Here is a 60,808-nt window from a genome sequence, read left to right as displayed (position 1 = left end):
TCATTATCCTGAGTCGTGGCTGTCCTGGCCCCAGCGCGCCATGGCCCTCGTGAATGTGTTCGTTAATCCACTCAGCAAGTCACGGCCGGTCACTCACATGCTGGGCCCTGTACTCAGCACTTAGGCTACTCCAGGGAGCAAAACAGGCACTGCCCCTGCCCTCGTGGAGCCTGCAGTCCCCTGGGATATCAAAAAGCCACATGTCCACCAGGGGCCACATCATGCATGTACAGAGACACCTCCTTGGATGCCCCCTGTAAATGACGAGGTTGCCTGTCGGTTGCCAGAGCCATTTGGTGCCCCTGTTGTCTCCTGTCCCTGGATGTGCAGAATCCCTGGGGAGCTCCGCCTCCCCTTCCACATCCTGTGCTCCCCCCACCTCTCTCCTTCCAGCATCCCTGGGCTCCACATCTGGCCCTCTTGCTCATGCAGAGGGGCCGAAGTCGGGAGACTGGGCTGACCTTCTCAGTTGATAAAAGTGCCACTGTGTTAGAGATTAAAAGAGAAAAGAAATGCATAGTTTAAAAATGTTTGCTGCTATTAATTACTGTCTGTACATAGTTGAACTACCCGGAATAGCAGGCCATTAAATGCCTGGTGAATCCAAACCTTAAAACCGGCATCTGAGGTTTTCTGGGTTGTGGAGAGAGAAAATTATAGCAGTGTCCTCGCCTACGCCCAAAATGCTCCAGAGAAAAGTCCTGCTGTGGCCATGCCAGGCTCGGGGGCAAACCTCTGAGCACACACAGCGGACACTGTTGTGTACCCAGACGGCAAACTGGATTGTTGAGCCTTCTCCATCCCCTCTGGTGAGACATGTCCCGCTCCCCTTCCAGAAACATCCCTACGTCCAGTTAAGGGCCCTGGGTGGATTCCGAGTACTCACATGTTCCGACGGCTCAGGACAGCTGTCACAGCCTTCCATAGACAGGGACAGGGAAGAGGGAAGAAGCGGATCGAGCTGTTCCCTTTCCTGTTCTTCACTCTCTTCTTAAAATTCATTGAGTGTGTGTGTGTGTGGGGGTGTGTGTGTGTGTGTGTGAGAGAGAGAGAGAGATAGACAGAGAGAGTGAGAGAGAAAGAGAGGAGAGAGGGAGGGAGGAAGGGAGAAAGAGGTTTAGTTAAACAGAGATTTCCACACTTGCACAGGCTGACCCTAGTAGCCTCGACTGAGTACACAGGAGCACACAGCTGTTGCACTAAGGGTGTAATTTGAGGGGGGGAAAAGAAAGTGTTTCTCTGCCTCCAAAATATGTCTGTCCTTAGCGTGGGCCTTACATTTCACTGAGTTTCACTCCTGCAAGTTGAGAATGCTTTTCCCTGTTTATAACTCTCTTATTAAAAAAATACAAACAGTCCTGGTAGGAGAAACGCCAGAATCATTATCATAACTCCGGCAGAACATAATAGCGAAGACGAAGTTTGGAACTGTCATCCCAGGAAGAGGGAGGTGTGAAGGGGCTGGTGGGCAACCCAGGGCAAGCCCTCTTAGCTGGTCACCCACGTGTGCCTGGGGCGGGGTGGGGAGGAGGGTGACCTGCCAAAGAATTTAACTACTTCTCATCTTCTCATAAATGATTTGCCACTGTTTCAAAATCACCATCAAGTATTCTAAAAACTTCTCCTGAATAAACTTCCCTGAAAAAACAAAATCGGTTTTATTCAAGATTATGCTATGCCTCCAAACCAAAGAACTCTCGTGGAAATCAGCCAGCTCCAGTCATTTTGGTGTCCGTAGGCCCTTCCTTATATTTTAAGGGAATCTCTGTGTGTGTGTGTGTGTGTGTGTGTGTGTGTATTTTTTAAGGGAATGCCAGTGCCCAGAGAAAGCTTTGCCAAGCAAGGTCCAGGCAGACAGCTGAAGACCCATTTGGCCACTGCGATCGCCCCACTCGGAACGTTTGGCTGCTCCCTCCCACTGGTGCAGGTCCCGTCCCTATTCTTTGTCTCTGTTTTTTCTTTTTTCGTTTGCCCTACCCAGGTACGTGGGGAGTTTCTTGCCTTTTGGGAGGTCTGAGGTCTTCTGCCAGCGTTCAGCGGGTGTTCTATAGGAGCAGTTCCACGTGTAGATGTATTTCTGATGTATCTGTGGGGAGCAAGGTGATCTCCGCGTCTTCCTCTTCCTCCATCTTCTCCTCCCTCCGTTCGGCTGGAAAGAATGGAGACCAGCTCCGTCTGCTTACACACGCAGCTCAGCTCTGACTGCCAAGTCCCACCTGGTTCAAGTATCAGCCATGGTTTGCTGCACAGGTTCACACTGTCATCAGCACTTCACCTCTATTTCTCTGAAGTTCTCTCACCTCTGGCCTCCGTGAATATTGGCTTCACCCTCAGACAGTCTTTCCTGCAATGGCAAATAGTTTCACGCGTGTCCAAAGTACCAAGGAGAGAGACCTTTCTCCCGAAGCTCTGCATTCAACCTGATGTCAATGGCTTGGGTCACATGACCACTCCTGGCCGATCACTTTGGCCCCGTGCTGACTGGCTTGCCTAGATCACATGACCCACCACCAGAGCTGGATTAGCATTAGTCCCACTGGAACCACACCATTCCTTACGTGGACACTGGGGAGGTTGGAAAGGGTAAAGGGAGGAAAGGGGGAGATGCTAGGAGTGGAGGGTACGTCTAGAATTAGGCCGGCTTTTCAGCTGTTAACTGGGCGAGTGCCTCAGATTCTCTTAAGCCTCTGTTTCCTCATCCGTACCTGTCAACAATAATAACACCTGCCTTACAGAAATACCCTGAGAATTAAATGAGAGAACAGTGCCAGGCACGTAACTCAATGAATGTGAGTTATTACTCTGTTCAGGAGGTGCATTAGTCTGTTCAGAATGCTATAATAAAAATACCATAAGCTGGGCGGCTTGCAAACAGCAGACATTTATTTCTCACATTTTTCTCATTTATTTCTGGATGCTGGAAAGACCAAGACCAAGTTGCCAGCAAATTCAGTGTCTGGTGAGGGGCCGCTTCCTGGATCACAGACAGCTGTCTTCCTGCTGTGTCCTCACGCGGTGGGAGGGGTGAGGAAAAGCTCTCTGTGGTCCCTTTTATAAAGACACTAATCACCTAATCACCTCCCAAAGACCCACCACCAATACCATCACACTGGGGGTAAGAATTTCAACATATGAATCTGGGGCGGGTGGACACAAACATTCAGTCTACAGCAGGTGGGTATTCACCTTGGAGCTGAAGCCCTGTTTCCTAATTTCCCTCTTCAATCCCTCCGACATCATCGCGGCAAACTGTCTTTGAGCCTTGACCTCACCCATAAGCTCACATTCCTTTTTAAGTCCTGAAATGGTTCCTAGGCACCTTGATTTCTTCTAAGCGTAGCTGGTTTAAGTAAACCTGGGACGTTCACTGAGTTACATGAACTCTGAAAAGAATTCAAGGGAAACATTAAGGTACAAGTTTCCTCTGAAACAGAAACTTTAAAACCAGGCCAAAAAAAAAAAGGCCTAGGAAAGAAAATGTGTGTAATTTTTAATTAAACTTGTTTCCTGTTTAAAAAAAAAAAAAAAAAGATACACATTCAGGATGTGAAGAACTAAATGTAAAATCTGCAAATTTAACAATTACATCTGCCTTCAGAAAAAAATCACCCAAAATAGCTAGTAAGAGAACGGAAAAGGCCACATCCTGATTTTGACCCGGACTTGTTAGGGAGGGAAAGTTTATCATTCCAGCAGTTCAATTTCAGATTTGAATCAGCTACAATTTTCTCAGTCAACTTTCTCAGACGAGTTCTTCTGTCTAGTTTCCCGATCATTTTATCTGGCAAGCAGGGGTTCCAGAGGAATTGGGAAAGAGCTACTTTACATCTAGTGTGTAAATAACTCCAGTTGTTCCATTGGAACTGAAGCCTTCAGCTGCCTTCAAATGTACCAGCCTGAATTTTCTTTCTCCTCTAACCCAGCTTTCCTTTAAAATGCATGACAAAACCAAATTCTTTCCTCCAGTATCTTGGTCTCCTCACTCCTGAGGAAAAGCATATAAGCATCGATGTTATTTCTTCCTCCAGCTGATATTTTTATGGATTCCCTGAAACCCAAGCAAGGATGGAAAGAAAGAAAATATCCATGCGATGCTAGCCTGTATCATTTTATTTGGTTTGCCCTCCTTTTCTTCTACTCAGAAATAGTGGAAGAAAACTGGAGAAGGGGCCAGAGAATGTTATTGAAATGGTCAAAGGGATACAGCAAGGTTTCCACATAGAGGTAGACTAAAAAGATTAAAATGTGTGAGTATAGAAAAATAACATCTGAGAAGGCAGAATAATAATAATAATAATAATAATAATAATAATAATAATAATAACAACTGTTTAAAAGCTAACAATTATTTGAGCATTTGCTATGTGCCAGCATTGTGCTAGGTATTTTACCTGTATCTCAGTACTTAATCTCAATAACAGCCCATGGGGGATAATCCAATGACCCGCCTTATAGAAGAGGAAGCCATGGTTAGTAAAGTGGGGAAACAGACAGACCCCTGCTTCTTCAGGCTCGTGAGCTCAGGGAGCTGGGATTCAAATCTGTCCGACTCCATCCCAGCTCTCACCAGCTGACGCTACCTTGGCTGTTTGACTGGAGGCTATATAAGAAGGAGTACTGTGTGTTGTAGGCTTGCAGATTCTTTCAAGTCCAGCAGCAAACAGGCTGAAGACAAAAGGTAGACTAAAAAAGTGTTAGATTAATTCACTGATGAGAGCACAGAAAAAAAAGAGCAGTCCCAGCTGTGCTTGCCTAGCTGTCAACCCTGGTGGTTCATTCCCGGGGACTGGGACACGTTATATTTCTGCTATAATTGGGCAAGGAACTCTGTGTCAGACAAAATAAAGTATATAATGAAAGATGCTTTCGCCCAAGCCCAGGCTTTTCTGTTAATACTTAGCTGTGATCCCTGAAACTCAACCACTCAGCAGGTATTTACTGAGGCCAACTGTGCACCCAGATCTCACCCAAGCCCGTCCCCTGCTGGAGTCCCCCTGTCACCCTCCTGAGCAACTCTTCAGCATCCCTCGCTGGACAGAGGTTATTCTCTTCACCAAGCGTGGCCTCTTCACCCCTTTTCACACATGACTCACGTTGCCTGAGTCCCCTCCGGTGGCCGCAGGTGGGGGGCTGACCTGGTGCATGAGGGCTCTGTGCAGGTTTCCATGGGGATGGGAGGGATGAAGGAAGGAGGGGGAGGGGAGGGGAGGGGAGGGCATGCCAGCCTGAGAAGGGCATCTGGACAAGGAGGCAGCATCGAAACCAAACAAAGGCTGCCGGCGGGAGCAGAGATTGGAGGGGCAGGGAGCAGCCGTTCTGAGGGTGGGAGGAGATCGGGGCACACACGGGGCCACAGCAGACTCTACGTGGACCAGGAGCCGGAGTTCGGGACGGGGGAGCCGAGAGCCGCTGGGCATTCAGTGTCCATCAGCTTCTTCCTAGGTTTACTTCCCCCAGCCAGACGCGGTAACACTCGAGTCGTGACTTTCCCCAGAGCAGGATCACGTGTTTGTGGTCTCTCCTCCTGTCTTAGTCCGTTCTGCTGCTGTAACAAACATATCATGGAACAGGGAGCTGAGGAACAACAGAAATTCGCCTCTCACAGCTCTGGAGGCTGCAAGTCCTAGGTGTGGGCAGATTCAGTGCCTGGTGAGGGTCCCTTCCTGGTCCCTGGTTCAGAGACAGATGGCCCGACAGATGGTCTTCCCACTGTGCCCTCAGTGGCTGAAGGGGCGGGAGCTCTCCGGGGCCTCTTTGGTAAGCACCATAACCTCACCCACGGGGAATCCACCCTCACGACCTAACCGCCTCCCAAAGCCCCCAGGAGGCAACACCATCACCGCGGAGGGTCAGTTTCAACAGCAGAATTTTGGACGGATGCAAACATTCAGACCTCATACCTCCCTTATGTTTTTCCTTTTCCCACTTCATTTTTGGTAATGAAATGGAAGAAATTGAAAGCTTAACATAGAAACTCCTCTAGTGAAAATTATCCCAACCACCAAAGAGAAAGAATAGTTATGTGATGTGATAGAAGCGCTAAATATCACTTCGATAGCAATCAGATTACAATATATAAATGTATCAATGTGATGCCTTGTACATCTTAAACATTCACAATGTTATATGTCACTATATTTGATTTTTTTTAAAAAAGAACGGGAGGAATAAACTCCTGTATTGGTTACCGGTCCACGTCTGCCGTTCTTAGTAATGACCCCCTCTGCCAACCTGGGGGACAAACGTCATGTCTGGAGTCATTTAGAAGAGAAAGGTGCTTTTCACCCCTGTCTCACTCCCTGGCCACAATTTTTCCTAATCGTATTGGATCTTCCCTTTGTTGCCTCCCAAGGTACCAGACTATTCGTTTGTCTGAGTTGAGTTTTTTCCCTTCACTTTCACACCCTGAGGGCTATCTGTCTACAGTTGTTTGGTTTTTGTTCAATTTTTTAATTGGATCTCATTGTTCACTATTTTATGTGTTCTGACATCAATATTTCACGGCCACATTCAGGCTTCCAGAACCTTGGGCTCAGGAACAAGCCACTGAGGTTCATCGCTGGGAGCCGAGGGGCACCTGTTCCACTCAGAGAGTTCGTTCCCAGACCCTGCAGAAACAGCCCTAAAAATTAGAAATTAAAAATGAGCACAGCTGTGGTAGGAAACCGATCCTCCCTGTAGCAAAAGGCACTGTTTCATCTCTTCTGGATGTTTCAGGGTGGAAGTGGTGATGTTGGCTCTGTCTTGTGGGCAAGCTTCTGGGGACAGAGGCGGACAGGAAGGGGGGCCTGGTGTCCCAGCCCCGCAGACGTGCGTCGGAGCCTCAAGGAGAGAGAATTGACAGCAGGAATCTGGGCCAGTAGCTGCCTCACCAGGGATTCAGAGCCACCAGGGCACCCGTGGCACTTTGTAAGGCCCCCATGGCACTGGGGTACAGGGGCAGGAGGGGAGAACACAGCACGGCTTGTTCCACGAACCTGGGAGACCCAGCCCGAAGCAGGTAGGGGAGAGCCAAGCCTGAGCGCAGGTGCCTCGCTGCCCCCGGAACACACAATGGCTCTGCCTTCCTGCAGCTTCGAGAGCTGGGATAAGAACCCGGGGGAGACAAGAATGAGAGAGGAAAGAACTGCTTTTCTGCTGACAGACGCCCAGAAATAACCAGCGTGGAATGTGAGGAGAGTCTGCAGAGATTCCCTGATACGCAAGTGGGGGCACCAGTCAGTGACAGTTCATTCCGTTCTCGTAGTTAGAATGTCTTCACAAGAACCCACAGACTGACGCCTAAGACGTTCCAGCTTTGCTGGTGGGCAGGATTTCCCTCCCCCGGAGCCACGCCAGGATGGGAATCCATTTCCTTACCACGTGCTTCCACCCCAGGCCCTTCTGTTCCTCACCGACATCTGGGGGTCCACTTGGATCTCCTCGTAACCTCCGCGCCGTCCCCGTGTTGTTGTTTTTCTGTCTACTTGATGACAGACGGGATGCTCTTTTCCTGCTGTGAAAAGAGTCCCTTCCTCACCACCCTCCTGATGACGAGCGTGAGAATCTCTGTCTGTCTATGTCCTGGATGAGCACACCCCGAATCCCCACAGCCTATCCATTTACCTTGTGCCCAAAGCAAATGTGTGGCGGGGTTTATAACAGAGGAAACTCCAAACTCAGGGTAATTTACAAAGTATTAGACCTTCACGTATACGACCGGACTGCAGTGCGTGGGGAACATTGTCCTAGCTACACAGGCAATATTTTTAAGTAACAGTTAACAGCTAACTGCTTGGAGCTTTATTGTGTCCCTTCTTCTTTAGGCTCCACAAAAACCAGATATAGTCTCATCCTCAGGGTCATGAGCCAAATGCCATGTAGCAAAGGTTCAGACTAGCAAATTAACCAGGAGGAAGTAAATTAACAAATGAGATGAGAATACAATTAGAGTTTCAGTTCAATCCGCTCTCTAACTGTATGACCAGGACTCCTGGGGCAGCTTTCCGACACGTAGAATAGACTTTATTTCAAAGAAACAAATGCCTTGTCATACAGCCAGACCAAATGCCATGCTGGCAACTACCACTAGGATAGATGGCACCTTTGGGTGCCCCCTCCCAGGGGAACCAGAATCAGTTGCATATGACTTGACAAGAAGATGACACCTTTGTGCAAAGCAAAGGGGTACCCATCCTCTGGGCAGACAGGGGCCCATGCTCAGACACATGGCTTGGTAATTCGGCACATGCCAGATTTCAGTCCCCAGTCTCCCCTTGTGCAGTCCACAACCTATACAACCTTACCCAGAGACCCAGGCCAAGCTTTAGGAATCTTCTCCCACCACATGGCACAGGTTGAGGAAAGAGAGCTAAACAAAGGGAATCTTCTGCCTCAAGAAGGCACCAGGCTCTGCCTGTTGATTGATGGTCCCTGATCTCACCTCCAACCCACCCTACCCAGTCCCCACTCACCTCTACCAACCGACAAAAGTTAATAAGGTGACACCCTAGCTAAGAGTTATTCTGGAGGCAAAACTGCTAAGTGGAACAAACACGTTGACTTCTCTCTAATCTTGCTTGTTCACTGCCATTCTTCTTATCGACTCGGAACTCACCTTGTTCCATTATAACAACAGTCATTCACAACCTTTGCTCCATGACCTGAAATTTTTGGAACATCACTCCCTCCAAGAAGCTGTCTGTCTCTGGTGCCCAGGCTGGATGAAAGGTCCCTCTTGGGACTCCCCAGCACCTCCCCTTGACCGTGGTGTGACACTAACCACATTATACTATAATTCTTTATTTGCTTTTGGCTCTTCTACTAGGACATAAGCAACCTGAGAGATAAACCAGGTCTTGTTCACCTCTGCACAAATTCCAGCACTTGGCTTAAAATATTTGTTGAATAAATGGTCTAAGACAGAAAAATAATGCTGGTGGTGTACTGCACTAGTCTGCTAGGGCTGCTGTAGCAAAGACCACAGACTGAGTGGCTTTAAACAACAGAAATTTCTGTTTAATCCATTTTACCCCGCACCGGAACCCCACAGGGTCATCAGAGAGATCTTTCTAAAGCACAAATCTGGTTATGTCACTCGTCTGAATAAAGTTCTTAAAAGCCCCCTGCCTCATGCCTGCAACACCCTCTATCTGTGATGCAGCGCCCTCTGTAATCTGGGCCCTCCTCCTCTCGCCAGCATTCCCACCGTTCACTTTACAGTGAAGCAACACGGGGCCGCTCGCATCTCCTGGAGCACAGAGTTGCCCTAAGCTTCCAGCTTTGCACAGGCTGCTCCCGTACCTAGAACGTGCTTCTCCCTTCTTACCTGGCTGCTTTCCCAAGGTCTCTGCTGAGATTTTGCTCCCTCTGGGGAGCTGTTCCTTATTCACGAGAACGGATTAGCTTTCCCTCCAACAAGCTCCATTGTATCCTATCGCGGTGCTACTCACTGGGCTACGATCACCTGTTTATCTCTCTGTCTTCCCCGCTCGACTGGGAGCACCTTGCAGGCAGGCACTGTGTTTTCTCCAGTTTCTAATAGAGGGCCTGGCGCTTAGTAAACTCTGATCGATTCCTGTGGAGTTGAATTGTGTCAGAACCAACAGGGCGCCCAGAAGTGGATTTCCTAGCGCTCCACTGCCACCCCCTTGGTCGACGTCCCTGATTACTATGCACTGTTTGGTTTCTTGTCAGTAATATGCTCCACCCTGGGTCTGAGACTCCACCCTGGATCCCGGTGTGCCCTCTCCAGACCTCCTTGTCTGAGCTCCCAGATTTTCATCCTGTCTTTAGACTCACGTGGCTGAGGGCTGAGTGAGGACCACCCTTTGACCCTGGTCATCCTCTGTGGAATTGAACCGTGTCAGAATCCACAGTGCCCTGGGAAGTAGATTTCCTTCCCTGAACCTCTGTCTCCTTTGTCTGAGCCCCTAGTGAACACCAATACTGACCAAGTGGACCACAATTTCCTGGTTCACTTTTCCACCCTCCCACACCCGTCTGCCTACACCCAAACCATCCAGGAGAAATCTGATGTGCAGGCCATCCATGTCATTTAAAATTTTCTAGAAGCCACATTTTAAAAAAGGAAAAAGAAACAGGTGAAATTAATTTTTTTTAAAATAATTCCACCAAGAGCAGCTTTATTGCTTATGGATTTCTTTTTTTTTTTTTTTCCATACGGCTTGGCATGAGGGATCTTAGTTCCCCCACCAGCGATCAAACCTGCACCCCCTGCAGTGGAAGCATGGAGTCTTAACCACTGGGCCACCAGGGAAGTCCCAGGTGAAATTAATTTTAATAATATATTTTATTTAACACAATATGTCCAAAATGTTATCATTTCAATATGTAATCAATAGTTTAAAAAATTATCAGAAAAATATTTGACATTCTTGTGTTCATACTAAGACTTCACAATCTAGTCTGTATTTTTCACTTGCAGCACACCTCAATTTGGACTACTCTCATCTCGGTGCCAAATGGCTACAGGTGACCAGCGACTGCCATACTGGACAGCACAGGACAGGAGATGGGGTGTTAGTATTAATGGTAATAAGCTAGTGGATACTGTGTCCTTACCACTTGCCCAGGGCTCTACTGAGCCTCTAAGACTTTTCATGCATTATCAAACTTACCTCTCACAGCAATCCTATAAGCTAGGGACTTATGGTGCAAATGAGGAAACAGTCTCAGAGATTAAGAGACTTACTTACCACTGGTCTACACTGCCTCCTGACCAATGGAACACTTAGTAAGCATGGGATTTGCTAACACTTAGAAGTCACATATAGAAAATGCATGTGAAGGCTAAAAAATGCTATGGATAACATGGCCAAAAAGTTTTGATGAGCAAATTCACATTTTGAAAGTCATCAGAGAGAACAGCCATATCCTTCCAGAAAATACCCCTCTGTGCCATGGCCAAAAAATGGATGAAAAATCCGACAAAGGGTAACATTTATTATGTTCTCAGGCTTTGAAAACTTTGAAAAGAATTAGTTTAGAGAAAGTTCATTTTCAACAGGTTTGGCAGACAAAATCAAGCTGGTTTCCTTCTTTGGTCCCTTCACTCAGCAAACTCTGTCAGCCTCTGGGGCCAGTGTTCTTAGCCTGGCATGCAGTGGCGAGGGCGTTAGCTGCTTTCTCAAGTGCTGTTTTCCAAGACTTCTCTGTGATGGGGATCAGTGGTTTCCTTCTCTTGTCCTTGTGAACTGAGAGGGATGCCCTCCTAGCAACCGGAAGGGGAGACCTGTCACCACCCTCAACATACGGAATAAAGATCATCTCCCAGCAATAGTCTTAGGTAATTAAACTTTTCTTTGTGCCATGATTTATCCTCTGGGAAATATTTACCCCTTTAACCTTTAGACTTTACATATAAAATGTAGGTTCTTTGCAATTAGGATTAAGTTCAGTTTCAAGGGACAGAAAATCAAGCAGTGACTTACACAAGTTAGAAGATGAGCTCTCTCTCCCATGAACCTAGGCAGTCCATGATCAGTGGGGCTTGAGTTTGTCTTATTTTGTGGCTTTAATCACCCTCCACAAATGGCTTCTGTCTCATGGTCCAAAATGGCTGTCCAGATCCAGTCATCTCATCATATTCCAGCCAGCAAGAGAGGCAAAAGGGCAGAGAAGGAATAACCCCTCTTTTAAGGACTCTTCCTGAAAGCTGTATATACCATACTGACCAGAACGTAACACAAGGCCATCTAAGCTTCAAGGGAGGATGAGAAATGTAATCTTTGCCCTGGGTGTCTTCAGCAGCGTGTGAACGTGCCTCTCAGACGTCCGACCGCAGGGAGTGCAATCGTGCGAGGGCCCAGCTGCTGTGCTCTGAAACCCATCACTGCACTTGCAGCGAGCTCAAGCTTGCAACAGGCTGCTCCCAGCCTGAGTGCATCAGTAATTCTAAGGCAGCTCTTTCTATGGAGTCGTATGACTTCTGTGATGGGCGACATCAGCTAGAGGACTGTATGAATTACACAGATATGAACTATCTGTGGCTGCATAACAAATGACGCCACATTTTAGTGGCTAAAAACAACACACATTTACTATCTCTAAGTTTCTGTGGGTCAGGAATTCAGTGCAGTTTGGCTGGATCCTCTGCCTCAGGATCTCCCTCAGAGCTGAAGTCAAAGTGTGAGCCAGAGCTGAGGTCTCTTCTGAGGTCTGACTGGGGAAGGACCTGCTTCCAAGCACCCCTGGTGGTGGTTGTCAGGATGCATCTCCTCACAGGTTGCTGCACTGGGAGCCTCAGCTCTTTCCTAGTTCATGGCTGGAGGCCACTTTCAGTCCCAACCTGGCAGCTTGCTTCATCAAAATCAGCACGAGAGAGAGAGAGCCCAGGAAGATGGGGGTCACAGTCTTTTGTAACAGCATCAGGGAATGGACATCCCATCACTTTGCCATCTTCTGCCCATTAGGAGCTAGTCACTAGGTCCAGTTCATTCTCAAAGTGAAGGGATTATACAAAGTCATGGGTACCTGGAGGTAGGGGTCATTGGAGCTCATCTCTGAAATCTGCCTGTCACAAAGGTCCAGAACTTGCCAAACTTTCTTTAGAACTGCACTGTAGTGTAAGATGTTCCCATCCAACTCCTTCTTTCCTCCCTCCTTCCCTCCTTTCCTTCCTCCCTCCCTCCCTCCCTTCCTTCTTTCCTTCCTTTCCTCCCTCCCTCCCTTACTTCCTTCCCTCCTTTTCTCCTGCACTTGGGGTCAGACCTGCTCTGTGTTCTGGTGGCCCCTCCAGCCTTCCTCTAGCTGCCTCTCCATCTTTCCTAGCAGACATTCCGCCTAACAAACTCTTTGCACGTTTAATCCCTTCTTAGCACCTGCTTCTCAGAACACCAAGACTAACACAGTGGCCATGGGCCAGCTAAAATTGTGCAGTTTCTGTTGCTGAGGAAAAAGAGAAGAAAGGATTCTGAGAAGGCTTGCCAATATCCCTAATATAATTCTGAAATCACCCACCTGTGGGTCTCAGCGCATTCGATATTAAAGGTAAAATACAACTTTCCCCCCAAGAAATTTAAATAGCTGGAAAGACATATTTCTACCTTGGTCCATATATGTGTATTGTATGTGTTACAATAACCCTTAACCTGACTTAGAATTTAAATTTCTAGAGAGTAAGAGCCTAAGAATAAAATCAATATGAAAAAATGATGAGGACTGATTCCAAATCTTATTTTTTATTGCATAATTTTAAAGACATACCTTAGGACCCCCAATTTTTTTAAGTTGCAATTTTCACCTAAGTCCTTAATTCTGTACTGATTTTCCAAAAGTGGTTAGTAGATTCATCTAAATTTGCTAAGAACTCAGCTTTAGAGAGTGGGCAGGTCTTAGAAACTCAGATAAGGGCTGAACATTTAATTTGGAAAAGCTAACACGGAGTCAAGAAGGTATAATAAATTGCTCTGACAAATTCTTTGTTTGCCTCAAATGAGAAGAGTCCACTATGTTTTTATTCATCGTTGCTGTGTCTGCTTTATCACTGTTGCTAATATGAAATATGCAAAGAAATACTCTGTCTAAGGAAAATGCCTCTCATTTCCCTTTTGCACCACTCAGAGCTGATAAAAAGCTGGAGGAACGGGCTAGTAATCTTTCTTAATACTGTTTCCCTAGGAAGTCCAGATTGTGTAGTTCACAAGCTCAGCCAGGAGGTGGCAGTCATAACCAATGAGAAAATCCTGACCCTCTGCCTCTAGCAGTTTTGCCTTGCCCAGCGGACGCTTCCTGGACCTAATCTGATTCTTATGAACGCGATTTCCTTCTTACAAAAACACCAGGCCCAAACAGAAGCTAACCTCATCCTGCAGATAAAGAATGTTTGTGCCTTACATGTTGTCGGACTCTCTTAGCTATAGCCAGACCTTCAGGGTTTCCCCAGCAGCAAGACAAGAGGCAGCTGCACATCATGGGAAGCAGAGTGGGCACACGCCCCGCGCTGAAGCCCCACATCTTATCACATGGGCCTTCGTGGTGGGCGGAAGGTGTATGAAGGGGGAGGACTCAGCCGGGCTGCTAGACTGAGCCCAGCTCCGGGAAGGCTGAGCAACTGGAAGATTCTGCAGGAAATAACAAGCGGGGTAGCTGTTCTGTTGAGGTCACAGTGCTGTTCCCAAGCCCTGAGTCACTCAGACCGAGTGCTTTCCCACCAGCAATGCCCACGTGTCTTCCTCATGCAAACACGGGTCTGGTGAGCTTTCCTGAGAGGTGGTTCATTGAGATGGAATTATTGCCACCTCTTAAGCTACAGAACTAGGATGGCTGCTCAGAGAGTAAAGGGTTCTGGAGGGTTGGGGAAGCCACTTACAGAGTCCAGACCTGACCCCAAGGGCAATGGGTGCCAGTCAAAGATTTTAAGCAGGGCAGTGAGAGGGTGGACGGAACAGAATGTAGAGGTGGCAAAGGAAAGAAGACAGAGGACGTACTCTTCCTGTCCCTGAATCTCAGCACCCAGCCACTTTCATCGTACTTCTCATAACATGTTGTGAAGAGTGACAACGTTCCTTAGGCTCCTTCCTCTACTGCATCTTCGCCAGGGCAATAGCCCCCATTTCCATCGAGTCCCGGGCGAGGCAAATGATGGCAGAGCAGCTCGTGGGCTGTGGCATCAGAGGGAGCCAGCTTCAGGATTTGGAGCAGTAGCATAAGCTCTCAAACCTCTGTTTCCTTGTGTATTAAGTAGGGGTGAAAGTACAGCAGCTCAGGGGCTGCTGTGAGGGTGGAGGGAGTTCAGACAGGTAAGTCCTTAGGACAGCGCTTGAGCTAGAGAAAACGCTCGATAAACTGGTTACCATAGACGGAAACTCCACCTGGGAAGTGCTCAGGAAGCAGAGCAAATTCACCAGCAGATGCTGAGCGAGCCCTGGGGCTCATCACACCCACGATTCTATAAAGACCCTGCGCGCGCGCACACACACACACACACACACACACACACACACACAGAGGCATAAAGGGCTTCTCCTCCATCCTACACACACCCACCAGGTCTGCTTAGAGCCACCCACTTCTTTGCTTCTGCCAAGGTGCCCTGGAGGTGTTCCCTTTTCCATCTGCATGAAAATGCATCCAGAGGGACCAGCTGGGCTTCAGCCCTCTGGGATTCTGTACCCCTGGGATGGCCCCGACTCTGGCCCACCATCCAGGGCTTACCGGAGCAGGCCTCTGCTTTCACCGTGGCCAGAGAAAGGTCACCTGCTGCTTTTGATAAGTAACTAGAAATGTCACCTTCTCCAGCATCAGACACCTTGAGAGCACACCAAGGCTCTGCACGTGTTTGAACCGCAGGGAAGGGCAGGTGTCCTGTGAGGTTAGAAAGATGGTGGGAACTCACAGGAGTCACATGAGGAAAAGCCACGCCTAGAAACACCACGTTCACACCTGTCAGCCCCTGAGCAGGAGCCCTTCCCCGGGAAGTGAACCCGGTGCGCTGCTTACCCTGCTGCAGGGCCTGCTGGCTCTTCTCGCCCAGCATCCAGGGAGAACCTGCACTGTTTACCAGCTCAGCCTTCACCCAGATCGACTCCAAATGCCTTCCCATGCCAAACGGGGCGGGCAGCGAATGGGTCAGCCTTCCATGTCCAAGCTTCCAAAGCTCTGAAAAGGGGTCCCCCAGGAGGCAAGGGCAGCTGCCAGGACCAGACTCTTCTAATGTAACTGAACTTGTGTAGCAAAACCTGTGAGGCCCCAGCTTACAGCTTCCGATGCCCCAAATGTGGTTTTGAAAGTTGGTTTGGTATGTGTTGTCCCATCAAAACAAGGAGGCTTGGACAGTGCATTTGTAGAACTCCCTAAAGGCAGTCAAACCCACTCCAGGCCTCATGCAGAGACTGGGAAGTCGGGGAAAGCCTGACAAGTTGGGGGGGACTGGACCAAGGTCAGAGTTGGGGGAGAATTGACAAGAAGCGACCCAGGGGAAGGTACACAGACACCCAGGGAGATGATGAAGGATTTTGGAAGCCACTTAGGAGTTTGGATTTACCTTGAGGGCAATGGGGCACCATCTAAAGGTTTTACACAGGGGAGACGCCGGACCACAAAGTGTGGAACCCTTCTCCCCTCAGGGGTTGGGACGGTGGGTGTGAACTCAGCAGGGAGGAGCATGCACTTGGGAGGAGGGACCTGGGCTCTCCCCCGACCTCAGGGTCCCCTTCTCCCCCGACGGTGAGCAGGGAAGGGGACCCTGAGGATCTCGGCTTCAGTATTGGGAGACAGAGGGAGGGGGAGGGGGTGCTTGTTCAAAAGGCCAACAGGCCACCAAATCCGAGCTCAGAGGGCTAGTTTTAGGTGGGGGGCAGGTGTGCATAAACCTGGGGGACGTCTGCACTCTGCTTTCTTGGAAATGCCATCTCCTCCCAGCCTGGAAACTTCCATCAATCCAGACACAGCAACTGCATGGCAGTGCCAGGACTGAAAGAACGGTGCAAAACGGAAAGAAGTTTCTATTGTTAGTGAGGCATTTGTTATCTCTAAATGTGGGACAAAACCAAAGTCCACTACCCTTCAAGATGGAATAGACTGATTTCTCTTTGTGCACAGGCACTGCTCGGAACTTGAGGCTTGTGAGAAGTCATTTAAAGTTGAAATATTTTTATGATATCATAGTGTTTTGCTAAAAGGGAAGATAATATAAATAAATACACAACCTGCAGCACCAATGACAAGGTTACATTTTTTCTTTTTTTAATTTATTTATTTATTTATTTATTTATTTATTTTTGGCTGCATTGGGTCTTCGTTGCTGTGCGCGGGCTTTCTCTAGTTGAGGAGAGCGGGGGCTACTGTTCATTGTGGGCTTTTCATTGCAGTGGCTTCTTTTATTGCAGAGCACAGGCTCTAGGTGCGCGGACTTCAGTAGTTGTGGCTCACGGGTTTAGTCGCTCTGCAGCATGTGAGATCTTCCTGGACCAGGGCTTGAACCCGTGTCCCTTGTTTTGGCAGGCGGATTCTTAACCACGGCGCCACCAGGGAAGCCCCAAGGTTACATTTTTTCTATTTAAATATATTAATAAATAAATCCAAGGGCACTCAAGGACACACATATCCCTAACCACGGGTCAGTTAGTGCAGGAGCAGACTGCCCAGGCTTTTGAACTGAAACATTTTTATCAAAGCCACACCGACTTTGCACAAATGACCATTCGTTCTCCAAATTGCACGTTTTGTAATACAAGCATTTTAATTTTGCTTGATATGTATTTCCTTTATTTATAAATGTCACCTATTTATATATTTTTCATTTATTTGTTTGTTTGTTTTAGACAAACAAAATTTTAACAAAAATACACCCAGAAACATAGGCTTATAGTATCGGAACCTCCCCTCTCAAAAGCAAGAAAGTTTCTTAGCTAATTTATGAAACCTTGGTAGGCTTCCATGAGATTTCGAAAATAGTTTCATGGCAAGATGGCTCACATATTTCTCCATGAATAGATTAGAAACAGATTGATGATTATTGAAACAGAAAACATAAATACTACTGTATTTCATGGAATCTGAGGCTCCTTCGGTGTTATTTAATGAAGCACCGAGCAAGGGAAATTGTTGACATCTCACTGTATGTGTCACAATGCTTTCTTAGCACTTAGAATTTTTATTTTAAACGTGTTAAAAGAACTCTTTTAGACCTATTCAAACACAGAATGTATTATATCATGTATCACTCTTCTGCATACACAAAAAGGAAATAGAGGCTAAATAAATTGGTTAAGGTATGCCTAAAACTTTTCCCCATACAGAATCTACCTCTTTGGCATCACTTTTGATGCAGGACCTCTGGAATCCATGTTTTCCATCCACCACTGTCCTATGAGCCATCGAGGGCTTTCAGGAGAATTTTGGTAAGGCCGTATTTCTTCTAAAAGTGCTCCACAGTTGTCTTAAGGATTTTCCTCCGAGCCTCTGACACCTGTTCTCTAAGCTTTGATGCCCATACAATGCCAGCAACACTGTGACACACAGCTGCCTAGCTCACAGCTAGAATAAGAGATCTCAGAATGGTTAGAGCATGAGAAAGTGTTCCTCCTAAAATCAGTGAAATGGGTACAATGGACTGAATGTCCCCCTAAAATTCATATGTAGAAATGCTAATCTCCAATGTGATGGTATTTGGAGGTGGAACCTTTGGGGGGTGATTGGGTCATGAGGGTGGAGCCCTCAGGATGGGATTAGTGCCCTCATAAAAGGGACCCCAGAGAGCTGCCTCCTCTTTCTGCCCTGTAAGGACAAAATGAGAAGTTGTGACCTGGAAGAGGGCCCTCACCCAACCCTGCTGGCACCTTGACTGCCACGTTTCAGTCTCCAGAACTGTGAGCAATAAATATCTGATGTTTATAAGTCATGCAGTCTGTGGCACATTGTTATAGCAGCAGGAACTAAGACACATGATCACTTGAATTTAACATGCGCTTTTGCTGTCTCCCATCTCCACTTCCCCCCACTCAGATACAGGGGTGTGTGTGTGTGTGTGTGTGTGTGCACGCACATGCACATACATAAAGATAACTTTGGGATAAGGAGGAAAATCTGGCATCCGTGATAAAAAGTAGGAAAGATCACATTTGAAAAAAGCATGACAAACCCATGGTTTGGGATGATCACAGCCGTCAACCATCCAGAATGTCCGAGGCTAGTCCACAGCGTGACTCAGACATTCGGGAAGCTAGACCTCGTGCACTAGGAAGCCAGGGGGAGACTCACCAGGCAAAACAGCACAGGCTTTGGGGGCAGCCCCTGCGGGGAGTGGATGGTGGTTTTCTTCTTTAACTTGCCCAGTGACGCTCCCATTACCATGCTCCGTGAGCTCCAGGTTACTCAGCTGCAAAAAGGACAATTACGGTGCATGTCTCACAGGGGGTGATAAAGAATAAATAAAGTCACCTATGGAAATGCCATTAATAAATGCCAAATGCTTTTTGGTTGCCCTCCCCCATTTATCCCACCCTCAATATATAGCCCCAAGCCTTACCCCAAAGACTGAAAATAAATCAGAACTGAAAACAGAAAAATCAGAAAAAAACCAGAGAAACAAATTAAAGAAACAAACAAATTAAACAATTAAACAAAATTAAAGCATGTTTTTGTCTGTATTTTACAGATTCCTGAGAGAAGACAATTTCTCCTGAAAACATATTTGTGTGCAACAGCATATAAACATAACAGCTAAAGATTGGGGGCATTTTTCTGGCATTCTACTACGGAGTTATTTTTTTATACAATTTTTAAAACTTACACTCAATTTACAGTTACTACAAAATATTGGCTCTATTCCCCATGTTGTACAATACATCCTTGTGGCCTGTCTTACACCCAGTTGTTTGTACCTCCCATCCCCCCACCCCTATATTGCCCCTCCCCACCCCCCGCCAACCTCTAATTTGTTCTCTGTATCTGTGAGGCTGTTTCTTTTTTGTTCTATTCACTATCTTCTTAAGAATAGTATGTTAGCATTACTCAGATCTGCAGAGAGCTGAGTTCTGCTCTGTCCTTGGCATCCGTGAATGGAGTCAGACTCTTGCCAGGCAGTGGCAAGTTCAGCCATGGGCAGACGGTCAGCGATGACACAGCAGATCCCAAGCCTGGCTGCTCAGAATGGCTCTCCCCTCCCTTTCCCAGGTACACCTCCTGCAGCATCCTCCCGGGCCATACCAGGTGAAAGGCCCCAGCACAGGACAAGCAAACATAAACGTCTGCCTTCCAGGAAGCCCACAAACCTCCTTCCCTGGGGTTGGTTCCAGTCAAAGGTTGGGCTTGGCTGCAGTGGACGGGAAGCCCAAAATGTAACCCAAAGCTCAGCAACGGCTTTCTTTTATGGCTCTGGGAGATCAATGAATCACTTTGCCTTGGTTTCCCATCTCTATAATGAGAATATTAGCCTCATCTCCTCTGTAAGTGTGTTCGGAGGACTAAGAATTTGTGAAACATGACTGCTTTGTATCCTCTAATGAGTGGAACACAGAGGGATTGCTAAATACGACTAAGGCACGATTATGGCTGAACTTCCAGCCTGACCATTCAGTAAACCATATTCCATATTCCCATATGTATATATACTGAGAGAGATAGAGAGAGAGAGAGAGAGAGAATAACCCTCTCTCTCATTCATTCCTTCCTGCTCTTGGTGTGTGCAGTTTATTTCCCCTCTGCTTCTAGAAACAGCACTCCTTTTCATGGGGCATCTGCACTCTCCCCGCCATAACCACAGCACCCCATCCCGTCTCATTCCTATCTGGGAGCCCCAGGCAAAGACCCAGGCCTCAGGTCTGGCTAGTTAGAAGACTCCATTTCATTAGCCCTGGTTTCCCTGAAAGCAGAGTGCCTCATGCAGCAGTTTATTTGGGAAGAAGGTCCAGGGAGCAAGAGTGAGGCAAGGAGGAAATGTCACCACAAAGATGTGTTACTGGCCACCAAGGCAGCTGCCTGGAAAGAGATCTTGCTAGGCTCTTGGAGAAACCCATACAGGGCATCTCAGAACCATCCACCTGCGGGATGAGGGGCAGGAGTGTTTCTCCGGTGGTCCCTGCCCCAGCCTCACTGGCCCTTATTTACAGGTTGATCCTGTGAGAGTGCTGAGAGGGGCCCTGCAGGCGTCCCTCACCAGGGTTTAGGGGAACCACGGTGGGAGCTGGAAGCATCCCAAGCTGAGATGGGACACGTGAGACCTGAAGAGTCCTGACCGACAGAGTGTGGATGCAGCGCCTAAAGAGCCCTGCAGAGCAGGGAACATCATGACAGAAGAGATCACCCTGCTGGACAGGACCACCCCGTGACTCACAACAGTTAAGCAGGAGCCCCTTGAACTTGTAGTGTACTTGGAGACCAAGAGCTTAAGCCTCTGATGATTGTGGTGAATTTTCTATGAACATATTTAGACAACCAGGAAATCGCAACAAAATCTTATTTTAGTAGATACATAACTTATAGCAGATATCATCTATCTATCTATCTACCTATATTTATTTATCTCTATCTCTATCTATCATCTATATTTATCTCTATCTATCTCTATATCTATCTGTCTATTTTATCTCTATATCTATCATCTATATTTATCTCTATCTATCTCTATCTATCTCTATCTATCTATCTATTTTATCTCTCTATCTATCTCTCTATCTATCATCTATCCTACAGAGAGAGCTGTCAGGATGGAGCTTAGTGATCTAAATTTTCTAACGAATCACGATCTTCAGGGTCTCATCTCCTTTACAGTCTCACCTGTCACCTCTAAGCATGCAATGCTCGCCTCCACATCTTTGGTGCAAACCCCCGTCCTGAAGGTCCCTCCTGCATCTGCAGTGGCATTCTGGATGCTCCTGCAGGCACTTTCAGCTCTCCATGTCTAAAACAAATCTCCTCCACATCCACACGAAACCTCTTCTTCCTCCCGACCTCCCTGCCACCTTCCAGACCTCCCCCGCCTGGCCCCCAGAGGAGCTGTGCCCCGCTTCCCTGGCTCCTGATCCAATCAGCAGCAGAAGTGACCTCTGTCTGTCTGCTCTGCTGCCTTCCTGCTGCCTGCACCGCAGGCCAGGCCTCGCTTCCTTTGCGGGAGAGGCTCCAACAGCCGCCCTTGCACCCTCCACCCCCGGGCTTCCCTGCCCCAGTCCCGCCGGCACACGGCGCCCCTGGCCACGCGGCTTCCATTGCTCTCACTGTCCGCTAAATGCAGATTTCCCGTCCTGCGACGTACAGTTCTCTCTAATTCATATAGCCAAACAGCCACCCCTGCCGGTTCCGCCAAAGCACCGCTTTAAGAAATCCTTCCCAGGTTGCTTCATCAGTAACACTGATAGAAATGGCTGGCCCAGCAGGAATGGAGCCGTATTTCTTCCCTGGTGTTTGCTTTCCTCTCCTATCCTTCCTTCCTTTCCCCTCCCAACACACACAGAAAACAATTACACCTTTAAATGCAAAAGGACACTTCTCTGAAATAGTCAGCAAAAATCAAGGATGTGCAGGTGTCGCACAAGAGCAAGCGGGGGAAGAAGCATAAGGAAAATATAGAAATTCCAAATTTTAACCAATAGTCATCATGACCTCTTACAGCCTTCACTAAGAGAGGCATTTGTGACCCAAATCCTTCCAGAAGGATGAATCAAGATTAGAATCAGAGATTTCCCGGAGGCTGTCCAAAGGCAAGTAGGAGCCTCTTTTAAGGCCTGGAGACAGAAGTCTATATGCCTGAAAATCATGAGAATCCTTTTTCCTTGACACCAAGGAGTTAAATAGGAAAATGTACATGCAAACAGCTATGAGGGGAAGGAGGAAGGGAAGAGAATGTGGCCCATTTCCTCAGTCGGGCAAAAAGAAAATATGTTTAAATAGAACAATGAGAAGGTGGTGTCATGATGAGATACTGTGTAGCGTGTCAGCTGGTGAGCTATTCATACACAGCCTGGCCTGGAGCTTGGCCGACCATGGAGACACTTCCTGCCTCCTTGCTATGACCCCTGTAGGAAACTGCTGAACACATTGTGTGTACGTGTGCATGTTTGTGTGAGTGTATATGTGTGTGCATGTGTGTACGTGAGTGTGTGCATGCCTGTGTGTGAGCATGTATGTGAGTGCTTGAGTGTGTGTGTGGTTTGCACATCTGCGTGTGTAATTGTGAGTGCATGTGAGTGTGTGTACATGTGAGTCATGTGCGTGTGTTTTTGCACATGTGTGCATGTGTGGTTTGTTGCATGTATGTGCGTGTGTTTTTGTGCATGTGTGATTTGTCTGCATGTGTGTGCGCGTGCATAGTGTGCACATGAGTGTCTCAGTAGAAGCCAGCACAGGCTGCTTTGGGGAGCATCCACTCCCATTCCACCCAGAGCTGCCCAAGGCCAGTCTGATTAGTGGGGAGAATGAAAGAGAAAAGAGCAGACAGACGAAAAATTGTTCCTCTCCCTTCATCTTCACTGTACTCCTAAATGCAGGAGCCTTTGGGGTTGAAGACAATAACCCAGTATGTCCTAACCTGTATTCAGTGGACACGGACCTGTGGCCCTCCCTCTGGGACCTTCAGAGAAGCACATACCTTCCCCATCCCCCAGCAGAGAAATAGACCCTTCCCGGCCCCCCAACTCTACTTCCGCGTGCACCCAAGTTCCTCTCTCCTCTCTTCACCATGGTAGCCCCCGCCCTCAACTTCCTTAAATCAAAAATTGGCAAATAACCCAAGGAAATGAGTATCCTCCCAATGAACTGAAGTTTTGCTCTGTGCTGTTTGGATAATACCGTCCTAACAGAATACCTGGAAGTTACAGGACAGGCTCATTAAACACAGCTACCAGTTCGTGAGCCCTTGAAATGTCTCGGGAGTCCCAATGAAGACTCTTCCAGGGACAGAGGGCTGGGTGGTGCCTAGCTCCGGCTTAGGAATTAGATTTCATTTCAGAGACCGCTCGCTACACTGTACTGAGACTGTTTCAGCAGCTGAATCAGGCTGCCCTGGGGAAAAAAAAGGAATTTTTTTGTGAATTTATGCCACTTGCCTTGGGCATGGGAAAGGGAGTGGCACCGGCTTGCTATCCTCAACGGGCTATGTTCTCAGGCTTTGTCCTATCTGATCCACACAGCTCCTTGTACAATAAGTACCATCCTCATTTCATAAACAAGGCATCAGAGGGTTTCACACTCAGAAGGGAGGGATCCTTGTGTCCGGGAGATGCGGTTTGGCATTAGGACTCCCCATAGGCCTGGCTGAAACTTTCTTAGACCTGCACCAGTGCCCTTCTCCTTCCACTGGGGCTACAACTGCATCTCAATCCAGGGTTCTCCCAGCCTCTGTCACAGGAACCTGGGGCCCCTCGGGGGCTCCCCGCCTCTCCTCTCTGCTCCTAGGTGATAAAGACTGTCAAGTCCAGCATAACCTGTTGGGGATGTGCTGTGCTGATGAAGAAGGAAAGAAACGACACACCAAAGCTGCTGCAAGAATTAGCCGTGTTTACTGGCAGGAGCTAGGTGAGCCCTCCTGGGACTGGATTTTGAGGGGACTCGATCAAGGAGGCCAGAACGTCAGACTGGAGAAATCAGGAATTCATAGATTCAAGGGCAATTTCTCCGGAGTCAGGATTTAACATCCTTGCAGGGACCCCAGGGAATGGACGAATTCTCTGCTAGAGAAACTGATGGGCAATGCTGGGTGAAGCAGAAAAGCCCAAGCCTCCCTGGCAGGTGGCCAAGGAAGGGTGAAGAAAGAGCAGGCATGCTGGGAGGGGAATATTAGGTGAGGCAGAAGGCCCACCAGAGGATGGTGCCCCCCAGGAAGCCGAGAAGACGCACCTTCTCACCCAGCATCCAGCATCCAAGCATCCAGCATCTCAAGATGTTCAGGATGGCTCTGCTCTACAGATCGTAGGAGGGCCGGCCGCAGAGCTGGGCTCATGAATAACCACGGTTAGAATGAGGGAGAGCCCCGAAGCAGTAGCAGGAGCCTGCATTTAACCACCAGAAGCTACAGGGCTGCTACCACCCTACTGACTGGCGAGGTCACAGAGGCAGCCGGAGAGGCGTGACCACCAGGGAGTCACAGACACGGTTAACAGAGCATGGCATTCCCAAGGGAAAAAATAAACAGGCAGCCAAGAAGGGTGCTACTCAATATCTGCAGAAACAGAGGCAAGAATAGAGGACCAGGAGACGGCGGGGCTGCCTCCAATAAAATATTACGACTTCTTACTTAGTTTCTAGATTCAAGCCAGTTTTCAGATTTGGAACCCGTTGACCAGAGAGGTAGAACCCTGCAACACCACTACAAGCTGTACTGTGACGATAGCTGCATTAGTTTCCTAAAGTACCCCAAGTAGGTGTCTGACAAGAGAAATTTATTCTCTTACAGTTCTGGAGGCCAGAAGTCTGAAATCAAGGTGTCAGGAGGGCCATACTCCCTCTCAAACCTGGAGGTGATCGCTCCTTGCTGCTAGCTAGCTTCTAGTGGTTTTCCAGCAACCTCTGGCATCCCTTGGCTGACAGATGCATCACCCCAATCCTCCCTCTTCACATGGACTTCTCCTTATGTCTTCACACCGTCTTTCCTCTGTGCATGTCTGTCCCTGTGTTCAAATTGTCCCTTTTTATAATGACTCCAGTTACACTGGATTAGGGTCCACCCTAATGAACTGAACTCATCCTCATGTGGTTAAATCTGCAAAAATCCTATTTCCAAATAAGGTCACATTCACAGGTATGGGGGTTAGGACTTTAACATATCTTCTTTTGGGAGGAAGAAAACTCAACTCGAACAACAGTATCACTGAAAAGGTCATTTCCTAGGTGAGTAATCACTGGGAAAAGGTGAAAACTCAGACAATGTAAGAACTATTGGGTCTGAATTGACATTGGCCCCTGGAGACCCAAAACGTCATCATGGCCCCCTTGTTAGAGTGGGGACCTACGGGGCCGGGCAATAAATGGAGTCCAGGTCAATGTCCAGCTCACAGTGGTCCTGTGGTTCCACTGACATGCCTATGGCCATTTCCTTACTAAGTGCACAATTGTATTGGCTATACTTGGTGGTTGGATTAGCTTCAACATTGGGACTCTGGTCCTTGGGATAAGTCCTATCATAGTGGAGAACAACAAATAGAAACCTCTGAAAATACCCCTACCTGTCAGGGTAGCAAATCAAAAACAATATTGCATTCTGAGGGGGGGGGGGTGGCAGAAATTTGTACCACCATTAAAGACCTCTGGGTTGCACAGTGGTTTTAACCATCCTATCTCCATTTAATTTACCAATCTGGGCCCTGCAGAAACTGAATAGATCTGAGGGAATGATTAAAGCCTACAACAAATTAAACAAATAGTAGCCCTGCTCATGGGTGCTGTGTTGGATTTAGTCCATGGCAAACAATCATTGACCTGGCAGATGCTTTCTTTTCAATTCCAATCAAGAAAGAGAATTAGAAACTGTTTGTGTTTATGTGGGATGGAAAACAATATTCAATTAGCTCTTTGCCTCATGGCTATATGAACTCTCCTGCCTTCTTCATAAAATGGTCTGAAGATATGTGGACCACCTGAACATCCTACAGAATATAATGACATCATGGAGATCGGACAGAAGAAATAATAGGTTCACTGGAGACCTTAGTAAAATACCTGCACCAGAGAGGATGGCAGATAAACCCTGTGAAGATCCAGGGGCTTACATTTCAATGAAGTCTTTAGGAGTACAGTGGCTAGAGAATTCCTGAATGCCCCCTCCAAGGTAAAATACAAATTTCTGCATCTTGCATCCCCTACCACAAAGAAAGCAGCACCATGCCTGTTGTGCCTCATTTGATTCTGAAGGCAGAACATTCTACACCTAGAAGTACTGCTCCAGCCCATACACTGGGTGGCACGGAAGGATATTAACTCTGATTGGCACCTGCAGGAGGTCCAAACTGCCGTGCAAGCACACCCACCACTGGAGCCATATGATCTGGTGGCCCATGAGGTTGGAGGTGTCACTGGTGGGATAAGATTACAAGTTAATCAGCAAAGGGGTTGCTGCCTATAAGCTTAGACTATGCATAATGGCCCATCTCTGGGAACCCTGCCTCCCAGGTCATGAGCATTAAGCTAACATACCTTTGTTTAGCTCACAGGAAACATCCTGCCTAGGCCCACCTGTGAAGGACTGCAGGGAGGAAGAAATTAGCACATCCCCTCTGGAGGATGACCAGAACCAAGAAATGTTTGACTTTACTCCATCCCCTTGTAGTATAAAAAAGCCTGAGCTCTAACTCAGGCAACATTGCTCTTTGGGACATGAGTCCACCATCTTCTTGGTCTTCTGGCTTCTGAATAAAGTCACTATTCCTGACCCCAGCAACTCATCTCTCAATTTATTGGCCTGTCATGCAGCAAGCAGTACGGGCTTGGACTCGGTAACAATCATACTTAAAACTAAAAATAGAACTACCATAGGACACAGCAATCCCACTACTGGGTATATACCCTGAGAAAACCATAATTCAAAAGGACACATGCACCCCAATGTTCATTGCAGCACTATTTACAATAGCCAGGTCATGGAAGCAACCTAAATGTCCAACAACAGATGAATGGATAAAGAAGATGTGGTACATATATACAATGGAATATTACTCAGCCATAAAAAGAAACGAAATTGGGTCATTTGTAGAGATGTGGATGGACCTGGAGACTGTCATACAGAGTGAAGTAAGCCAGAAAGAGGAAAACAAATATCATATGTTAATGCATATATGTGGAATCTAGAAAAATGGTACAGATGAACCTATTTGCAGGGCAGAAATAGAGACGTAGACATAGAGAACAGACATGTGGACATGGGGCGGGGGGAAGAGGAGGGCGGGATGAATTGGGAGATTAGGATTGACATATATACACTACCATGTGTAAAATAGAGAGCTAGCGGGAACCTGCTATAAAGCACAGGGAGCTCAGCTCGGTGCTCTGTGATGACCTAGATGGGTGGGATGGGGGTGGGGGTGGGAGGGAGGTCCAAGAGGGAGGGGATATAGGTATACATATAGTTGCTTCACTTCATTGTACAGCAGAAACTAACACATCATTGTAAAGCAACTATACTCCAATAAAACATTTTTTTAAAAAGTACTGCCTAGAAATGGAGATCGTTCAGGAGGAGATAGAAAGGCACTGGGTTCTCCCAGGTTTTTCTTTGGTTCCTGATTAGAGTCAGCTGCCAGTCTCCAGTGACATGGGATTTCCAGCCCATGTGTCACCCTTGGTCGTGCAAGTCCCACAGGATTCTCATCGTCAGGCAAAATGTGCGGAGTCCTGAGCTGCAGGGCTGTGTGAGGAAACGGAGGACTGATGAGAGGACTATTTTTACTTTAAGAATTGCCTCTCATTCCATTCGCATGAGACACTTAGAGCAGAAAAATCATAGAGACATATAGGGCAGGGTTTGCCAGGGGCAGGGGGCGGGGGGTGGGATCGTTTGATGGGGACAGAGGTTCAGCTGAGGAAGATGAAAAGAGTTCTGGAGACGATGGTGGTGATGGTGGCACAACCGTGAATGTATTTAATGCCACTGAACTGTGCCCATAAGAATAGTTCCGATGGTAAATTTTATGTGTATTTGACCACAATGGAAAATTTTGAAAGAAAAGAAAGGGATGAAGCACGTACTGATACATACTCTGAACCTTGAAAACATGATGCTAAAGGGAAAAAAAAACCAGTAGCAAAGGTCACATACTGTCTGAGTCCATTTATAGGAAACTTCCAGAACAGATAAATCCACAGGGACAGAAAGCAGATTGGTGGTTGCCAGGGCTCGGGAGGGGGACGGGGGAAAACTGCTTCTGGGGTGATGAAAACATTTTGGAACTAGATAGGGGTGGTGTTTGCACGACATTGTGAATGCGCTAAATGCCGCTGAACTGTTACTTTAAAATGGTTAAGTTTATGTTATATGAGTTTCACCTCAATAAATTATTTTTTAAGTCCAAAAAAATCACCGATCCGGCTGGTGGGTGTGAGTGGGAGTGAAAATGCTCAGTGCTGCGAACCACCCTTCTGCAGGCGGCCTTTGGCCCGGATGCCCCCTGGCTCCCAAGGGTCTTCTCCGGGGGTCTTCTCCAGGGACCAACACCACAGTCTGTGCACAGAAGCCCCCCCTCAGGCCTCAGGAGCCTTCCATCCTCGGAACCATGTGGCAGTGATTTTTCCCCTTTTCTGCGGGTTCTCTGTGGTTATCCATACGAGACAGGCCCTGTGTGTTTGCAGGGAGTCACCAGGGGCAGAGGCTCGGATCAGAGCAGCTGGGCAGGGAAACGAAACCTTGGGCGCTGCTGGGTCCATAGGGAGCAGGCAGCCTCCACTCTCTGACCACGACCTCCCCTGCCCGGCTCAACCAGGGGCTTGCAAAGACCTTGCCAAGCACCATGCAGGCGCCCTGTAGGACCAGACAGGGACAGGGGAGAGGGCCGGGGTGGGGGAAGATGAGACCCTGCATGACAGAGGGAGGCTGGGTCTGCACTGGGGGCTGGAGGGAGAAGCCAAGTTACTAAAGGATGTAGGGAGCAGAAGAAAAAAAGCCCAACTCAACAAACAAAACAAAACAATGCTTTGGTGACGGAAACGCTGAAGGTGCAGGAAAGGGTGTGATGAAGGGCCACGTGTCAGAGCAGGTGGGCAGTGAGGGCACCCTGATGGGGGAGAGAAGGGAAGGGGGGGGCGTGTGGAGGTCGTTTGAGGGTGGAGGGTGGGAACTCCAGGGAGCGCAGAGCAGATGGCCTCGATCTTCTAACTGGGAAAGGGGGCCACGCAGAATCTGGCCGGGCAGACTGTGGGCAGGACTGGGCAGGAGGCACACAATTCCCCAGCGGCAAGGGGTCCAGGAGAGGGCGTCCTGTGTGAACAAAGGTGCTTCCTGAGGAGAATCCCCAGGAGGGATGTCAAAATGCAGATTCCCAAACTCCTCCCCAGAACTGGGATGGGACCAAAGACCTGCATTGTTAGGACAGCCGGAGTACACGCTTCACACCAGGCAAGTTCGAAGAAAGAGCGGGTCACAAAGTGCTGAGCATGGAGAGCCCGGGACAGGCTGGATAACGTGAAACTGCGGGGAATCCTTTAGCATCCTGTCACCTCGCATAAAGCACCGCTGCCTGAAAGCCCGTGAGGACAAGACTGACAGCTGGGGTAAGCCCTGTGAGGAGCGTCTACCCAGGAGGGTGGGGTCTACCCAGGAGGGTGGGGTCTACCCAGGAGGGTGGGGTTGACTGAGGAGGGTGGGGTTGACCGAGGAGGGTGGGGTCTACTCAGGAGGGTGGGGTTCACCGAGGAGGGTGGGGTCTACTCAGGAGGGTGGGGTTTACACAGGAGGGTGGGGTCTACTCAGGAGGGTGGGGTTCACCGAGGAGGGTGGGGTCTACTCAGGAGGGTGGGGTTGACCGAGGAGGGTGGGGTCTACTCAGGAGGGTGGGGTCGACCCAGGAGGGTGGGGTCTACTCAGGAGGGTGGGGTCGACCCAGGAGGGTGGGGTCTACCCAGGAGGGTGGGGCTTACTCAGGAGGGTGGGGTCTACCCAGGAGGGTGGGGTTTACTCAGGAGGGTGGGGTCTACCCAGGAGGGTGGTGTTCACTCAGGAGGGTGGGGTTCACACAGGAGGGTGGGGTTTACACAGGAGGGTGGGGTCTACTCAGGAGGGTGGGGTCGACCCAGGAGGGTGGGGTCTACTCAGGAGGGTGGGGTTTACACAGGAGGGTGGGGTCTACTCAGGAGGGTGGGGTTGACCCAGGAGGGTGGGGTCTACTCAGGAGGGTGGGGTTGACCCAGGAGGGTGGGGTCTACTCAGGAGGGTGGGGTTTACCCAAGAGGGTGGGGTCTACTCAGGAGGGTGGGGCTTACACAGGAGGGTGGGGTTTACCCAGGAGGGTGGGGTTCCCTCAGGAGGGTGTGGTGGGAAGGCATGGGGGGTGACTGTGAGCACAGTTGCAGCACTTGACCTTGGGGTCACACTTGGCAGAGACTGAGAGTGAAGGCAGGAGAGAGCTGATAGACGGTGAGAGAGGAAAAGTGGAGGGGAAAGGTCAAGATTGGAAGTGAGTGAGGGTGAGGAAAACGGGAGCATCTGAGCAGGAGGTGGGGTTTCAGGGTCGGACGGGGGAGCTGGAGTCCAGGCAGCGCTGCTTGGGGCCAGGAGCCGTGTTCCCAGGTCACCCATCAGTCCCAGGACATCTTCCTGAGGCAGCCACTTTACACAGATATTTGGGGAGGAAGTTATTTTTATATTGTAACAAACACTTTCCATTAATGCACATGAAATAGTAAGATTTTTTTAAAAAGACTTCAAAGGCCTTTCTCCTGGCTGCTTGAGGCTCCACACCCGGGGTCCGTGCCCCTCTGTGCTTTGGTGATGTGGAACCACTGCTGAGGAATCTACACAATAAAGACAGACATCGGAGTCTGGATCTCTGGGTAGGGAGGGGTGGCCAGGCTTAATAACTGGAACTTCATGAAATTGCCAATAATTGACCATTTCTATATGAATGGCTCCTTCGTGCGATTCAACCCAAATCATAGATTCCCTTCTGAGTTCTCTGTCTCGCCACTGCCTCCACCATGTGGCCTCAGGGGGCACTGCTCCTCCTCCAAAGGGCAAAGGCCACTTCCTGGGCCTCCCGAAGCATCACCAAGTCAAGGTTGGAACAAAGAAGACTACTTAAAAAGGAAGTAACCATAGAGATGCAGGAATCTGGACAGGGCAGCTCCTTGTCCCCTAACACGTGGTCCCCAGACCGGCAGCATCACCTGGAAGCTTGCAGAGTCTCTGGCCCCCAACAAGACCTACAGAATCAGAATCAGCGTTTTAACAAGCTTCCCAGGTGATCTGAATGCACCCTGATATCTGAGAAGCACAGGTCTAGCTGGCAGATTCTGCTTCCTGGGCATCTACCGCCTAACCTTAGCAACCTGGGCCCTGCCCATTTTGCACCCACCCTCAAAAGTGTTCTCTTAGACTTTCCCCTCCCCAGAATCTACAGAAAGCCTGGCCCTCCCAGGAATACAGCTTCATCTCTTCTCTTGGGAGTGTATTAGCTATCAATTGCTGTGTAACAAATGACTCCCAAACTTAGTTTAAAACAGCAAACATTTATTATCTCACAGTTTCTGTGGGCCAGGAATCTGGACATGGCTTAGCTGGGTAACTCTGACCCAGGGTCTCCCACAGGCTGCACAGAGCCAGCAGTCACCACTGGGCTCCACCGGGGGGCATTTCACTTTCAAGCTCACTTGTGCTGGGGAGTCAGTGGGTCCCCACTGGCGGTTGGCTGGAAACATTTATTCCCTGCCACCTGGTTCTCTCCATAGGACAAATCACAACATATCAGCTTGCTTCCTTCAGAGCAAGGGCTCTGGACAGGAAGAGGGAGGGGGCAGAGATAGACAGACAGGGCAGGCAAGCAGAGGTCACAGACTTTTGTCACCAAATCTTGGAAGTGACATTCCGTCACTTGTGTCCTATGCTATTGGTTAGAAGCAAGTCACTAGGTTCAGCCCAGGCTTAAGAGGAAGGGGTTACATGGGGGTGTGAGTACCAGGATGTGAGGGGTCACTGGGGACTGTCTTAGAGGCTGCTTACCTCAGGGGGTGATATCATATCTAAGGGGCACCCCACAGGGCAGCCATATCAGAATATGAGAAAACAACCGCCACGGTCATAGGCAAGGATTGGCTTACTGTCAATAACAAGAGGTTTATTCCCTTTAATAGTAGCTTAAAGGTCAATTCTACATTAGCATCACTTGGGGAGCATTAAAAATGCTAGTGAAGATCAATTGCATCCTAATTTCCAGGCACTGATTTTTTTTTTTTTTTTTTTTTTAATTTCCTGGGTTTGAGAATTACTGAAGCAGATGAACAATTTCAGATGCTGCAATGCCAGGGCTGGGACAAAAGAAGACGTGGGGCCGGCAGCTCGGAATTCAGATGGGTGACCTGCAGCAGGAAGGTGGACGGGGCGAGTGGGGGGTGAGCCAGGGGATCTAGACCTCAAGGAGAGTTGGGGTCATCTTGCAGGTGAGGAGATAAGACTGACAAAAATAAATGACTTTTTACAATTGCCTACCTTAGCCAAATGACACATGCAAGAGTTAGGAAGAAAGGCAGGAAGGAATGGATATATATATGTGTGCGTAACTGAATCCCTTTGCTGTATACCTGAAACTAACACAACATTGTAAATCAACTATACTCTAATACAAAATAAAATAAAAATTAAATTTTAAAAAAAGGAAGAAAGGCAGGAAAGAATGGATGCATGTAGATGTATAAGTGAATCCCTTTGTTGTACACCTAAAACTAACACAGCATTGTAAATAAACTAGACTCTAGTATAAAATAAGGTAAAAATTAAATTTTAAGACTAACACAGCATTGTAAATAAACTAGACTCTAGTATAAAATAAGGTAAACATTAAATTTTAAGAAAAGGAAGGAAGGGAGTGAAAGAGAGAGGGAGAGAAGGGTGGGGGGAGGAGGGAGAGCTGAAAAAGAAACCTGTCTGTTTGTAAAGCTTGTCCTCGACTCCGGCTGATGGCTTCAAGGAAATGGAGGGAGAAAAATGAAGAAGACATAACCAATAAAAGTGCCTCGTAATCTTTTACTCCTCAGTCCACAGACACACGGAAATTCAGAACTGGGGAGGCTCTGACCATCTCACCACCCCCACTTTATGGGTGCGGAAACCGAGGCACAGAGAGGTCACGTGATGGGTCGTGGTGTTGCTGGGATCGGAACTCACAGCTTTGCACGGGGCCCAGAGCTCCAGTGGCAGGCTTCCCACACACCGCCCATCTCTCCCCATGGGGTGGGTTCCGTTCTTTCTCCTGCCCACCCAGCGGCGTGAGGATGAGACATATGGAAGAATCGCTGGGGGGAAATACCACGCACTCCCTTATCGTGGTCCTGGGAGAGCATTGTCCACGTAAATATTTCGATAAGGGTCAGCCCACAGTAGGTTGGTGACACACAACCAGGACTGCGGCTGCTAATGTACTGTTTGATGGAGCCAACGGGTCGATTATAGCCTGGGCGTCTAACAAGCTCCCCGTTGAACTGCACCTGCTCCTTGGAGCCTGTGATGGACCCACGCAGGGCTTCATCCACAGCAGGAAGGTGGCTCCACTCTCTAGGCGAGCCCACCTCCCCCTCTCCACCCTGCGCCTCCCCTGCCTGACCACATCTTATCCGCTGTTCTCAATCCCAGGGACCTGGTCGCTCTGTCTCGTTGCTATGGCCACCAGCCTCACCCCAGGCACCCCAGCGCTGGGGTGCTCACGGGTTCTGGCTGACACCCAGGCAGTTGCTGAGCAGTTGGGGAAGATATCGTTCTTCTCCGAAAGTTGTTCCAAGGCTGTTCCATGGGACCCTCTAGGCTGTTGGCTGAGTCTTTCAAAGCTGTCCACTTGGCGGCCGTCCACAACCGACCGGGGATGGTTCATTTCTCTCCTGCACGAGCTTCCAGGAGCCTCTAATCCCAACCTTAAAGAGCTAAAGAAGGCTGTTCCCGGAGCTCAGGACCCTGACTGGTTACTAAACCCTGAAAACTTCACTGGTTGCCACCAATTCTCCAAGATCCTAGGAGAGTGGTGAGGAATATTGTCCCAAGAGGTCCAGCCTGACCCCTTCCCCAGCTCCTGAGTGTCCTGAGACCCCGGAGAGAAAGAAATCAGTGAGGGGTGGGGGGGAGGCAAGGAAGCACACAGTTGAGACTAGAGACGCCCCCTGTTCAAAAGCAAAGGCAAACCTCCCGCGTATGACACAGACTCAGGGCGCGGTCCTGGTGATCTGCTGGCCCAGCGCTCGTGTTCACTGCCATCACAAGCAGCGAGGGGCTCCGAGGGGCTCCCTGAAAACCCACGCTACCGAGTAACACCTGTCCCTTGGGGCGGACAGCATGTCTCTCCTCATCGGGGCTCCATCCCGAATCCCTCACTGGGCACAGGCGGGCAGGGCATCCTGCAGGTCAGAAAGCAGCGCGGCAGCAGAGAAGGTTGCTTTCACTATGCTGCTTCCAACCCGCCACTCAGCTCACAAATCCCGGAAGATGGGAGCCCCCAGCCCCCAGGGATGCACCCCGTTGCTGCAGAGCCCAGCCCAGGGGTGGGGGGAGCAGGGATGCACTGCCAGGTGTTCACCCACGTGAGAAGGGGTCAGGGTGGGGCAGGCAGCGGCCACTCCTGCTGACCAAACCACAGCTGCTCCAGCCAGCCAGGGGCCAGGGCCACCAAGCCCCTCCCCAGGGCTCATCTTTGGCGTCGATCTGCCCAGAGATACTTTGCTGAGAATTGCCCTGTCCTTTGTTTAGTTTGCAAAAAAATAAATAAATAAATGGAATATTCAAATTGAGCTGCCTCAGAGAGGCGGTTTCTTCTTTAGAAGTAATGTCAAAAAGTATCTCTTTCCAGTGGGAGAGGCTATGATCGTAAGTTAATAACTAGTTAAATATTAATGAGAAAGATGCCAAAGGAGGCTGTGGCTTGAATTTCTTCATACGTTTTTGTGCTCACTTGGAATAATTTATTCAGTTTACCATTTAAGTTTGAATGTCTTCATAAAGATTTATGGTTTAATTTTTAAATTGAGGGACAGCGTGTTTACCTCTAGAGCTGGCAAAGCAAGCCTCGAGTTCAAGCCTTGATATTCAGACCCCACCGCCAGGCCCATCACTACCACCGACTTTTAAACACATCCCCTAAAAGCGGGGAACAAAGACGGTGAGTATGAGCGCTGAAAAGGCCGGTGTTCAGAGGGATGACAGCGTCACACGTCCCAGGAGAGTTAGCACAGACCCCCGTGCTTCCCTTCCCGTTCTTCTCCCCATCACCCCTCCCCTCCCGGCACGCACATCAGTCCCACTTATTCAAAATGACCCCCAGTCTCTGCGAAGAACATTTAGATGATCAAGAGGCTGGACGGGGTCCAGCAGAAAGAAGCCTCAAACTGGGCAAACACACTGGGCTGAAATGCCTCCCAGAGCTGCTGCAGCTGCTGAGACACACCATTTACTGAAAGACAGTTGGAAACTTCTTGCACCACGGAAGGCTGGCGCCTCATGCACACTTCGACCTGTGCGGCACACGACTGTGATCACCCCGTCACTCGTTCACAGGCGCCACGGGTCCCCGGGGCGGCAGCTGCTCCCAGACCCGCCCAAAGCTGAGGCAGGATGAGCAATGTTTTCCAGCCGGGCTGGGCTGCATATGGTGACTCATGGAAGCCTCTGGATAGGGAGGCAGCTCAGGACTCCACTTCATGACGGCAGTGTCCCCGCGAGAACGGGCATGGAGGCAGGCCTGCCACTCTCCAGATGGGTAAGGGAAAATTCAAGTTATTTTATTCTATTCTATTCTATTCTATTTTACTTTGTTTTATTCTATTCTATCCTATTTTATTCTATTCTATTCTGTTCTATTTTATTTTATTCTATTCTATTCTGTTCTATTCTATTCTATTTTACTTTATTTTATTCTATTTTATTTTATTTTATTCTATTCTATTCTATTTTACTTTATTTTATTCTATTTTATTTTATTTTATTCTATTCTATCCTATTTTATTCTATTCTATTCTATTCTATTTCACTTTATTTTATTCTATTTTATTTTATTTTATTCTATTCTATTCTACTTTATTTTATTCTATTCTATTTTACTTTATTTTATTCTATTTTATTTTATTTTATTCTATTCTTTTTACTTTATTTTATTCTATTTTATTTTATTCTATTCTATTCTATTTTACTTTATTTTATTCTATTCTATTCTATCCTATTTTATTCTATTCTATTCTATTCTATTTTACTTTATTTTATTCTATTTTATTTTATTTTATTCTATTCTATTCTATTTTACTTTATTTTATTCTATTCTATTTTACTTTATTTTATTCTATTTTATTTTATTTTATTCTGTTCTATTTTACTTTATTGTATTCTATTCTATTTTACTTTATTCTATTCTATTCTATTCTATTCTATTCTATTCTATTCTATTCTATTCTATTCTATTCTATTCTATTCTATTCTATTCTATTCTATTCTATGTTACTGAGTTTCAAGTAGTTGGAAGGCTCATGTGCTACCGGCAGCTGCTGACTTCCTGAGGCTTTAAACAAAATAAGAAGTGTCTTGGGATGTGGTATAGCCCAGCACAGCAGGCTGGGGTCCAGGAGACGGTTTGGACGTGGCCCTGCCCCTTACCAGCTGCACTGCCCTGAGTCACCTACCTTCTCAGGGCCTGCACCTCGGAGACAGGCTGCAGCTTCTCCTGCTGCTGTCCTGAGGCTCAGAGGAAAGGCAGGCAGGGCAGTGTCTGTCCCAAGGGGCTGCCACAGGAGAGGGGCTGGGGGCATCTGCTCGGAGCCGGGGCATGGATAGGTTTTCAGTGTCTGTCACCCAGTAGTCACTCGGTCCGTGTTGATTTCGTCCCCCTCCCTTCCCAGATGAGCAGCCACCGTAGAGCTGGTTCCAGCAGCTCCACCTCCCAGCCAAGCCACACACACGGCTCTTAGAGGCGCTGAGTTCTCTCCACAAGGTGACTCCTGAGGGGGAGCCTGCAGACCAGTTTTCCCGCCCTGCTCTGTCACTAGCGGGTGGTGCACCTTTGCACGGAGATCTCACAGTTCCTCTACCCTCCTGCCGAGCCTCCACTTCCCCATATTTAGTTAGAAATTGAGCTTTCTCTCCCATGAACCTAGGCAGACCATGACCAGTGGGGCTTGAGTTTGTCTTATTTTGTGGCTTCATCACCCTCCACAGATGGCTTCTGTCTCATGATCCAAAATGGCTGTCCAGATCCAGTCATCTCATCATATTCCAGATGGACCAGATCCATTGTGATAAGCCATTTTGTAGCATTGAAACCTTTCTTCTTGAGAAATCTTCCCCAGTGCCCCCAGTTGAATAAAATGACTCAGGGGAGGGGAAGAAGGTCTGCTCAGCTCCCCACCCCACCTGCTCTTAGAGGTCCCCAGCCCACCTGCTCACAGAAGGCACCCCTTAAGGAACCCCCTGGGGTTCCCTGGAGCATAGTTAGAGAACTGCAAGACTACATTCTAAATTCAACATTCTGCTATTCTAAGTATTCACAGAGTCACTTGGGCACATTTCTGAGCCTGACAAAATTAGCTCAAGGCTGATGTGTAACACATATCAGAAAGAATACAGACAAGATTCCCCTTGGACCCAGCTCTGCAGATCTGCCACCTGGGCAGAACCCACTTGGCAGGAAGGTCCTTTTAACTGATCTCAGCTGGACACTCAGCGGCTTTGGGGGAGGAGGGAGGAGAGGGGGAAGTAATAGGGAAAAAAAGTGTAATCTTATACTGAAGAGAATGTCCTGTGAACTTAAACCAATCAGCGTAGGCTGTAGAAATAGGACCTGTAATAAATTAGCATGAGCGGTGAGGGAGCGGAGGGGGGCGGGGAAGAGCACCGGGCAGGAGATCAAAACACCTCACCCCAGGTAGGCGTCAACTGCTGACCTTGAGCAGATCACATCTGTGTCTCAATGACCTCCACAGGAGGGCTAGATCAGGTAGGGCTTAAACTCTGTGGGACTTTTGCAACCATAAACTTCTGTGATTCTAAGGATTGCAGGCACTTGAGAAGGTTGATAGCAAGATTGCCAAACTGTCCCTGTCAGCAGTCTCCAGCGACTTGTGTTCATTACAAGGGAGATGGCTTTGAGTCTGTAAGACCAGTCTGTACAATTCCCAGAAGCAATTTCGGCATGTGTGGGCACTTCTCAAGTCCAGGAAGGATGAGGAAACATTTGCAGGCCGGTAGAATTGTCTAAGTATCTACAAGGATTTTCTATAGCTCTGCTGCTTAGCTAATGTTTTCTGAGGTCACCTTCTGTGGGTCTCAGATTTACTAATTTTTTACTATTATTTTTTTTTAACTCCTAAATTGAATGACTCGGAAGTTGGAAGCCTGAGGAACGAACACAGAGAGGCAGAGAGACTCCCTGAGTTGGTTTAACCCTGGGTGTGACTGGACCAGGCTTCTTCAGGTCACAGGTGACTCTTACAAGGTCATCCATTGGCCTGAAGAGGGCAGTGCAGGTAAATGCAGCATCTTAAGGATGGCAGGTGTCTCGGCTGGGGATGGTGTGGGATGGCGTTCCATCCAAAATCTGACAACAGGGCCTGGTTGCCAGCTCGGTCGCTTCAGCCTTCTAAGTTCCAAAGTCTTATCTGGATGGAGTAGGTGGCCCTTAGTTTTATGTGTCCACCTTTGTCAGCAGCAGGGAGCAGAGACACACAGCCAGGGAGGAAAAAGGAAGTAAAACAGGATGGTGCTTACCCACTAAGGACAGAATGTCCCACTACATCCATTAGAGTGCTTTTGACTGCAAGAAACAGAACACTCAGCTGCAACCAGCTTTAAAAACAAGGACGTTTTTATCTCAGGTGATAAGAAGTCCAGTAAGTTCCCAGGGGATTAAAACCAGTGGTTCAGTGATGTCATCAGGAACCCAAGTTCCTTCCAGCTCTTGGCTCTCCCATCCTCAGGGCACTGGTGTTGGCCCTAGGCATCTTGTCTCACGGTCTCCAGAGCCCCTAGAAGTCCTGGTGTCACATCCAGACCAGCAGGGCGACTTCACAGGTCGTCCATCTGTGAAGGTTCACAGGGTCCTGTGCTCACAAGGGTCCCACGCTTGGTTTAATGCTTTGCTGTTGCCATCTTGAAATTTCTAATAATTTTATCTTTGAACTTGTGTTTTTCATTGCTCCTTAGGAGCAATGAAACACGCACGTGAGCAGAGGAGGCGTATGCAATGTGGTGCCCACCCTTCCCTGTTGCCTCATTCATACGATCCTGATGCCAGGCGCACAGAACCCCAGGGTACCCACACGCCTGGGAATCCAGTGAGATTCAAGCGTGATACACCGGCACTGAGTAACTGGGGGCACCAACGGCCCCTAAAGGCCACGCTAAACACAAAAAGAAGACAACAGAGTTCTAAGAAAACACAGAAGACGAAGAAACCTTATCCTATTCTTTCTAACTTGTGTTACTTCCCTGTATTAGCCAAGCGCTTACTCTGAAAATGATGACATAGAAGGAAAAACAGAAGTGGTTGGCTAATACACCAGTGTGGACTATTCCGGAAGAAAACCAGTAGAACTCCAGCCTGTAATTCCGAAAGCCTCAGTTTCTTGCCTTGTTCCTATCCTTTGACTTTTTCTCCTTTTCTTCCATCGACAGAGCATCAGGGCAACCACCTAAGCTGTGTGCAGTGGTCTATCTCGCTGTGGATGTCTGTCCAGAACTGAGTGTCATCTTCCTGGACTCTGGCCCCTCCGGCCTCCTTTCCTAAGACGTCACAAGAAAGAGCCCCCTCAGTTTGGTGTTCGCTCCCCTAAAGCAGCAATTCTCCAACTTCTTCAGGTCCCCCGGGACCATTTTGAGAAGAAAACAAGGAACATCTACCCCGGAGATGGGAAGAAGACTTATTTTTCACTGTATACCCTTTTTCATATTTAAATGTCTTACCATGTGTATAGATGACCTATAAAAATTGTCTACTAGGTATATTTTTAGAATCACCTATTCTCAGTTGTTTCAGAAAACAAAACAAACAAAACAACTCAAACCTCTTGCATGAATACCAAAGAAAAAAATTCAGCTTCTGGAGTTGAGACTAATAAGAACTACAGAAAGTGAGCGATAATTCGTCCCAGAAAAGAGCATAGATCTTCTCAAAGAGTGGCATCAAAATGTCGGGGCCAGTCATCATTTCTTTCTGGAGAATAAATGGCATGTCACAGCTCCCCGGACCCCAGTGTGGAAGCAAGTCTCACAGAGGTCCCTCTGCCCCGAGTTGGCACAGTGCCCTGGCCAGCCTTTGGGGACCTCCCCCTGGCCAGCCTTCCTGCCTCCCCACCCCCGCCTTTCTCAACAGCTGCTTCTCAACCCCGTGTAGGGAGGGGAAGCTGGGCACGCGGGGGGCACAGCTGGGTGTGGAAGGGCAGAGCACCACGGGCTTCTCCTTCCTTCTTCCTGTTGTGCTTTAGCAACTCTCCACACTGACTCATGCACGGACTTGTTAGAGAATAGAAACTGTTAGAGCCAGAAGAGAGCCGAAGACACTTATTTCCACCCTGAGGAAAGCAGAACTCCCAAAGACACAGGGCAGTGCTGCAGAGCAAGGACCCAGGGCACCGTGCTCCTGGCCAAGTTCTCTCCCAACAGCATGTATTTGCCCAAGACCAACTTTTGTCCAGAAACAAGAAGACTGTTCTGTTTCTATTTCCACACTACAGCTCGTAATATTTCAAGACAGGACACTTCTATAAGCATCAACTTCCATCACTAAAGCAAACTGGGTGATTTCTTTTTATTTCTTGAGTCAGATTGGAGAGTATCATAGACACAGTGCTGCCTGCATCAGGGTCTCCCAGCCTGGGTGGGGCTGACACTTCGCGCAGGATGACCCTTTGCTGTGGGGCTGCCCTGTCTTGGTGGGTGTGTAGCAGCCTCCCTGGCCCCTGCCTGCTAGGGGCTGGTGGCACCTCTGCCCCTCAGGTTGTGACAACCAAAAGGATCTCCAGACACTGCCAGATGTCCCCTGAGGGGCAAAGTTTCCCCCAGTTAAGAGCCACTGATCAAGAGGAAACTAGATTATCTGGTTGTCCCTAGAAAACACTTACCAACAACAACCAAAAAATTGCTCACAATTATCTTGGCTTTGCAGCCAAATTATACGGGACACTGGGAGTGTCTGAGGCATTCCTCCACATGGTCTGTGTTTCCACATAACCTGTGGAGCCACCAGAGTGGCCAGAGCCCAGGAGAGCGTGCGAGGAGCACCCCTGCCCCTTCTGCCTGGTGCCCTGTTCCTGGAGTTGATGGGCAGGCAACTGTGGTCCTTCGTGGCGGAGCCCCACGCCTAGCGGCTCTTAGCTTCCAACTTTGGAGTCAGAACTGGGATGAGACTCGTGGGAATTGGGACATGAGTTTTTCTGTGTGTGTTTCTTTTTTCACCTTTTTTTAAAAACCAATATACAAATAATACATACATACTGATTATAAAAGCCAAACGATACAGAAAGAACATATACTAACTGTAAAAGGAAAGTCCCCCTCCATCTCACTCCTTTCCCCTTGGGTGACATCCAGTTAACACTTTGCTGCATTTTTTTCTGGATCCTTCACCATGCATTTACATAGATGGGGAGGTGATTAAAATTTTATTATTTTTAATGTAATTCTAGGCTTATTTTTCTGTGACCTATTTTTAAAGTATTCCATGTCAGTACATGTGACTCTTTTTCATTTCTAAATTTATATTAACTTTATAATTTGCATGCAATAAAATACTCCTATGTGACAAATGTATACCTGTGTAACTACCATCACAGTCAAGGTAAAAGCATTTCAATCACTCAAAAACGCTCCTGCGAGGCCCCTTCCCAGACAATCCTCTTCATGCTCAGCCCCAGGCAACCACTGATCTGCCTTCTGTCACTGTAGATGAGATTTGTCTTTTCAAGAGTTTGATATAAACAAAATCATGTCGTATGCTGTTTGTACTCTTTTTGCGCGTGGCTACTTTCTCTCAATATAATGCGTTATTCAATTCAGCCATGGTGAGTGCACATCTTAGTAGTTTGGGGTTTTTTTAATTGCAAAGTAGCGACTCATCGTACGGATACCCCAAAGTAGCGACTCATCGTACGGATACCCCAACTTGTTTATCCATTCACCCATGGATGGACAGTTGGGCTGTGTCCATTTTGGGGCTACTATGAATAATACTGTTGTGAAGACTAGTGGTTAAGTCTCTACGTGGACATGTTTTCATTTCTTTTGAAGAGAATGAATTACTCAGAGAGCAAATGCTAGGTCTTATGGTAAGTGTATGTTTAACTTTGTAAAAAATGCCAAACTGGGCTTCCCTGGTGCCGCAGTGGTTGAGAATCTGCCTGCTAATGCAGGGGACACGGGTTCGAGCCCTGGTCTGGGAAGATCCCACATGCCGCGGAGCAACTGGGTCCGTGAGCCACAACTACTGAGCCTGTGCGTCTGGAGCCTGTGCTCCGCAACGAGAGGCCGCGACAGTGAGAGGCCCGCGCACCACGATGTAGAGTGGCCCCCGCTCGCCGCAACTGGAGAAAGCGCTCGCACAGAAACGAAGACCCAACACAGCCAAAAATAAATAAATAAATAAATAAATAAAGTTTTTTTAAAATGCCAAACTGTTTTCAAAGACAGTGGTACCAATTCGTATTCCCACCAGCCGTGTATGAATGAACGTTCCAGTTGCTTTGTATCCTGCAAGTTCCTTTCTGAGCTTCAGTTTCCTCATCGGTAACACGGAGATGGTTATGATACCCGCCTCACAGGGTTTGGGAAAGGACCAGATAAGGTTATGCTTAGCCCAGTGCCTGGAGAAGAGTGAAGCTCAATATTTCTAGGGGTGAGGGAAGTCACCATTACATGTATTTTCAGACACTTGCTTGACCCTGCCTGCTGGCCCCTCAATTATTTTCATATTTTCCTCTATTCCTTTACTATCACACTTCCTGAAAAAGTAGTCTATGCTTTTTTCCTTTTCCACTAACTCATCAATCCTCCTGCTGCTCTGGAAGGCTCTCTCACATCCCTCATTGCTTCCATGCAGATGGTTCCTAAGTCTGCATCTTGGTCCCAAAAAGCTCTCCTGAGTCCAGAGCCTGATTCTAATTGAAGGACACAGAGCCTGTTCTTGACCTGCAACATCCTTCCTCATCTCTACTCAGCAAAGCCTTTTCCAGCCTCCAATACACCCCTCAAATGCCACCTTCTCATAAGCTTTTCCCAACCTCTTAATTCCTGGCCTTCCAGAGCACTTTCCATCTCTGTTATTAGTATAGCAAGAACGAATGTATTAATGGTTAATGTGGGAGAATTCACAGCCATAGCACAGAATATAGAGAAAGAACTCTGCCTGTGAATCCCAAATCTGCCGTGCCCTCTCATGGGACATGAGAAGTTACTCTGCTTTCCTCTTCAAAAAAATGGGGGGAAACATGCACAGCTCCTAGGGTTACTGTGAGGATTAAATGAAATAATACATGTATAGTCCTTAGAACGGTGCCTTACCCATAGCAAGTGCTCATTTAATAATAGTTTCTAATGTGAAAAAATGAAAAACAAAGAGGTAAAGGCACTGACTGCACTCAGGCTATTGCAGTCGGGAGAGAATCCCAGCTCTGAAGACCAGGGTGTCTCGGCTATGGGTGTGTCTAGACTTTCAGAGGGAGGAGAGGACAAGTCACAGGTGGGTGATTTCACAGTCGGGATGTTTTTTATAATCAAGGGAGTCTGTCAGCTGAATAAGAGATGTCTCCCCCTGTGTCTAGCTAGTTTCGAGGGGCAAATAGTTCAGCTAATCACTTATGAAACAAAGATGGGAATTTGGAGGGTCTGTGTCTGGCCTTGTCACAGGTGAACATTGGGTCTCATGGGGTCACAAGAATGAGTGGGTGTATCAGTCAGCAGAGGTTGCTGTAACAAATAGCATGGACTAGGGAGCTTAAACCACAGAAATTTATGTTCTCACAGTTCTACAGGCTAGAAGTACTGGCAGGGCTGGTTTCTCCCGAGGCCTCTCTCCTTGCCATGTGGATGCCACTTCCTCCCTGTGTCCTCAAGTGGTCTCCCTTTTGTGTGTGTCTGTGTCCTGACATCTACTCCTTACAGGGTCACCAATCATTGGCTTAGGCCCCACCCCCCATGACCTCATTTTAACTTAGTCACCTCTTTAAAGACCCATCTCCAGATATAGTCACGTTCTGAGGTGTTGGGCATTAGGATTTAACACATGAATTTGCGGGGGACACATTCAGCCCATAACAGTAGGTCTTATCTAAGTCTGTGGGGGGAGGGTGGTCTCTGCAGTAAGTCATTCCCCAGAACACACAAGGTGGGAGAGCTCAGTCACAGAGCTTGGGAGGATTAAGCTTTGCCATTATCCAGGAGCTTGGGGCCCAGGTAAAGCTCAGCACTGTCACCAAGGACCCCCCTCCTTGCTTGCTCTGCCCCCCTGAAGCCTCCCCTTGCTGATGGGGGACGTGGTAGGAAAGAACCTGTGAAGAGGCTGAGAGGGGCCAACAGAGCCACTGAAAAGAGCCCATTGAAGGGAGCGACGCAGAGAAGCAGAGAAAGTAAGTGAGGAAGGGAAGTGGGGGGTAGGGGAGGGAGGGGGGAGGGGGGATGTGGTGTGAGGTGGCCAAGGGGAGAGGGGAATGAGACAGCCAAGCAGCAGGACACAGGACAATAAGAGAGGAGAGATTTCATCCATCTCAGGAGGCCAGGAGCCAGAGAGGCAGATGGGTCAGGGGGTGCCTTTTTCCAGAAGTTTCCACTGCGTTGGTCCACGTAATGCCCAATCCCTCACCTCTTCACAGCCCCCTGAATTGTTTAGCAAACATATTCATTACTCTCCAAGACCAATGGAATCTAATCTGTGGTCCTTTGTGTCCATCTGGGCTGAGAAAGGTCTGGAAGCAGGTGGGGCAGGAAGGCTTGTCTCATGGGGGCGGGAGGAGGTCTCTCACCTGCCAGCCAGCTGCTTGCACATCTCGTTTCCCTCCCAGACTGGAAGCTCTTTGAACGCAAGGACCCCGTCTGCTTCATGTGTCCCCTGCCCCAGAGCAGAGGCTTACATACGAGTACTTCCTGGGTCCCTTTGAAAAGCCTATAAACCAGTCACTTATGAGTCCAATCTCAACCTTGCTGTGCATCTCATTACGTTTTCAACTTGTACCGCCTCTCGGGGACACCGAAGTCCTAGTTCTTCCATGCCCCGCGTGTCCTGACCAGGCAGGAGCTGCGTGACCGTCTGGGCTCCTCTGGATTGTGATCTACGTGGTCAGAGTGTCGAAGGAGAAAGACGGCCAGGCCCTCTGCTTTCCCAGGGCTCGCAGATCAGGGGGCGGGGGCGGCACAGAGCCAAGCAAGGGACCGCCCTGAGGGCCCAACAGAGTCAGGCGCGGGTCTGGGGCCCCAGCCTGATTAGCATGTGCCCTGCCCCAGGCAATGCTCTTTGATGATCTGAATTTAGTTCTATTTTGGAAATCGGGAAATGAGCTAAGTGCCAAGAAGAGAGATCTGGGGGTGAGGGCAGCAGGGATGACAGAGGAAACGCTGGCCAGTTCTTCCCACCCCAGCCCCCTTGGGGAGCACACGGGTGAGGGGGTGGCCCGGTGCTGCTCAAACCCGGCTGCTCTGCTCAGCAATAGGGGTGGGTGGGGCAGGAGGACGGCACAGCAGAGGCCTGGAAACGCCTCGGTGATGTCTGAGGGTGCTTTCTTTCTGGGAGGCGTGCAAAGTGAATGGTAATGACTTGCCAGGGTTGGACCAGCACCCTTCCAAGGGGGGCCCGGGCTGTAGCATCTCGGAGTTATCACCCTGCTCAGAGGAGCTTTTATACCTCGGTTTGGCCTCCAACCCAGACCAGCCAGGGGGTGGTTGATTTTAGGACCCATTTGTGTACCATTAAAGCAAACTGTCGACCTTCCTAAGGAGATCCGAATTTCCAACTTTTTGAGCCACAGCGGGAAAAAGCCTAGACAAACAAATGCCGTTAGAACATAAGGTTTTCCTTGTGCCAATATCCCCACTTCCTCCCCCCGAAAATGACTCTCCCAGGCACTCACCCTCCAGCAAAACATTGTGCTGTCTCTTCAAGTAAAAATAAAGCCAGCAGAGCAAGGAGATGGAGCAGGAAGAGTGAGAGGTGACCTTCCTTGACGTTAACTTCCTCGAGGCCACTTTGAGGAATAAGTGGCCGTTCTGCACCCCCAGAGGAAGCCCTGTGCCCCATCGAGAACCAGGGTCAATGATATGCTGAAATCAGTTTAATAAAAGCACCCGTGACACGCATCCCCGTCCAAAAATGTTTTCATTACGATGCAGCTAACGGGGCTTCCCTGGTGGCGCAGTGGTTAAGAATCCGCCTGCCAATGCAGGGGACACGGGTTCGAGCCCTGGTCTGGGAACATCCCACATGCCGCGTAGCAACAAAGCCTGTGCGCCACAACTACTGAAACCCGCGTGCCTAGAGTCTGTCCTCTGCAACAAGAGAAGCCACCGCAATGAGAAGTCTGGGCACCGCAAAGAAGAGTAGCCCCCGCTCGCCACAACTAGAGAAAGCCTGCGAGCAACAACAAAGACCCAACTCAGCCGAAAATAAATAAATAAATAAATTTATTTAAAAAAACAAAAAAAAAAAGGATGCAGCTAACGTGATGTGCTGGGTCAGCAAACACGACTGCAAAACCACGACCCGGGTGCAAAGGGATCGCTTTCTCCCATTACTTTTAGTGTTTGCATTAGGGAGTATGCACCAGTCCTGGCATCTGTCTGAAGTCCAGGCAATGCTGCAGAATTGCATGCAACCAGGTCCAGCTGCAGGAGCCACTGGCCTGGGGAGGTGGTTTGCAAACTGCTGCACGGCAGCAGGGAAACCTCGGTCTACCCCTACCCAGCTGCCCCAGAGTCGCCGAGGCAGAGAGCAGCTACCCCTCACAGGCAGGCCTTGTGTTCAGCTCAGGAGAGCCGAAGGCTGTCAAGATGAAGCCGAGCTCTCGGGAGCGATCTGGGAAAAGCCACTGTGCTGAAAATAGATCCCTAGATTCTAGGTTTCGTCTTCTTTAAGAAAGACATTGTGTATATTGTTCAAAGTAAATAACATAATGAGAAGATGAGGAAGAAGAAAGGAAAATCATTTGCAAAAGACATCCTTTAATTCCCTGAGGAGAGCAGCTCTCGGTGTCTAGAAAGGGCCTCATCTACACTTGGTCAGTGGACGGAGCAATCCCCTTGTTTTGTCCCCACCACTGGCGGTCACTAAGGAGGTTGACCCATCTCCAAGTAATTTGCTCTTCCTCTTTTCCGAGACAAGCCTCCAGTTCTCAGCTTAAGGCATCATATTTTCCATGTCCCAGGGCTGGGACTGTTGTCCTGGAGCCTATGACCCGACACCCAGCACACCCAGGGATTCTCAATCTCCTGCTGATGCCTGAGAAAAATAGGGACCATGGGGGAGAAATGCCAGGATGCAGCCATGGGTCAGACCTCTGGGAATTCCCAAGGATCCCTCAGCCTCTTGACAGCTCTGCATCTTTGGGGCCAGCCCCTCATTAAACAGACAGGGCTGGGGAAGGAGCCACGTGTGAGGGCCACACGGCTTCTCCAGTCTCATTTTTAAACAGCTCTGAGCGTCTCTCTAACTCTGCCCTTAACACGAACTAACGACACAGTGGCCAGAGCTGGTTTGAGCCCCGCTTACACATCATCTACTGAGCTGACGGGCTGCAAAACGCACAAAGGGGGCAAAAACAAGCAACAGTCTTAAAGCACCAGCTGAGTGGACAAAAGGCTGCCTAGAGTTTGTCAACCAGCAAGTATATGGCAGGTAGAAAGCATGCCTCCCTGCAGGGCTCCTGGTCGGCAGGACCACACAGAAAGGGCGCCTTCTCTGTGGAGGCTGGATGGGCACAAGAAGTGCCCAGAGGTCACTGATGCGGGAAGCGAGGTCTGACCATCTCCAGGAGTGTGGGACCCGGGAAAGGACATTTTTTATAGGACCCCCGGGGCCTGGCCCATGGCTGGAGGAGGGTGCCCAGGGAGCTCTCACAGCTTCACCTCCTGAGGTGAAATCAGGTCATCCAGACAAACGCAGGAACACAGTTGGCGCTGGATGCCCAGATAGGGAGGCCAGAGCAGCAACGCCAACAAAGGAGGCCGAAGGTCCAGAAAGAATAGAAAAGAACCAGGTTACTTAACATTGAAACAAACAGGGAGGGAGGCTAGTTTCTATCTGAAGCTGTTGCATGCAATTCATTCACTCCTTCACTCACTCATTCTCCTACCAACTTCTACAGACATTTCTAAAAGTTCCCGTATCTGCAAACTTCTGCGGGGGAAGGACCCCTGAGGAGACCGGGGGAGGGGAAGCACACTTGGTCACTGGAATTTGAAGCTGTGGCTTCCAGCTTTTCACTGACTGATGAGAATAAACATTTAAATGGATGTTCAGAAAACAGTTCCTGGTCGTCTCTAATTGGAAGATCCTTTCCCGACACCCTGTGCTTTGCAACCCCTGTCCAGAGCTGGCCCAGCTTCAGCTACAGGCTCCCTGCTGACCTCAGCATTTCCTTTGTCTCTCGGGCTGGTCTTCAAGTGTATGAATTTTCCCTAAATTTTCATGAAGCACAAAAGTTTCTTTTGTGATGTGGAACTCTGGAGGGGTTTGGTTTCTTCCCCGTGGCCTGTGTGCTGTCACTTATCTACTGAGCTGTGCTGGAGAAAGGGTTGGAAACACCCACTACTGTCGCCGCCTGAAGGAGGCCACCGGGGACTTAGGGAAATGCCTTGGGGCCAAACTCAGGAGACCTGTGTGTCAGCACCTGTCCTGCCACCAACTGGCTCATTCTCACTGCTGCGGGGGGGAAAAAAGGGGGAGAGGGAATTGGTCTAGACTAGGGTTCCTCAACCTCGGCATTACTGACATCTTGGGACAGAGGATTCTTTGTTGGGGGACGGTGGCGGATGGGAGACTGTCCTGTGCATGGTGGGACATTTAGTGGCATCCCTGGTCTCTACCCACTAGATGCCAGTAGCACCCCCTCCAGTTGTGACAACCCCAAATATCTGCAAACATTGATAAATGCCCCCTGATGAGAGGGAAGCCTTCCCCCAGGAAAACCGCTGGTACAAACCAGCACCGTCTAATCCAGAAGCCAGATGGGGCCACTGAGCACGTGAAATGTGGCTAGTCCAAACTGAGATGTGCTGTGAGTATAAACTGTACCCTGGATTTCAAACATTTACATGCAAAACGAAAAATGTAAAATATTTCATGAATATTTTTATATTATTGTTATATTTTTTATTGATTACAATGATAGTATTTTTAATACATTGGATTACATAAAACAGATTGTAACAATTAATTTCACCTCTCTTTTTTTTTTAACTTTTAATAATGTGGCTACTTAAAAAATTGAAATAACATATGTGGCTCAGCTGGTGGGGCATTAGATTTCCACTGGTCAGCACAGGTTCAGACGCTGCCCCCTAAGGTCCTCCCTGCTCAGGTCCAGTTTCCCTGGGAGTGACTCGCTACCACACAGGCTAAGCAAGCATTTGTCAGCACCATCTGCCATTGTGATGGACCCGACAGCTGAGGCATGACAGAGTGGACACAGAATCTATCAGAAAATCTCCGATGCCTGCTCCCAGGTATTTTAGAGTCTCTCTCTCCTCAGTGACACACTAAGCAAAATCTGCAGTGTCAGCATTTAGAGGCGACGCCCGGCTCCATCCCACAAAGGAAGCAGCCCCAGCTGTCAACATCCTGCTCCTGTCTGATGGATGCAACAAACCCTGGACACCCCACGCAGGAGCTCAGGGAAGTCTACCTCCCCGAGGTAACTTTCCACTCCCACCGACCTGTAAGAGAGCCTGGGACCGAAGCTTCCTCTGTAGCCAGGAGAGCCAGGGCCTAATAGGAGCTGGTGAGGTGCTTCATGATTTGCTAAGTGCTTCCCACCTCCATCACCTCCCTTAATTCCCGAAATAGTCATGTTATAGAGAATAGACTTGTGGTTGCCAAGGGGGAGGGAGGGGGAGGGAGGGCTGAACTGGGAGTTTGGGATGAACAGATGCAAACTATTACATATAAGATGGATAAACAACAAGGTCCTACAGTAGAGCACAGGGAACTATATTCAATATCCTGGGATAAACCATAATGGAAAAGAATGTAAAAAGGAATACATATACGTATGTATAACTGAGTCCCTTTAGTGTACTTTTTTTAAAAATTAAAAAAAAGAATAGTCATGTTAGCTGGACACTAGGATGTCTCTGTTTTATTTATGTGGCCAATAGGCACTTTGCTCTACAAACTCAGGTCATAAGAAATGTTGATTTCTTCATTTTTATTAAATCAAAGTAATTCAGTCTTAGCCCTTTTTTTCCACTATCACTTCTCACCCCAGTTCCTTCGGTTGTTCAAAAGGTAAAGGTCCCAGAGTTGTAAGCAAAGAAGAACATTCAAGGTAGCCCCTATGGTTTTCTGTCCCCCTGGTTATCCCTGATGGGCCATTGCTTTGGCCCACTTGGTACCTGGAAGGGGTCTGCATGCTGCTTATAGGAAGGACCAACCAAGGTTTGGCCACCTTCCCGAGAACTGGGACGGTGACAGCACAGGGCTCAAACTCTTAGGGCTCCATCTGCAAACCCCAACCCACCGACTCTTTCCTGGCTGCAGGAAAGCTCTCTCTCTGCTCCGCAGCTTTCCCTCTCACTGAAAAGAACAAACCCAAACCAAAAGAAAACAAAAAGCACCAGCCTCAATCACCCCACCACTTCCCCCAGGCACACACCCCATTCTCCCAGCAGCAGCTAGCATTATCTCCTGAATGACTTCAAGCTTTCAAAATAAAATCCAGGACAGTGGGTTTCGATTCAGGCAAACTCTTCTCTCCGTCCTGCACCACAAAGCTCCAGCGAGATAAGAAGCTCAAAAGCCTGAACTTCTGGGAGTGGAGACCCCAAAAAAAGACAACAGGCAATTTAAGATCTCTATAAATTATGCTGTTTCCACAAGTGGACAAAGCAAGAGTCCATGCGGGTGAAGATAATCACTCAGTATCACGTTTCTGGTAAATGTCAGAGGAAGAACTCAAACCCAGGACCCCTGACTCCACCTAACTAGATCACGCCTCCACCACACCACGTCCCCAGATTACCAGAGAGCCTGGAAGGAATGCTGATGGCCTAGGGAGGGGACCTCAGCTCTATTCCTGGAAGTGCCTTCCTCTTGGGAAACTCTTACTGTTACGCGGCTGCCAGCCTCCAAACAACCAAGTTAGGACACGCTTCCTTATTCCCTTAGCATCCCTGGAACTCGCTGGAACATTTAAACAGGACCTTGTTCGAAGCTGAGGTTCACACCTCTGATTTACGAGATGCTTTTCACACTCAGCTATCTACAGAAATGGTTAATAAAAGGAAAGTCTTTGATGAAATCCATAGGTGCTTCGGGGGTTCTGCAAATACGTGATTCCAACAGCAGTTTTTTTATTGGGTGGATGTGGATGGAAGGGTTCGTGAAGAAATCTGGCTGAGAAGAGGCGTGGAAGCCTGAGCTACTGTATCACATGTAGCCAGTTGTCACCAAGGTAACTGAGCAGCCGATCAAAGTACTCCATCATAAAATTATAACATCGACATTCACATTGGACATTTGCCATCAGAGTAGGCCTGGCTCATGCACTGGGCAGGAGTCTTCACTTGGATGTCTGCCTCTCCGGGCTGTGAACTCTGTGAGAGCGGCAGAAGCAGAGAAGCAGCTAATGTCCCCACGGGGGACCTGAATCACAGAACCTACCATAACTCCTCCACCTGTGTCCAGCAGACGCTTCTGTAGAGAGTGAAAGAGGAAATGTACCACTCCACTCAAAACTCTTACAAAATGCTACACAGTTAATCGTAGAACTGGAAGGATCTACCTAAGAAAACATAGTTTAAGAAGATACGGGATACAGCACAGGGAACTATAGTCAATATTCTGTGCTTAAACCGTAATGGAAAAGAATATTAAAAAAAGAACGTATGTCTGGGTATGTACGTATAACTGAATCACGTCGCTGTACAGCAGAAATTAACACAGCGTTGTAAATCAACTATATTTCAATTAAAATATGAAACACAGACAAATAAAAATCAAGTACATTATAACTTCTTACAAAACCTGGATGCCTGTTAAACACGTATCAACAAAAACTGAGTTACACAAAGTTGAACGAAAAAAGCCAGACAAAACAGTGTGTACTGAACAGTTCCCGCATAGAAAGTTTAAAACGGGCAAAACTAGCTGTGGAAAATAGTGTGGAGGTTCCTCAAAAACTCGCAAATAGAATTACCACATGACCGAGCAACTGTACTTCTGGGTATTTATCCAAAAGAATTGAAAGCAGGGTCTCTAAGAGATATTTGCACACCCATGTTCATAGCTGCATTATTCACAATTGCCAAGAGATGGAAGCCACCCAAGTGTCCCTCAATGGATGACTGGGTAAACAAAAGTGATATTAACACGGTGGAACACTAGTCAGCCTGAAAAAGGGAGGAAATTGATACAGGCTGCCACTTGGATGAACCTTGAGGACATTACTCTCAGTGAAATAAACCAGTCACAAAAGGACAAACACTGTTTGATACCACTTATATGAGGTCCTTAGAGCAGGCAAGTTCATAGACACAGAATGGTGAGGGCCAGAGGCTGGGGTTAGTGACTAACAGGGACAGTTTCAGTTTTGCAAGAAGAAAAGAGGTCTGTGGATTGAGGGTGGCGATGGTGGCCCAATATGAATTTACTTCATGCCACTGAGCTGGACACTTAGAAATGGTTAAGATGATAAATTTTATGTTTTGCATCTTTCACCGCAGTTAAAAAGTAATTTTTTAATAAAGGGAAAAAAGAAACAGGCAGCACTAAACTATGGTGCGAGATGAGGGCTGGTTCTGGAAAGGGGACCTCCTGGCTGCTGGTCAAGTCCTGTTCCTTAGTCTAAGTGCTGGTTGTATGAGTGTTTTCAAGTTGTGAACTGTTAGCAAATTACACATTTAGGCTTTTGGCACTTTTCTGAATGCACTTTTTTTTATTTTTTAAATATTGTAAAATAACTGCCTTCATCCAATTCTTCCTCCCCACTCCCGATATTATACTTAAAGGTTAAAAGAAATGATATGAACAAAAATAAAAATCCAATTCTACAGGAAAGGCCACAAGGATGAAAGATAATCTGAAGTCTGTAATAACATACGACTGACTTCACTTTTGCCCATGTTCTGTTCCCTAAGAACATCTGGGGCTCTCAAGTTTACGAAGCAACTCCTCTTTTTGTTTTCATTGCCACTTCTGCTAATGGGCAAGAACAAACACCCCAAAAACGCCAGGTTTCTTTAAAACTTTGTCCCAGGGGTCCCTTCCCCCAAGGGCTGCTCAGTACAACGCGGGCTTAGTCAAGCAGGCAGAGTGGAAAAGCCTGGGTGTGTGGAGAGCAGCCCAGGGGCGAGCTCGGTGGGGATTAGGGGAGCCCCAGGTGCACCCTGACCCGGACAGCCCGCAGCTTACTCATTAATCAGGCGCTTGACAGGCTGGTGTTCCAAGGCCCCTCTCAGCCTGGCAGACTGGTAACTTTGGCTTGGTTCCCAGTTTGCACCCCACCCCAGGTCCCCTTATCTACTCCCAGGCAAAACCTCTCTCCGCAGGTGTCCAGACCCTAAGCCCGGGGCTCTGTCAGATTCGATCCGCTGCTGGATCGCCTCGCAGAGCTGAACCCTCCTCCATCCTCTTTTTTCCCCAGGGTCTGCTCCCCACACCTCCACGGGCTCAGGTTGTGATGGGAACTAGCTTCTCCAGAAGGAGAGGTCTTAGTTCTCCCCTCTCTGTTTCTTCATCTTCCTCCCAAAGCTTTTATTTCTACTTTTACCCCAGTTCCCTCCCTTACCTGACCACAAGCCGGATGAGGCACAGGGCTCGAAGAAGCCAGTTCTACATCTCATTTCCTTTGGGTACTTTTCATCCAGACTTTTACAAAATAATCATATTGCTATCTTATAAATGCTAAGCGTTGGACTTCTAAAATAATGCTCACAATATCTCCACCCCCCTAGGGGGACCCTGAGGCTGGGAGAAGAAAAGTCTGATCCCACCAAGAAGCAAAGCCGAGAAGATGCACGTCCCGCCTGGATGGTGCGGCCCTATTACCTCAGCTGCGCTGGAGCCTCAGTTACACTCCGACAGTCGTGGTCCTGCTGTTGGGCATTTCAGGCACTTCCCCAGGCCAGCTTCCCCTAACCACAGTGAGAACACTCACAGGGAAACATGGAATGCCGGGAATTTCAAGAACTCTTAGAGGTATTCTTTAAATAATCACACTCTTTTGTTTTAAACATCATGGATAAGGCCGGGGCCCTCTGTTTACCTTTGATTTTACCCAAATAAAACCAGGGAGCTGTGTGTGCAGCTCAGCAGGAGCCCAGCTTTGGGGAGACGCTTCTCTCTTCAGAGCTGGAACTGGCCTTGCATGAAATATTATGGCGGAAGAAGGGCTTCCTGCTGAACAGGACAGAACACCTCCCAAAGCCTCGGTGCCATCTTTACGCTGGAGGGGCGGGGGGAGGCGTGGCTATAAAACAAATCTTGGAGTGGACAATACACGTGTTATTTCAGAGCCGGCTCTGCTCCCTGGAAAAGCCAGCACTCGGAACTTCACCCTCTGCCTGCCGGGCCCTTAGAATCCGCAGCGGGAACCGCTGCTTCTGTCCGGCCCGAATGGGACGCACACAGTACCTTTAGAAAGATTCTGCACACCTCTGAGGCTGGATCAGCGCCATCAGGCATCCAAAGACGAGCAAGGCCCAAATTCCAGGTGAGGTCTGTCAAAAGAGAGGACCCTTTTTTTTTTTTAATTTTAATTTTTTTCAGAATTTGCTCAAGATTTTCAGAAAGGAGAGAAAAAGCTGAGTGGGGAAAGATGTGTTTCTGAATGATGACTTTCTGCAGCTGGAGACCCAAATAAAATACAAAATAAATAAAATAAAAATGCCTCTTTTCCATTGCTACAAAGAGCGACCATATCAGAAGTGATGAGTTGCTTAAACCCCACATGAAAACCAGGCTTATAATTCAAATTTCAGTGCAACCTGCCCCCCTTTCCGGTCTCTGTGTCCGTTCCCCTGGGCTGAAGAGAGCCATGTTTGCTCCCACCAAACAGTGGTTTCAATTCCCTGGGAATTAGCGCATCAACCTCTGTGACCACCACCCCCAATTTAAGAAAAGCTGAAGGCGGCCAGCTCCAAACTCCGTTTCACAGTGAGTCTTTTTTCCCCAAGGAGCTTCACTCTATAAAACACTCTAAACTCGTGAAAACTCACTTTCACATCATTTCCGGCCGAGCGGCAGAGCTCAAGCACGATGCTTTTACTTTTGCCAGATTTGGGCTTATTTGGAGGAAAACACGAGTCTTTTCCTCTTTTAGCTTCTTTCCATCACTTCTGGAGATAAGCTTTCCAGCTACCAGAACAAAATGTTTCCCAGTTTCTCCTCCCACACCCGTGAACTTTGTTCCTTAACTAGGTCCCAGATTCCCCTCAAAACAGAACTGGACTATGTCCAACCAATTTCTCCAGGTTCTTCAAACATTAACTCAAGAGATGTTGTTTCAAGAGGTTTGTGTGTCCTCCCTCCCTCGCCTTTTAGCATTGGAGCTGGTTTTCGAGGCTGAACAGGGAAGGCTGAGGCGTGCGTCACACCCACCCCTCACCTTGCCCCGCGCCCCTCTGACCAGAAGGGTGGGGGAAGGAAGCCACTTTGGGTGCACAGAGGACAGGCCCTGAACTTCCCTCTCTAGGCCCGGCAAGGAACTGCGAGCGAGCAGGTGGGCATCACAGCCATGGGTTAGGCTGGTCCGAGCTCCTGGGCTAGAAGAATCCACTTATTTCATATCTGGCAGGGGAACGCTGGACCATTTTCTTCACAGCAAGACACACCAAAGCCGCCTGACTTTTGACATCCCCCCAACCCCTCCCAAGAGCAAGGGCTGGTTCTTTGCGCTGAGCGAAGGGAAAGAGCCAGCTTACTGGGAAGGAATCTTGCTGCGGACCTCCAAGAAGGGCTAGGGCAGCTGTTGCCAGTGGAGCTGGGAAAGTAGAAGACGCAGCCGTTAGAGGGCAGCGTGTGCTAACCTATAACTCAGCGCTGGCTCCTTTTCCAATTACAGGCAGGGCGTCTCAGCAAAAGCACTAGGGTTCCGCTGTCAGCAGAAAAACAAGTTAGAAAGACACGAGGGAGGGCCGGGGCGGAAGACAGAGAGACATCCCCCCAAGCCAAAGCTGTGCCCGTGAGACACTGCTCTTGGAAGAGCCAGGCTGCATGTCCCAGCACATGCCAGGGATACAAACCCGGGAAGACACAGGCCCCAGAGAGAAGCCGACACCTCCTGCCCCATGAGCCTGCATCTGATGGTCTGGGCCAATCAGCCAGTTCGGTGCCCAGACCTCGAACAGAGAGGGGTGTGGGGAGACTCGAGGTACCATGTGTCCCTTCGCTCTTCAGCCTTCTGGAACGAGAGGACAAAGGAGTGCCCTGAGGCTGGCAGACGGGGGTGTCGGGGGGAAGGCCTGGGTTTGACGAGGAAGGACGAAATCCCACCCCACCAGCCGGGATCTGTCATCTTTGCTGGTCTATGAGGTGGCCCAGTTCAGAGGGCAGAGCCTGGCTCTGATTAGTGGTATCGCCCTCCCAGCTCGCAGCCCCGGGCCTTGCCAGAGAGGCATGCTTCCACGGGACAGACGCGAGCTGGCGCTGGGGCGTGCCCTGCAAGAGCAGCTCTGCATCACAAAGGGCTCCCGGCAACGAGGATGGGCCTCTGTCCCTCTCCCCACAGCACCTCTCGTTCTGATTCCCGGGCTGCCCTGCAGAGGGGAGAGCTCGGCGCAATGATAAGCAGAATCTGGAGCGTGGCTGGACCTCACCTCCGTCCAGGTCACCAGGGGAAGGAGTAAGGGCGTTTGTGCAACCCAGGTATTCATTTCTTCCCACAAGCCCTTGGGGGCAGCGCCATCCCCGATGCCACAGGCCTGCGAGACTCGCATGACAGGCTCTGCCCTAACAGGCTTGGGAGTGTCAAATTGAAGGTGACAGGTGACCAAAGTCCCAGCACTGAGGTCTCAGCAGGCGCACAGGCCCAGGCTCTCACTCCCTTCTCCACCCCTACTTTCATTTCCTCTCCTCCCCAAGATGCAGCCTGGCCTCGAACCAGCAGGCGAGTCCTTAGCTGGTCCCCCCAGTGACGGCGCTGTGGTTCAGCCTGTCGCTATGCCTGCGTTTCTTTATGGAGCGATTACTTTTTTTCGAGCACCATTCACGTGTTTTGTTTTCAAATCCTGCCCACAGAAAGCCAAGTGCAGGTCTTGGTCAGGCAGCGCAGCAAGACGGACGGTGCCAGGACCCCCAAGCATCCCCAGCTCTGCCCACATGGCCATCAGGTCGGCCTCTGGGTCCTCCCCCTCCCTCCTTCTTCAATCCAATGGTCCAAGGGAAAGGGACTGCTGGGCCTCTAAACTGGGGACATGCTAATTATAGAAGTAACACTCACCGTCTAGAATAGGACGCGCTTGGAACTGAATGGGAACCTCACGCTGTCGGGAGGGTTTCCAACTTCCAACAGCACCAGGCACGGTATTCAGACTAAGTTTTCCACTGACAGCAATTTAAAAGCTGGACAATGCATAAGAGAACTCCAGGTCTTTCTGCTTTAATTTTTAACTACAGAGAAGTAAAGAATATTGGCTCTTGATGCGGGGAATAAGGAAGGACTGGGGTTCATTCCTCTCCGATCACCTAGGCAGCAGAAACAAAGTTATATAGTAAGTATTCAGCCTGAAGGAAGGAGATGCCACCATCTGTGACCACACGGATGGGGCTGGAGGACGTTGTGCTCTGTGAAGTAAGCTGGACATGGAGAAATACTATACGATTGCACTTGTATCTGGAATCTACAATAGTCACATGCACAGAAGCAGAGAGTAGAACGGTGGCTGCGGGGAAGAGGGGGAAGGGAAATGGAACGTCGTTGGTCAAAGGGTTTCAGTTACGCAACATGAGTGAGTTCTAGAGAGAAATCTAGAGATTTGTTGTACCGCATGGTGACTGTACTGAATACTTGGAAGTTGCAAGGAGGATAGAGCTAAAAGGAAATCATCTCACCACAAACACATACACACACACACACACACACACACTTTCGGTGGTAACTCCAGAAAGGTGAGGGACGTGTTAATTAGCTTGGTTGTGGGCATCTTTTCACACTGTCTACGTATATCAAAACATCAGGTTGTACACTTTAAATAGATATAATGTTCCTGTGTCAAAGATATTTCTAAAAAAAAAGAATTTGAAAAATGGGAAGCAGAAAACATCGTGTAACGAGAATGACAAGGGGACACAGGAAGGGCAGCAGAAGAGGTGGACCACCACCGTGAGGGGGCCGGACTGCGGGGGCCTCCAGGCCAGGCCCACAGCCCCGGGACGGGAACTAGGTACCAAGTTTTCATGCTGATGGTGACCTTACCCGGACAGAAGGAAGTTTTCACTTCCTAAAAATCTTAAGACATAGGAAATACACCCATCAGTCTTTGCTGAATACAACTGCCCAGAAAGGGCAAGATTGAGTGAAAATAGGCCTTGAAAGCAAACCATGATCCTGGTACGTTATGTAACTCAGCAGAAGCCTAGCATCTCTTCTGGTCGGAGGCTCTCCAAACATTTGGGGAATGCGGCCTTCTGAGAGATGTTTGCTGAGGTTACCCTGGACACTCAGCGCATGCTGTGACCCAGCCCTGACCACGGGGGGAGGGGGAGGGGAGCAGAACTTAGCCAAGCTCCACGTTCGGTGTCCAGAATCATGGCTCTCAGGCCCACCAGCCTGCTGCCTTGCTTGCTTGGGCATTAAGCATATTTCCGGAGCGCCGTTTCTTCCTTGGGGACACGGAAATGAATAACATGATAACAGTAACACATGTACTTCGTGGGGTTTTGAGTTGCTCTGTGGGAGTGAACTGTTCTCACACGTATACCACACAGTAGCTCACGCCCATTGGAGTCGGGTGGGCTTGCTACGTTCTCTTAGCCTCACGTACCTGTAAAACCAACCCGAATAAGATAGTATTGCTCAGAAGAGACTTCTTTAAAGTAATGCTTCCCAAATAATTTTGTGTGCAGCTGCTAACAAGAAACACGTTTTACATCTCTAGCCAGTACACACAACATAGGCATACTCAACTGAAACAATATTTAATCTTACTCTGTGCGATACATACAATCTGGTATTTTCTACTCTGTTCCATTTGTTAAAATACTGGACGTAGCTCGCTCACAGGCTACAGCTCACAGTTTGAGACACACTGGCTGCAGGCTTCCAAACAGGGAGAGAGACTGAACACACGTTTTTCACCTCTCCCTTCAGGGATCCTGAACAAAATGAACAAAAGGAACAAAATGGCATAAACCCACAAGGGCAAAGGACACAGGAGGGGACAACAGCACATAGGAGACTTGGACAAGTTTTTAGAAGAGAGATCACCAGGTCTCCATCACAGTAAATGACAGAAGAACCCACAGCCGCTGTAGCAGACAATCTGGTTGCCCACCAATAATGCTTGCCTTATTTTTCCTTGTAATAAGATTCAGATTCTATTTAAAGCCCTCACGTTCCACTGCAAAGTCATGGTGTCAGGAAAGACCAACCCCACCTTCAGCTCCAGGGATTAAATCTTGATTAGCTGAAGACAATCATATTAATTTTATTTCCTTTGTCTAGCGATTCATTAAAGAAGGGCCATAACACCTAATTTTGGACATGTGGTCTCGAAAGAAAGTCTGCCAATGATGGGATTAATTCTGGGAAATACTCTACAGTTTTTAAAAGAGTCAGAGAAAGAGGTGGATCCAATTTCTGCCTCTGGAATATAAGCCACTGCCATATTTTGTCCATGAAAGGGAGCTATGCAAAGCATTCTGGCAGAACAAATAGGTTTTTTAAAACCTGGGTTTCCGATGATGTAATTCAGCCACTAAATCAATCAACCTCAGAGCCACCTTATCCCAGGACTTTTTCATTTTGTGCAAGAAAATACACCCACTTGTCCTATGAGCCATTTTAGTTGGGCTTTCTTCACTTCCAGCATCCTAACGGAAACAACAAGGACATGAAACTCCACCACACCAGGGACAAATTGAGGGCCCTTGAACTTCCAAGGAGGGAAAAGCAAGGGAAGACACAGAGGAACAAGAATGAAAATGGTACAAGTACAGCATTGGATGCTAGAAGGACAATAAATGACTTCAAAATTCTAAGAGAAAACGACACTCTACCTCGAATTCAGTAATCAACCCAGCTATTGATCAAGAATGAAAGCAGGTAAAAACATTTTTAGACATACAAGGATTAAAAAATTATCTCCCATACACTTTTTCCTAAGAGCTAGTTGTTGATGGGTTTCAGGGAAAGAAAAGAATATAAAGGAAGAAAAGGAAGCCTAATCACCTCACAGCAGTCAGAATGGCCATCATTTAAAAGTCTACAAATAATACATGCTGGAGAGGGTGTGGAGAAAAAGGAACCCTCCTATATGTTAGTAGGAATGTAAATTGGTGCAGCCACTATGGAGAACGGTATGGAGGGTCCTCAAAAACCTAAAAACAGAGTTACCGTATGATCCTGCAATCCCACTCCTGGGCAT

General features: G+C 48.4%; 1 long non-coding RNA gene across 1 annotated transcript; it reads right to left on the bottom strand.

Moving 5' to 3' along the window:
• Positions 1-16,731: 16,731 nt before the first annotated feature.
• Positions 16,732-57,749, bottom strand: LOC137774211 (uncharacterized). The gene is made up of 3 exons (XR_011075789.1): positions 57,664-57,749; positions 18,703-18,820; positions 16,732-16,995 (listed from the first exon to the last, which is right to left on the bottom strand). It is a non-coding gene; the product is annotated as an uncharacterized lncRNA (long non-coding RNA).
• Between the last annotated feature and the right edge of the window lie 3,059 nt (positions 57,750-60,808).

This window comes from Eschrichtius robustus, chromosome 12 (assembly GCF_028021215.1).
Source record: "Eschrichtius robustus isolate mEscRob2 chromosome 12, mEscRob2.pri, whole genome shotgun sequence".
In the NCBI taxonomy this organism is placed as follows: Eukaryota; Metazoa; Chordata; class Mammalia; order Artiodactyla; family Eschrichtiidae; genus Eschrichtius; species Eschrichtius robustus.
This window is presented reverse-complemented; position numbering and strand designations above follow the sequence as displayed.